This window comes from Gossypium hirsutum, chromosome A06 (assembly GCF_007990345.1).
Source record: "Gossypium hirsutum isolate 1008001.06 chromosome A06, Gossypium_hirsutum_v2.1, whole genome shotgun sequence".
In the NCBI taxonomy this organism is placed as follows: domain Eukaryota; kingdom Viridiplantae; phylum Streptophyta; class Magnoliopsida; order Malvales; family Malvaceae; genus Gossypium; species Gossypium hirsutum.
In genome coordinates, this window is record NC_053429.1 from 78,313,143 (window position 1) to 78,385,231 (window position 72,089).

A 72,089-nucleotide genomic window follows, 5' to 3' on the forward strand; every position below is an offset into this window, starting at 1 on the left:
GCATGATAGCTAATTTAGTGAAGTCTAATTATGATGAAAATAGTCCTTAATAGTCCTTAATTTTAAATATATATATACAGAAAGGAAATGAATAGAATCAATTCCTAAGGTTAGGATTCTCTATCATATTTATGACACTTAGATTGTATTCATTCAATCCTCAATGACCTTAAGAATTTTTGGATTAAAATTCACAGTTTCTTATCAAATTTATTGAGTCGAAGTGTACAAATATAGCAAATGAAAGGCTAACTTTAAACTCCCAAAAGCATAAATTGCTAAGTTTTGTAGTAAAGACTCTAATGTCTGTTTCATTGAGTAGCCTAATAGTTTGGTGTTTGCTCCATCTTTACTTTTGGGTTTCACATAAGAGTACCTTAAATATATTTTGGGACACTCCGCTATGGAAAACTACTAAGTAGCTTAGGAGTTTGGTGTTTGCTCCATCTTTACTTCCAAGTAGAAAGGTAGTTGGAAACATGAGTGCAGAAAATAACTTCAAATCATGATTGTGCTAAGTACTTGAGATTTTGGTGTTTGCTCCATCTTCATTTCCAAGTAGAAAGGCATGTGTGATGAGATGAACTCCAAAAAATAAAGAATGAAGCAATAAATGGGAGAAGTATCAACTAAAGTCAAATTAAAGCCGTAAAAAGTGAGTTAGACTAGGAATTCGTTAGTTCTTTAATAATTAACTAAATACAATCAAATTCACACAACTGCACTTAAGGAGATTTTGATTTTAGGGAAAGGTTCTTGCATTTTTTTGATTTGATGAGCTTTTATTAGACAACTTGCACATATTCTTGAGTGCAGGACATTCTAAAGACTAAAAATTGGCAATGCTTAATCAACTCGATAATGTAAGTACAGGAAATGAAGTGTATTAGAGCATGCATTAGTTTTTAGGTTGCATTGCAATTCTTGAGTATAACCAATAATTCAAGTTTGGGTGATACATGCACGGGAACGATTGAAGTGCACTTGAGTTCACTAAGTGGACCAAATTTCAAGTTGCTCATTTCAAGAGAGGATCCAATTGAAATTCTCATCGAGTTTATAACACGTGCTAGATCAAAGAAGTTTAAAGAGGTGATGATGGGCCTAGTTCAGCAAGCTTGGGCTAAACATGAGATGTCCAACCCTTATTGGACCCAAAATATCATTCTAAGTCCATGCAATGTTTTGCATGTGGTTGTTTGTTTAATTTAATTAATTCTACAGTTTTTAATTATGTCTTGATCATTAAGTGTTTGCATTTTTTAATTATGACATGCATTATGTGTTTTGCATTAAATAAAGTCATGCATTATATAACTCATGTTAGTTAAGTCTGCATCATAAATTATGACATGCTTTATGTAAAACTCAAGTTAGTTAAAGTTTTCATCATTAAATTAAGTCATGCATTAAGTAACTCATCTGTTCATTTAGTTTGCATCTTAAACCATGCATTTAATCATCTTAGTTGTTAAATATGTTTGATTTTGTTTATATAAGTATGTTATTTAATTTGGCTAATATTTTTTACTGCATAAATTAAAGTGTGTTTATTTTCATTTTAAATAAGGTGATTTGAGTTGCATGTTCATTAATAAATTTGTGTATGAGTATTTACAGTGTGCTGATTCTTATGAGTGTCTTTAATGCTTAATTATCTATCTTGTAAGTGACTATTCGTATGGCTAATTGACTATTCAAGTTTGGACGTTTTTCAAGCCTTAAAAGATCATCGTGGTGGCTGTTCAAATGGTCCAAGAGTGTCCCTTCAAATCTATGCAGTTTTAAAGCACTCAAAGCTAGTTAAGGAGCCGATTAAAGATAATGAATGTTGAATTTTAATTTTTCTGAATTTTTTGTGAGCATTCTATCTCTTTTTTCTTGGTTTAACTTACTTGGACTTATCAAGTTTCTCCTTGTTTCGTCAAACCCTTTCTTTTTTTGAGCTTATCACTTCCATCCTTTCTTTCTTTGTTCTGAAGTGTGGCGTTCTAACATACTTTTGGTTCCTATTTTGCTAAATAGCAGGTCACAGTTTGCTTCTTCTTTAAAGACTTGTTTTTTATGTCGCTATATAGTAATTGAGTCGCGATCATTTATATCATTGGTTCTTTTCTAAGTGTTTAATTCGTGCAAGTCATCCTTCTGAAACCTTTTTTGTTTTTTTCATTCAACCTATTTTCCATTACTCCCAATTTCATTTTGAATTTCAACTTGAAATGATACTAAAATTAGACGATCAGGAAATCCAGCGTCTTGTAATTGAATTCACAAATAAGAGCACGCATCATTGGGGGTCGGATAACTCTTGAAAAGAGTTATAATTCATACTATTAGACTTATTTAATTGCTTGTACTTAGGTAAAATTAGCTTTATTTTAGGTAATTGCACGATCAATTTTAGTCAATTGAATAGTACATCTAAGAACTTGAGACAGTGATTACTTTATTGTATCATTACTTTTTAATTACTTGCAGCTGAATTGCAGGTTTAAGGAAGAAGAATAGAAGAGGATGAAGGTTTGCCAAGGCATTATGAGAAGTTGTCATGGCAATGCTGGTGAAGAAAACAACAAACACCCAGTCAACAATGAGAGCATTCAGCACCTGGTCCCCTAAATGCATGTATAATAGAGAATATTCACCTCAAAATTAGGGAAAAAACAATCATTTCTTGGAGGCTTTTACCTTAGAGGAAAACCCTAGTATAAAAGGAAAAAGGGGAACAAAAAGGGAGGAGGCGAAGAAAAGGAGAGAAGTTGCACCAGGTTGTCGAGTTGGGGAATTCGTGTTTGAATCCCATATTTCTTTCTCCATAATTTGTTTCAAATTTTCTGTACTAAACTGATATTTTTGGTATATTTTGTGCAACCCAGCTATGAGCTAACTTAATACAGCTAGGATTACATCTTTGATTAATGTTCATGGATTAATATGGTTCATTCTACTACTTTACCCGATGGTTATTTTTGTTTAAATGCTTATTAGGATGTTGATGAATGCTTGATAAGCCTTAAGATAGCTTAATATCGATAGGGTTAGGTTTCCTAGACCGAAGTTGGGTAATATAAGTGAGTGTTAATTGATATACTTGTGTGAACTAGAAAAATTTATCTCTGCTCCTATAATTATTACTCCTAACTGGTCAGAACGTTTTATTATAATGTGCTATGCTAGTGACTATTCTATAGAGGCAGTGCTGGGACAAGAACAGAATAGCCTATTTGGAGCTATTCGTTATGCAAGTAAAACACTAAATTCAGAATTGTAACACCCCAACCCCAAATCCATCGTCGAAACAGGGTTACAGAGCGTTACCAGAATTTTCAGAACATTTACAGATAATCATGTCAATTATCATTCATTTTTTGAGATGATTCATAATGTCCCTTAAATGGACCCTCAAGGTCCTATATAAGCATTAAAATAGAATCGGGACTTAATCGGGAACTCTAAAAAATTTTCATGAAATTTTAAAAGTTTTCCAAGTTACAGGGTTCGCACGCCTATGTGGTCCAAGGGACAAGCCCGTGTGACCTTAGAACACGCCCGTGCTGCAGGCCGTGTTCAAACCTAGGTAGCTCCCTGGCTTGTGCCATACGACCAGCCACACGCCCATGTGCTAGGTCATGTGGTTAATTCAATTTCTCAAAATTAGGTGCAGGTTTCACACGACCAAGACACATGCCCGTGTTCTAGGCTGTATAGAACACACGGCTAAGACACACACCTGTATCTCTGTCCGTGTGCTCAATTCTGAGCATTCTGTTTCTCAAATTTAAGATGCAAGGAACACACGGCCTAACTACACGCCTATGTACTAAGTCGTGTGTGTAACGCCCCAAATTTGGGCCTTGAGTATGGGTCCGTAGGGAGGTTGTATATAAGTATTTAATTGTGCTAGGAAATGACACAACTGTGTATCTGCTTCAGTGGTTAAGTGCTTTGTGAAGTGTCTGAGAAATCTTGGGTTCAAACGTGGGCTTTAGCAAAAATTTTGGTTTTAAGTGAATAAAACCCTGGATTCTTGGATGATGGCCTTTTAAATTATTTTGTTAAGTAAATGACACAAGGAAGTATGTGGTCTAGTGGTTGTGGCGTCATTAAGGTTGCAAGGGAGCTTAGGTTCAAGTCTTGGCTCTTGTAATTTATTTTGGTTTTTCTTTTAAAGGAACCTGGACTTTGGCCTATAGACCTTATAATTAATTGAGGATATTTTGTGACACAGAAAGAGCTTGTGATGGAGTGGCAAGGTGGAATGTTGTGTAATTGTGAGGTTTGAGGTTCAAGTCCTGGGATGCAGAAAGAATAGAGTATTTATTTTGCTGTTTGAGCTGTGTAGGAGGTGGAGTTGGACTGGAACTCTGTGGTTGAAGAGGTCATAAAAAAAATAAGTAATTTTCCTAATGGTTGAAAGTAATCCCACATCAGGAAGGTAACATGAGCATTGGTGAGAAGCTGGCAGGATATGCCAAAGTTGGTGATCGTGGACTCCGGCGCGTTCTTATAAATAGGTGTGTATTCATGCCTTTCTTTGTTGGAAATTAGCAAAAGCTGAAAAGTCGAAACTTTGACATTTGAGGCCTCACGAGCGTGCGACTGCTCGTGAGGTAAACCGAGCCCACAAACCATGAGCGATAGACTGTAGAGGCCGCCACGAACGTTCTCGTGTACTAGGTCTCGATGGGCCCAATGGGCCCGCTTGTGTAAATCTAACTGATAGGTGGAAAGTAGTTGAGCTTGTCATGTCATGTGCATGGCATAGGCCGTTAAGGGCTTTATTGGGCCGAAACGGGTTGGGAGGGCCCAATGAGCTCATGGGCCCCATACAAATTAAATCCACGGTAAGTGATAAATTTTGGACTGGGCTATGTAGGTCACATAGCCTTAACTAAATTTGGGCTAAGTGGGCCACACTAGCGTGTAGGCCAACTTGGGCCGAATAATGGGTCTTATGCCCATTTACACCGTTAGGTGTGTTTAGGTTACTTAAGTCACTCAAGGAAATAGTGGGCCTTCCGAGAGGTCAATTATCTGTACCGAGACCCCAGAGGGTAAAATGACCAAAATACCCCTGAGGGGTAAAAATTACTATTCTACCCCTAATGGGTGGAAATGATTGTTATACCTTAGAGGTAGGTTAATTGATGAGTGTATGATATATGCATGACCGTATCTGAGTATGAAACCTTGCATACACGACATATTATGACATGACATACTGCTTGGGGTTGGGATTCTAATTTGGACGAAGTACTGTTCTGGTGGCTTTGTCGCGTGTTCTAATATTAGTGGCTACGCCACGTTTACTGCTATTAGCAGCTTTGCTGCGTTACTATTAGCAGCTTTGTTGCGTTACTATTAGCAGCTACGCTGCGATATTGGTGAGTTGGTTGGGTGGGTCGATTTAATCCCCACATGGTGAGTTGGTTGGTACGGGTGGTGAGCAGGATGGATTGGGTTGGGTTGCATACCTGTATTGTGATTATACTATTTTGGGCATAGGCCCACACTGTTACTGCATAGGGCTTAGGCCCAGATTGTACTGTTATTGAATAGGGCTCAGGCCTAGACCGTTACTATATGCACTGTTACTGTTGACTGATAGGGGATTACACGCTGAGTTTTCGTAAACTCACCCTTCTTTTAACTGTACAGGTAATCCCAGCCTTAGACGATTTGGAGCCGCGAGGGACTTAGTGGTGGCCACACGTCCGCAGATTGGTTGTTAATAACTCAATTTATTTAAGCTTTCATATTTGGGTTTTAATTATGTAATAAGGCCATTTGGGGGTTTTTAACTTTTAATGGGCTTTTGATTTCTTATATTAAACTGCTAGTCTAGGAAAACTCGAGTTTTCAAACTATTCACGATTTTCTAAAGAACACGAGCTTTAAACAACAAAGTTTTCAAAAGAGCTTTCGCGATTTAAGTTGAATTAATATCCCAAAGGCAAATATTTTGAGCAAACGTTTGTGACTAGATGATTTGCTAACCCCATACAAAAGGTTTTACTTTTAGAAATAAACTTACCGAAAACTCGATTTTTGAATGACGCTTTGACGCAACACACCAGATTTGGCCGTAGCATCTAGGCCGAGTTTGGGGTGTTACAGTGTGTCACACACGGTCTAGACACACGCCCGTGTGTCTACCTATGTGGACAAAATAAAGCCATTTCTAGCTTCATTTTTCACCCAAAATTTTAACATTATCCTGCACCAAAACTTACATCCAAATACCAACCAATCCAAGCATTGATTTTAAACAAATTTTAACATCTAATATGATATAACATAGCATCCATACATGTTTAAATTCGTACCTTTGTTTAACCTAAACATTGAACATTATTTGGTCATTTATACTTAACACATAAGTGTTTATCATGACATTATGCTTTATAAGTACCAAAATATACCATTACTAGCCATTCCAATGGCTAGATTAAAAATAACATATTTAAGCCATATATGGCCAAGTTAGCCTATTCATGCCATTATACCAAAATAAGATTGTGGATAGTGTGATGATGCTCCAACTGATCTCCAACCTTCGTGAGCTTCCGAGCACTATAAAACAGGGAAAATAAAACTAAATAAGCATTACATGCTTAGTAAGTTCATATAACAGGAATTAAAACTTACCAATTCACATTTAGTAACTTTAAGCATTCAATAACATGCTTTTTCATCAATTTGGAAAATTTACCTATACACATACACTCAATCAAACAAGTTAGTTACATAAATGTTCACATATGCATCAAGTAAGCATAAATGAGCTCATCATACTATATTTTTTCAAGACATCATTCACTTCGTCTCAAAATTCTCATATCATATCAAATATTTTATCCGTTGAATCATTAAAATTTTGATGGATATTCAAACAGTACACTTAAGGTGTACAATTTAATAAGCTGTCAATTCATATTCAGGAGTACCTATTAGGGCACTTAATCGGAAAGCATACTCTCGAGCCTCATAACATATAATAGGATTACCAGTCCAGGCTAAATCCTTTTGTAAAATATGCTCAGAAGAACTCAATTAAGATTACCAGTCCAGGCTAAATCCTAATTGTAACATATGCTCGAGAGGGATTATATCAGGATTGCCAGACTAGGCTAAATCCCGTCAACAACAATGTAAGACCTCATTTAGTAAGGAAATTTCGTTTGTCCATCAAAATCCAATATTCAAACGAAATTTAACCCTTTTTAAACAATCTCAAGCACGTAATCATTTCTTATGTTATAACATTCAAATTAACTCACATAAATATAAAACACATTCCATACAACACAACATTCAATTTATCATATTTACAAGCTCAATTAAGTTACACAAACTTACCTCGACACTTGTTCAAGTATATGAATTTACTAATCCTAAACTTTCTCTTTCCCTCAATTTAGCTTCAAATTTGTATTATTCGGATCTATATAAATGAATTTATCCATCAATTTATCACATTTCACATTCAAGTGGACTCAATTTACATCCTAGGCAAAATTACCATTTTGCCTCTAACTTTTCCATAAATTCCAATTTCGTCCCTAGGCTCGGAAAATGAAATTTATGCAATTTACTCCGTATTCCAAGTCTAACCAAAATTTCACTATAAACTTACAGCACATACATTCTATAAAATTCAAAATTTTTCTTCAATTTTCACAACTTTACATTTTAGCCCCTAAATAATGTTTTCATCAAAAATCACTTTATAAAAGTTGTTTATCTGTTAACAACCTTTCATTTTCTACCATAAATTTCAAATTTTCAGCATATTCATCCATGAAATAATTTCCATACTTTGATAACTTTTCTAATTGATCCCTTAAATAGATAGATTAAGTTATCCTGGTTTCAAAAATATCAACATTACTAAAAACGGGACAAGAAAACTTACCCAATTAAGCCAATAAAGTTTTTTCTCTCTCTCCTAAGGCTTCCATATATTTTGGGGATGAAGATGACATAAAATAAGATGATATTTCTTTGATCATCTTTTAATTAATTAAATTAATTCAATTTCCAATTTAGTCCTTGCCTTTTTTCCAAATTTTCATGGATGAGTCACCAAAAAATATCTACATACTTTTCTTTAATGGTTTAATTACCATATAAGGACCTCAAGTTTTGAATTCCATAGCTATTTAATCCTACTAGCTACTAGAATTTAAATTTTGCATTTTATGCGATTTGGTCCATGCCATAATTAAACACATAATCGGTAAAATTTTCTTATCAGAATTTTCACATGACATTTCTAACATAATACGAACCATGTAATAAAATTAAAATAATTTTTATTTTTGGCTCGGATTTGTGGTCCCGAAACCATTGTTCCGATTTCACTGAGATTGGGTTATTACAAGCATAGTGTAATTACACTACAACTAAAAAAGAAATGCTTGCAGTCGTGTTTGCTTGTGAAAATTTCCAACCGTATTTGATGGCAAATAGATTTTATGTGTACTGATCATTTAACATTGAAATATGTCATGAAGAAAAAGGAAACGAAAGCTAGGTTAATGAGGTGGGTGTTACTACTTCAAGAATTTGATTTATGGATAATGGATAGAAAAGGAACAAAAAATCAAATTGTAGACTATTTATCCAGAATAGAGAATGACACAGAATAATTGAAATTTAAAGAAATAAAAGAAACTTTTGTTGACGCACAGTTGTTCAAGGTGGATATCCACAAAGCAAGGTTCAAAAATAATGGTGCCCCATCGTATACTGATTATGTAAACTATATTTCTAAGGGCGTCTTTCCACTAAAATTGTCATGGCAACAAAAGAAAGGGATCATGCATGAAGTGAAAAATTATATATGGGAGGATCCGTATGTTTTCTAACAGCGTGCTGACCAATTTGTAAGAAGATGTATAGCCAAAGAAGAAGTAGTTGATATTGTAACAGCCCGTTTTTAGGGTTAATCAGAATAGTGGTTTTGGGGCCACCAAACCCGACGAGTAGGTTTGTAAATATTATATTTAATATTTATGAGTTAATTGTGATTTTAAAAATGTTTTTGATATTGTGATATTTGTTTTATAAGTGATTTATTAAGTTCAAGTGGTATGACCCTAAGGTCAAGTGGGTTTAGGAAATGAGGTATCGGGACCTCATTTCTATAAACCGAGTTGTAAATATTTTTATAAATATTTACGGAGTGGCAAAAAGATGGTATTAAAGTTTCGTTGAAAAATTTTATCGTTTCGATAGTTAATTAAGCAAAAAGGACTAAATCGCGTAAAATGCAAAAGTTGCATTCTAATTGTTTAAGTGTTTATTTTTCATGTTTTACTAAAGTATAAGTCCCTATTTATCAATTAAACCATTACTTTATGATAGAGGAGATTGGTGGTTTGGCATATATGAAATTATGTATTATTATAAAGGACAAAAAGGTAAATGGAATATTAAAATGTATTAAATAAAAATAAAACATAAAATGGCCATGCAAATTTTATCACTTGGCCGAATATGGAGGAGAAAAGAAAGCCATTGAAGCTTCCTTAGTTTCGGCATTTGCATGAAGTGATTTAGGTATGTTTTGTGTTCGGTTTTTGATAATTTTTATGTTTTTGAGATCATTGATTCATATTCTAGCTAGCCCGTATCTCTGATTTCAAAACTGTTAAAGTATTTGAATGTTGTCATTGTTGAGTGCATGAGTATTTTGATAGTTGATGATGGAAAATAAATTATTGTTGTTGGATATACATGTTTTGTAAAGTGAATTTTGGTAAAAATGTCAATTTTGGATTAAATTGTGAGTTATTGAAATTATGTGGTTGAAGGTGTGAATAAATGAAAATATGGGCTGTTATAAAGTAGTAGTAAATTCTTCTAGGCATGGGTTTGGCCAAAATTGAATGAATTTAATTTTTCGAGCTTAAGGACTAAATTGTAAAGAAGTTGAAATATCAGGGGCAAAAATGTAATTTTGCCATAAAATAATTTATGGGCTGTTTTAATACCATGAATATTCGGTTAAGCTTAATTATGGTTAAAAATAGTTAATTTGCATTTTTTTTAGCTTAGTGACTAAATTGAATAAAAGTAAAACTTTAGGGGTAAAATAGTAATTTTACCAAAATATGAAATTGAGTTAAATTGAATAGAATATGAATTGTAATAGTTGAATTAAAATGAATAGAATATGAATTGTAATAGTTGAATTTGATTGATTAGATCAAGTTAAGCCTCGTACGAGTCTATATCGAGGGAAAAACGAAGTATCAGATTCGTCGATCTAATTTATTGTTACCGCGAACGAGGTAAGTTCGTATTTAATAAGCATTGTTAAATTTATGTTTCTAATGCTTTAATATCGTATAAATTGTATATACGTGAATATTTTAATGTCTGACAACATATCGACAAAATGTGGCACTTAGTGTGCAGGGCAATCAAATATGGTACTCAGTGTACGAAATATTGAGAATGGAACTTAGTGTACGAAATATTGAGAATGGCACTTAGTGTGCGAGATATTGAGAATGACACTTCGTGTGCAAAATATCGAATGATTCAAAGGGCAATTATAAATTGTGATTGAATGATTAAATACAGTAAAGTGAATAGGTATACATGCTATATTATATTAATTGTTTATGAGACGACTTTATAATGGTGATATTCGGGCTTTGAGCCTAGCAAGCTTTAAGCTGGTGAATAATATTATCGCGCTTCGGGCCTAGTAGGCTATAATGCCCGTGAAATGTTATCGGGCTTCAAGCCTAGCAGGCGAAATGCCGGTGAATGAGTTCAGACTTAAAGTCTAGTAGGCTTCGTGCTGGTGATGAATTGGGTTTAAAACCTAGCAGGCTAAATGCCGGTGATTTGATAAAAGTCTAAGACTATGAGACCTTGTGTTAAATTGGCAATTGAATTCGTTCAATACATTAAGTTGGCCAGGTATGTGATATATACTTATGCATGTTAGATCGATTGGAATTGAATCATGAATGTGAAATGAGAAGCATAGGTGAAAATGCCTATGTCATATATGTGAGTAAGGGTAAAACATCGTAAATTATCGATAAGGATGGGCTATGTACGGAACCATCTTATAACTGCTAATTTGAACGGTTGTGTGCGAATCATTGAGCATGATGTATTGTATTGAGATTATGCTTAAGTGAAATTATAGATATGTGATGAAATTGATTGGTGATATACATGCTTAATTAATGTGAATGCAAAGAATATGTGAAAGAGTAAATTTGTAATAAATCTACTTGGGACAGCAGCAGTAATGTGATTTTGGAAAATCACCATAAATTTTGGGAGTTGATTTAGAAGCTGAATAAATTATGTAATTGAAGCTTAATGAGTCTAGTTTCTTATAAAAGAAACCGTGTAAGCAAAAGAATTGCTGATAATGAGATATTTGAAGTGGCGTGGGATAGAGTCAAATGACTTCGAGGTCCCCTGTTCTATTTTTAGAAAATCATTATAATTTGTAAAAAAATGGTTATAAGATAAAATTTATATGATTAGACTCCTTAATGAGTCTAGTTTCAAATGAACTCAACGAGAACATAATTTGAATTCTATACAATGAGAAATTTGATTTGTAGTATAGGGGAAATTTTAAGAAAAATCTGGTATTGATTGGTCAAACCAAAAAATTCTAAAAACTTTATGGATGGAAGATATATGTGTCTATTTTCATGGAAAATTAACAGCAATTGATTTGGAGTTTCGTAGCTCCAGTTATAAATAATTTAGTGACTGTTGCTCAGGAAGACAACTTGTAGTGAATTTGTGATTATGTTGTAAACATTGATAAAACTTGTTAATGAGTTGCTTATTATTTTCATATGAACTTACTAAGCGTAAAGCTTACTCTCCCTTCCTTTCCCATGTTCTTTAGGGTTGTCAGGTTTGCTCGGGTTGGCGTTCGTCGGAGATATTATCACACTGTCAAGCTAACGCTATTGGTGTAGTGATTTCAAGTACTTTGAGTCTATGGCATGTATAGGAGTTTAAATATTAGAGTATGTGATATGAATCTAACCATATGTGTTGGCCTATTTTGATTATGGGGCTGTAAATCCATTTTAATTATGCATGTATGTGCTATGGTATTACGTGATGAGTTTATAATGATTATAGCATGAATGTGGTAAAGATGTGAGTAAAATCTATGATATCTATTGCATGTGAAATTGCCATAATCATGATATGTTAGGAATGTTTAAGTACCTAATTTTGCCATGTTGTATGTTATTGTATAAGCATGCGTGCATGTGTTGTGAGTGTGACAAAATGGCTTGGAAAATAGACTTGTATTTGTCCACACGGGTAGGCACACGGGCGTATGTCATGGCCGTGTTTTAAAGTCAGTGTTGTACATGGGCTAAAGGCACTGGCGTGTCTCAAGCCACGCGAGCGTGTGTGACTATACGGTCTATATTCACACGGGCGTGTGGAGCCTTAAAGCATGAATTTTCCAAGTTTTTCTTAAGTTCTCAGTTTAGTCCCGAACCGTCTCTAATGTATGTTTTGGGTCTCGTGAGCCCGTTTAAGGGACAAATTTTTTTTGCAACGAAAAGTTTTAAATTGATCAAAATTTTATGGCTCGATTTTATATAGTTGATTGAGTTCAAGTCAGGTAACACCTCGAACCCTATCCCGGCGTCGGATACGGGCGAAGGGTGTTATAGATATTCTATTGGGATGTCACACATCCTCCTGTGGAGGACATTTTGGCAGAAAAAATAGCCTAAAAAGTACTTCAATCGGGATTCTACTAGCCAACCATGAACAAGGATGCATACGTGTGACAACCTGAATTAGGGCCTAATCGAAATAGTGGTTTCGTGACCACAAATCTGAGATAGAAATAATCGTTTTATAATTATTTTGGGGTTTATGATATGATTTCATGATTTCATGAAAATTTCATGATGAAATTCTGTGCATTTCGCGCTTAAGTTGAGAATAGGGACTAAATCGAATAAATTGTAAAACTCGTGTTTTAGAAGTTTTTAGTATGAAATTGCTTTGGGATATTAATTAGGAGGTCCTAAATAGCAATTTGACCCATTCTTCAGTTATGGACAAAAGTTGGACATGGAGGGAATTTTTTGAAAGTTTAGTAGTAAGGGCATTTTGGTCATTTGCATATTAAATGAAATAAAATGGGAAAAATAACACAATTGGTTATCATCTTCATTAGTTGCTGACGAAAATTTCTCTCCTCCATAGCTAGGGTTTCTTCAACTTTCAAGCTTCATAATAAGTGAATTCAAGCCCCATTTTTAATGTTCTTCACATTTTTGAAATCCTCGTAGCTCGGTTTACTTATTTCTACCTTTAGTTCGAATTAGGGTTTATGTTTAAAAATTTACCCATTAATGATAGGCATGTATTTTGTTGTTTGATGGTAGAATATGAATGTTTGAAGCTAGGGGAACGATCTTTTCTAAGCTATTTTTAACGAAAACGAGCAAAACGGCATAATCGATAAAAATACCTATTGTTCATAACTATGTGTTAGAGTGAGAATTTGATGTTGCCATAGAAGAGAAAAATGATCAGTAGGTCATTAAACATAAGAATAAGGGCTGAAATTAAATTTTCAAGCCTTGGGGAAAAATCGTAATTTTGTAAAAGTTAGGGGGCAAAAATGTAATTTTTGTATAATGTGATTTTTGGATTAAAATAAATAGTTTGAGTGTTAAATGAGCTAAATATGTTGTTATAGATCAAGAAAGGCGTGGAATCGACCTTGAACGGGGAAAGGAGAAAGTTTTGGACTAAATTGCAAAATTCCCATATTTTGCACTGAGGTAAGTTTGTATGTAAATAATACATTAATTTCATTTAAATTTTTATATTTCAGCCTATTATATATATATATATTAGCTGATGTTGAAGTATAAATCGACTATTAAAAGAATGGAAATAAATAATAGAGAGAGAGATCCCGGTTGAACATTCAGAAAAATCGAATAAAATAGAGGGAGCGTAGCTAGGTCACATGTATGGTGCCGAGTGCACATCATGTGTACAAGAAGGCTACGAGATACTATATAGTAGCTAGGTCACATGTGTGATACGGGATGTATCCTATGTAGACAAGAGAGCTACGTGAGAGATAAATGTAGCTAGGTCGCATGAGTGATTCCAAGTGAAGGACACCATGTAGACAAGAGAGCTACGAGATAAATCGGCTAGGTCGCATGAGTGGTACTAAGTGTTCACCATGTGTACAAGAGAGCCGAATTAAATGAGATATGATGGTGGGGCTGTGTGTTGAAACTATCAAGTATCGAGGATTATTCCGAATTGTTCAACGAGATGGTTTTGTGGTGACATTGTAGTCATAACCTACACTTGTAATGTATGAAATGTGATGAAAATGATTTTTAGTATATATATATATATGTAAGTTAAAATGAGGTTAGTATAAAGAATGTGTGAAAGAATGAAATTAGCATTAAAACTGTTTTGGACAGTAGCAGTGATGTGATTTTGAAAATTCACCAAAAATAGAAGGAATTTAATTAGAGGTTGAATGAGATGTGAAATTAAAATGAGTCTATTTTCATATAAAAGAAACAGAGCAAGCAAAGGAATTCTATATTTTGAGATATTTACAATTGTGTGAGACTTGTTCAGGATGACTATGTAATCCCCTGTTTCAACTTTGAAAAATCATTAAAAATTGTACAAAACAAATAAATAAATATAGTTTATATGCCTAAATTCCTTATTGAGTCTAGTTTTAAATGAAATAGGTTTCATGGTTATTTTAATTGTGTACTGAGAGAAATTCAATTCGTAATGAACAGAGGTCAGATCAGTTGAGTTGTGTAACAGGGGAAACTTTAACTAATAAACTGTACTAATTGGCTGAACCAAAAATTCTAGAAAAAAATTAGTAAGAATTTTTATGAGTCTAGATTCAGGGAAATTTTACGGATTTGAATTTCGAGTTTTGTAACTTAAGCTATGATTTATTTAGTGATCATGACGCAGGAGGGACAGCTTGATCAAATTGGAGTAAACAATAAAATTAAAAATATGATATAATTGAGTTATGTTGTAAACATATTAGATTTCTTATTTGTTATTTATATACTTACTTACTAAGCTATAAGCTTACTTTCTTTTCTCTCCTTTGTCTTATAGTGTCGTCCAGCTAGCACAAGAGTCAGAGATCGTAGAAGATCCGCCCGCACTATCAATACTCTTGGTATCTGAACTCAACATTTTGAAATATGGCATGTATAGCAGACTTAGTTATTTTGTTACGTGTCATAATTGTCTAGGTTCAAATTACTACTTATAGTATCAAACTAATCATTTTGTACGAAGCCTTTGAAATTGGTTTGTATTGTTAATGGCATATGTTATAATGATCAAATTGCACGCCATATTTTTGTTGGGTTTTGTTTAATAGTATATACTATAATTTGTTAATACCTCGTACCCTATTCCGGCGATGGATACGGGTAAGGGGTGTTACAATACGAGTTTTATGCAAAAGTGTGACAGATGTCAAAGAATTGGGAGGATATCAATAAGGAATGAAATGCCACAAATTGGGATACTGGAGGTAGAGGTATTCGATGTTTGGGGGATTGACTTCATAAGGCCATTCCCAAGTTCTTTTGGGAATCATTACATTCTATTAGTTGTTGACTATGTTTGAAAGTGCGTCGAGTTTGTGGCTCTAACCATTAACGACACGAAAGCAGTAGTTAAATTCTTACAAAAAAATATCTTTGTCTATTTTGGAACCCCACAAGCATTGGTAGGTGACAAATGATCTCATTTTTGCAATAAATAGTTCGAGGTTGCTTTGGCCAAGTACAGTGTACGACATTGAATGAGAACAGCATACCATCCCCAGGCTAATGGTCAAGCAGAGGTCTCTAACTGTAAGATCAAACAAATTTTAGAAAAAATGGTGAACTCAAATAGGAAAGATTGGGCGGCAAGATTGGATGATGCATTATGGGCTTATAGGACAACATATAAGAAACCATTATGTATGTCTACCTATAAGTTATTTATGGAAAAAAAAATTACATTTACTAATTGAACTAGAGAAAAAAGCATATTGGGAAACAAAAGAACTAAATTTATATCTAGAATTGGCCAAGAAAGAAAGATTATTCCAATTACAAGAGTTGTAAGAATTTTGTTTTATAGCTTATGAGAATGCCAAGATTTAGAAAGAAAGAAGCAAACTTCGACATGACGCAAGAATTCAGAGACGAGAATTCTTACTCGGGAAAAAAGTTCTATTGTTCAATTCAAGGTTGAAATTATTTCCTGGTAAACTTAAATCAAGATGGACAAACCCATACACCATAAACCAGGCAACGCCTCACAGAGCAATAGAACTCAATGGAAAAGAGGGGCAATATTTCCTCGTAAACGGGCAACGTCTAAAACATTGTTTTAGAGGAACGATGAATATAGTTGTCAACACACAGTTTCTACAATGCAAACCTATTGGATTTCAAGAGGAACTGAAGGGATAAATGAAGAGTACGACAATAAAGAAGGTGATGAAAGTATGGATTCCGAGACACAAAAGGGACACATTCAGGCATGGCTCATATGTTGCGACACCAGAACCTTATGCTGCGACATCAAACAATCTTCAAAATATGTAAACTGTCCTAGTTGTCCCGACACCGCTAAAGGATGTCGCGACACCATTGCATAAATTCTACTATCTAAGTTTAAACTAACCATTGATGTTTGTTTAGTTTAGTTTTATTAGGATTATAAGTTTTTAACCTTCTACTAAGTAGGATTGAATTATAACTCTTTGTTATGCTATTATTTTCTTTATAAAAAGAATACTCAGTATCTACAACCTATGAAAACCTCATTAGTTTTATTCTGAAAAGTTCATTAATTTTAAGAACAGAAGATTACAGTAGAAGAGTAGATATGAAGAATGACAAATTTTTGTGAAAGTGTTTCAAGCCCATCTATTAAATTCTAGGAATGCGACATAGATAAATACCTATAACAGTTACAGCCTTATACTTCTTATCCAAGAACAAGGTTTCAATCCTTTAATGAGGAAATGTAAAGGCATATGGGAAGTCGTAGCAGAAAAGGAGTGGACTAACTTTTGTTTGCTACCCGAAGAACCCATAATAATTTTTATAGTGCAAGAATTCTATCCAATACAAAAAGAGAGGGAAGAAAAAAGACCATTCTATAATATTCAATCTCCTGTCAAGGTTAGAAGGGTTAATGTCCTGGTAACTGAAAGAAGTATCTGTCAATTTTATGATGCACCATATTATTATCCCAATTACCAGTATAAAATAGATCTCAATGAGTTCAAAAATGTCGATATAAAGGATGTCTTGATTTTTTTATAGAATGAAAAGAGATATGGACATATCAAAAGGGCACAACAATACCAAAAACATTCAACCAAGTTTTAATGAAACCAAAAGCCAAAATTTGGACGAAGTTCACGTACTAAAAAATTTGGGTGATGACTGACATTTCCAACATCAATCCAATCCATGCTATTATAACATATGGAATATTGCAAAAGAAGCAAATATGTATTGGTACATGGATATATAGGAATATGGTTGAATGCGTAAGAAATCTAGAAAAAGGAATATTCTTTCCCCATCTGATAACAGAATTATGCAAGAAAGCAATAGTACCTATAGAGTGAATGGATAAAACAATGAATCCTCCCAAGAAATTGCTCAGAGATGATGTTTATAAACAATTTGTCATATTGTAGAAAAGAACAAAAGGAGGAAAGGAGGAGAAGAGGACTTCAAGAAGATGATGAATAGATCAAACTAATGTATTAGTTTTATTTCAGTAGATAGCATTAGGAAATTTAAATCATTTTTTTTAGTATTGTATTTGTTTTTATTAATTTAGGGAATTGTAATTCGTTATGATTAATGAACTTAAACTATTTATAAAATACTCCTCCAAAATAGATGCACAACAATTAAGGCTATCAACAAGCAATGGAGAAAGCACCCACCAATAGCCAATGGAACTATCACGATCAATCGGGTAAGTTCTTTCCTTATCTTTTTAAGGGCCACACATTGTGGACAATGTGTTATCTAAAGTGTGGGGGTGACATAGAAAATTTGTTTTCAATTTTTATGTGTTTTTTTGATTTTTCTTGTCATTTATTTGCTTGAGCTTGTAGAAATACAAGTGATTGGTTAAAACCATGTACATAGCTTGCTTGTATTTACAATAAATTTGGCATAAGGATAGGTGATTTTAAATGCTTGATTATTAGATTATTAAGTTCTATATGTTACACTGTATAGGCATTCAAGCAATTTAATGTACCAAATGATATAAAAAATACAAAGAAACAGGAATGCTAGTATGAATGTTAAATTGTTGAATTTGTTCTTGTTTGGTTGATTAGAGTTGTGAATATTGTGATAGCTAGGGATGACCTAAGGCATTTTTTGGACTACACCCAGAGCCAAAAAGCTAACCCTATTATTTATCTTTCGTACCTATTTTTGAGCCAAAAATCACTTCTTGATGAACCTTTATACGAAACCCGAGCCAAAATATAAATTTGTACTTATCCTTTATCATTGATCCTAAACTGCACAACTATAGACGTCTAACCATACGTATTGAGAAATAAGTAGATACATTATGGTGGATTTTGTTAAAATAGTGAAATAGGAGAGATCAATGTGATATAGTAATCATAGGTTAGCCAATATGTGCAAGAAAAGAAAAATTAAGTACGTTTAACAAATATATTTCACAAATATTTAACTCCACAATTCAATTAACCATTTGCAACTATAAAACCACAACCATATTCATACCAAACATGACAAAATAAGCCATCACTCATGGCTATATACACAACCAAAACATATACATTTACAAGCCATTTTTAATAGCTAAACACACCATATTATTAACATTATTTACAAGCCAACTCTCATGGCTATATTCACAACCAAAATATCACAAGTAGCCTATACATGCCATATACTATATATACACAACTCAAAAGTACCAACTTAGGTGTTTGATAGTGCAGTGATGTTCCCGACGACTCCCGGATTAGAGCTAGCTTTGATACACTATAAAACATAAACAAATAACACAAAGTGAGCTTCATAGCTTAGTAAGTTCGTAAGTGAATAATTAAGTTCATCAAATAAATGTAATTCAATCAATTACACACTACCAAATCATAACCACCTTAACTACAAACCTTTCTCATATCTCAAAACATGATTAAGTACCATCTCATTGAACTTTCTCTATTTAATACTCAAATAGGTTCCGTACGTACCTGTATCACCTCGTACAAACCTCTTTCTCAACCACATCATTCATTTACCCGTTGCACCATTTGGAATAGAAGTCAGATACTCAAGGATCACTATCAATAAGTACCTATACCATGGCCCGTAGCCAAATCTAGGTAACTTATCCCGGAGTACCTATACCATGGCCTGTAGCCAAATCAAGGTAACTCCTCTCTGAAATATCTATACCATGGCCTATAGAAAATCAAGGTATCATTCGCACCCAAAGTGTCGATATCATGGCCCGAAGCCAACACAATAACCTAATGACATGTCACTAGCATCCCAAACTATTCCTAAGGTTCAATTGGAAAGTTTCACTTGTCAATTTCATCATCGAACACATTCGTGGGGTCCTATTCACAATTCAATCATTATCTGTAATCTCATAATCACATTTAATGCAATATCAAAGCATATAGCATACATTTATAATGAAATTACCACAAACGAACTTACCTCGGGTATGAAAACTGTGGAACGAGTCAATTACTCGACAATCTTGCCTTTCCCCCGATCTAATTCTAGATTCCTCTTTTCTTAATCTAAATGTATTCAAAATTAATTCATTTAATCACCTACTCATTCAATTTAGTCAAAAAATACACATTTAGACATTTTTACACATTAGCCCCTAAACTTTCACATTTAATCAATTTAGTCCCTATTTCACAAATATAAAAAATTCACACAATTCAACTTAACCCATGCTTAGCCAATTTATACATGAGTTCCTATCAATCCAAAAATTCTATTTATTTTTCATTTCAACCGCTTAGTTTGCATATTTCACAATTTAATCCCTTTTTGACATTTTTGTCAAAAATTACTTTACAAAACTAGTTTAACTATCAACAAACTTTCATAATCTATCATCAATCATCAAAATACTCAAGTATTCAACACTATAAACATGAAAAGTCTTTAACAGTTTTGAAAATTAAGGTACGAGCTAGCTAGAATACAAAGTAACGATCTCAAAGATGTAAAAATCATCAAAAATCGAGCTCAAACCGTACCTTAATCAAGCTATGTGTGTGTTGAACCCTAAATGTTCATCAATGGCTTCTTTTCTTCTTCAATATTCGGCCAAGGGAGAAAATATGGACAAAAATTCATTTTGTTATGTTTTAATTAACCTTTATTAACAATTTACAAAATTAACCTTAATGACAATTATTCATTACACCAAATGCCATGCCATTATCATCCACTATCTTAATAATGGTCTAATTACCACATAAGAACCTTAAATTTAAAGTTCTATAGCTATTAGACACATTTAGCTAATAGAACAGCACTTTTGCATTTTACGCAATTTAGTCCTTTTTCTCAAATTGACTATTCAAACGATAAAATTAGCTTACGAAATTTTCACACACAACAAATAATATGATGTAAACACAAAAAATAATATTAAAATAATTTTTTTACATCATATTAGTGGTTCTGAAACTACTATTCCTATTTAGCTAAAACTGGGCTGTTACACTCAGCTAATGTAATAGCCCATTTTTAGTGAAATCAGAACAGTGGTTTCAGGACCACAAATACAAAGTAAAAAAATTTATTTTATTATTATTTTATTGTCTATAGCATGATAGTAGTACCATATAAAAATTTCGTTAAGAAATTTTACCGTTTACATGCTCAATTTGATAAAAAAGGACTAAATTGAGTAAAGTCCAAAAGTTGAGTTCTAGTAGCTAAAGGTATTAAATAGCTATAGAACCTTAAAGTATGAGCCCTTATATCGTAATTAGACCATTTATGTTGTTAGTGGAATGTGATGGCTTGGCATTCTTGAAATTAGTAATGTTTTTAAAGGTTAAATTGGTAAATAGGTAAATAAAGGTTAATAATTAAAGAAAATCAATTTCCTTCATGCATTCATCTTCTTCAACCGAATCTTAAGGAAAGAAAATACATTAGAGAGCTTTGAGCTTTTACTTTCAGCAAACATTTCCTAGCTTGTATGGTATGTACTTTTGACCCGTTTTTAATGATTTATACATTTTCAGGATCATTGTAGCTTAATCTAGCTAGCCTGGGGACTAATTTGTGAAAATTTTAAAATATTAGGGTTTTTCCATTGATGAACATACATTAGTTTTGATGTTTGATGATAGAAAATGGATGGTTGTTGTTAGATAAACAACTTTTGTTAAGAGATTTTTTTATGAAATTGTGAAATAGGGATTTAATTTAAAAAAGGAAATTTTACATGGTGAAATTGTGAAATAAATGAAATATAGGGCATGCTAGGGACCTAATTGATACTAGGCTGTAGTGGGTTGTGGTGGAATTTTATGAGTTTCCATTTTTATGAGATAGGGACTAAATTGCAAAGAAATTAAAAATATAAGGTCAAAATGGTAATTTTTCAAAATATGATTTTGGGTTAAATTGAATGAAATTAATTTTGAATTGAGTTAAATTTATCCGTATAGATTAAGACATACCACGTACAACTTTAGATCGGGGCAAAGAAAAAGTCTCGAATTAACCGCCTCCATATTTACGTAAACTCGTTATGGTAAGTTCGTGTGACTAAGTTGTGATTATATGTTTTATTTTGAAATATGCATGAATTGTAAATTTTCTATATGTATACACGGTTGCATATCCAACGACGTACATCAATTATTGAGTCTCCTTTGAACTTTAGGAATTCTTAGGATACAAATGACATGTCATTAGGGTTTACATGATTTAGGTACTAGTCTTGAACGTCCTATCGATGGATGAGATCCTGCATATGTTGCAGATACTCCACAGCTTGTGTGAGCAGCATCATGTAGCTACGTTTTATCCTACAGCTCATGTGAGCATACCGATTTACAGCTCATGAGCATACCAATCTACAGCTCGAGTGAGCATACCGATTCACAGCTCTTATGAGCATACATGTAGAGGACTTGACAGATTACAGTTATATGAGTTATCACACTATGTGTAAGCTATCCCAGGTATCCAACGGTATTCTAATGGTTCAATGGGCGCTATTCTAATACGAATTGGTAAGAGTTTGATACAAACTATTACAGGGACACATATGAATTACATGGAAATGTTGTTACATGGTATAAGGTTAATTGAATTGGATGATACATGTATATGAAACTTAATCAATTTTTGTGCTCATCCATGATTATTGGTTTATATATGTATTTACATGGCTAACATGGTTGATGTGTATGTGCTTAGGCATTTGGCCAAGTTATGTTGGGATATGCTATGTTTACTTACCTAATATGTGACTAAATGGTAAGTTTTATTCTATGATATACGAACTTACTAAGATTAAATGCTTACTCTATGTTATTTTACATGTTTTATAGTGAATCGAAAGCTCGTTCTGGTTGAAAGCTTGTTGGAGCTATATCATACTATCCATTGGCTCTTTTGGTACTTTCGATTGTTTTGATTTTGCTTATAATCGCATGTATAGGTATTTTTGGCTAATGTTTGCGTATATGTTTTGTTGTGAATACGGCCATTTGTTTTGGCTTGTGTTTTGGCATACTTTGGTATGTATATAAGTAGCCTTGACATAGTTGATATGTGGCTTGATTTGTGTTTGAATAGTGAAAGGTAAAATGGTAGTTAAATATGTTTTGTGATATGATGAAATTGTGGTCATATGGTACTTTAATATGTATGACTTATATGGTAATTTGGTGCTCGTTTAGAATGGCATATTTGGTACCAATTGAGAAGTTTTGGTTTGTTTTGGCAAGTAAAATAAATGGCATGAATTAATGCAAATATGCTTAGTAGTTAGTTGATTATTTTGTCAAATAGAGTACATTTTTATATATGCTTTAATGTTGTCATTTGAGGTGCTTAAGGGCATATTGGTTGTTTGTGATTATACCATATATATATAGCTAGAATATGCATGATTTTGGTGTCTTGTTATGGCTTGTATATATGTGCATTTTACGCCTAGTTGGGTAAGAAAAATGGCTTGTAAAATGGTCTATTTTCGTCCACACGGTAGAGACACGAGCGTATGTCTCAGCCATGTGACACGACCGTGTGTCCTCTGTAGCTTTCAAAGGGTTGTCAGTCAGGCTATTATACGACATAGCACACGACCTGTCACATGGGTGTGTGAGGTTATTTCGAAGGGTACATGGCCTGGCACACGAGCGTGTGGCTTGGCCATGTGACCCAAGTCAGTAAGTAACACGGGCACGAACATGGGCTGGGACACGGTTGTTTGTCCTTATTTCAAATACCCACATGGCCTAAGACATGGGCGTGTCTCATGGTCGTGTGAGTCACACGACCTGGCCACATAGTCGTGTGACCCCTACAGTGTTAAAAATTTTCCTTGTTTTCTGAAAAATTCTCTGAGTTTTCGATTCAGTCCCAACTTGTTTCTAACGCATATTTAGGGGCTCGAGGGCTTGTATAAGGGACAATATGTATGTTTTGAATTGATTTTAATATGTTTATTTCAATGATTTAAAAATTTTGAAATTTAAGTCTATTTGATTTGAAAACTCCGGTAATGCTCCGTAACCTTGTTCTAGCGACAAATACGGGTTAGGGGTGTTACAACTAACACATGTATGGACACCTTTTTTTTCACTTTGTATAATTTTCTCTTTAGATTTGTACTTTAGATTTTCTCTTTTCTTAGGGTTTAGATTTTTTTCTTGTTATTTTCCATTGGGAAGAAATCAGATTCTAAAACTATTCTCAAACTCTGTAAGGATTCTGTGCTTAAATGTAACAGCCCGATTTAGGGCCTAGTCAGAATAGTGGTCTCGGGACCATAAATTCAAAGTTTGAGAAATTATTTTATTATTATTTTAGAGTCATAGCATTTTTATATTAGTGTATGAAAATTTTGGTAAGTTAATTTTGACAATTGTGAGCCCAAAAAGGACTAGATCGCATAAAGTGTAAAAGTCCTAAATTGTTAGATAAAGGTGTGATTTTGTTAGAAAACCAAAATTAGGGGTCTTTAAAGGGTAATTAGACCCTATAAGAATAGCATAGCCGGCCATGAAACAAGGGGAAAACAATTAGTCAAAGTGTTAGGTTTTGATGACATGGGCAAATTGAATAAAATAAAGAAAAGTTGTCATCTTTCTTTTCTTCTCATTTTTACACCACCGAAAATATCAACCATTGTTGGGGTTTAAGAGCTTCAAAATTTTCAGCAACTTTGAGCCCTCTCAAGTAAGTGATTTTGATAGTTTCTCTTGATGATTTTTGTATTTTTGAAACCCTTGAAGCATGAGCTTTCAAATGAGGGGTATATCTTGCAAAATGGTTGAAGGTCTAGGGTTTTTCTATGAGAGCATTTAGGGTGTTTTCTGAAATTTTATGGAAGAATATGAGTCTTAGTTGTGTAATAGACAACTTTTGTGAAAGGTGTTAGCATGAAAACACCTAAAGGGATTATTTTGCATAAGTTGCAAAATAGGTGTTAAGTGTGTGAAATAGTGGAATTTTAGAGTTTCTATAAGAGTAAAAAGAGTTCGGATAGGCTTGAAATGCCAAGAAATTCGATGAAAATTGATTTTCGAATATAGGGGTAAAATGGTCATTTTGTCAAAATCTAGGGGTAAAATGGTTATTTTACCAAAGATGTGAATTTCTAATTGTTTAATTCTATTTAGTGATTAAATGAGTGTATTTTTCTATTATAGATCAAGAATTTCCAAATTCGACCCTAGATTGGGGAAAGACCAAGCAAGTAAATTAATTGACGAGTCGTCTACATTTTGTAATCTGAGGTAAGTTGTATATAAATAGTACAACGACATTGCTACTATATGTGTTTGAGTTGTCATTGAATTGATATATCATACACTAGTTGACTATGAATTGAGAATACATAAATAATAATTGTGATAGCGGAAATCCCGTCGAACCTTAGGAAATAACCGGATATTCATGCCGTGACATTTGGGTCATTTGGGTGAGCTAGTGTAAGACATGTCTGGGACATGCATCGACTATGAGATGTGTCAGTGTAAGACCATGTTTAGGACATGGCATCGTCACGGATATGTGAGAACTAGTGTAAGACCATGTCTAGGACATGGCGTCGGCCTCAAATTCGATAGTCAGTGTAAGACCATGTCTGGGACATGGCATCGACTTGATGGATGAGCCAGTGTAAGACCATGTTTAGGACATGGCATCAGCATTATACCCTATGTTTGAGGCTTAGAGAATATCCAATAGCTTTCCGAATGGTTCAACGGTGAGTGTTATGTCCTAGAGTTAATGAGAAAAGTATAGCCGTGTTGTGAATGATACAAGTATCTAATTGGTACGTATGAGATATGAGCTCCATATTTATAAAAATGTGATTTGTGTGGATGGTAGTGAGTAAGTTACACTTATACCTACTTTGGCGTTATGAGCATGTTGATTATGAATAGATGTTGTGGTATGCTTATTTATATGCGACTTACTAAGCTTTATGCTTACTACCTTTCCTTTCCCTTTTCTTTCAGTGTCGCTTAATTTATCTCAACGATCACTTGAAGTCAAAGATATCGATTACACTATCAGCCGAAACCTTCGATATAGTTGGATTTATATTTTTGTATATGGCATGTATAGGATTAGAACTTATTTTTTTGAGTTTTGAGAATTGGCCAAATGTGTTGGCTTGGGATAAATCCCACGCTTAGCATTGAGTCATGAATGATGGCTAATAATTATTTTAAGTTTATAAAAGGTGCATCTTCATAGTTGAATGAATGCCTATTGTGGCTAATTGATTTTGAAAATCATGGTTGATTTGGTATTGGTAGGCATTTGCATGAAAATAGGTATGCAAGGGTGGCAATGAGGCTTGGTAAATAGCCTTATATTATCCACACGGGTGGCACACGGGCATGTGTCTAGGCCGTGGGTGACACACAGCCATCCCCATGGGCTTGTAGTTCGGCCGTGTGTTCCCTGCACGTAAAATTTTCAAGTCAGTATGCACGGTATTAAACACACGGGCAGAGACACGACCGTGTGTCTCAGACGTGTAAAGGACACGGCCTAACACACGGGCATATGCCAAGGCCGTGTGAAGTATTGGGGTTACTGACGTCAGAAACAGAATGTCAAAGTTTTTAGACACGGGCTAGAACACGGGCGTGTCATGACCGTGTGAAGGACATGGGCCATCGACACTGACATGTGTTTGACCGTGTGAGAACACTTATAGGTGTGAATTAGAATTTAATTCCACATGGGTGTAGAACACAGGCGTGTTACCCTTCCACACGGGCATGTACCTTGTTTTAAAGGCAAATTTCTTAAGTTTGGTTTAATGACCAGGGATAGTTCCAAATAGTTTTCAACAGACGATTTGGGGTTCGTAGGCCCATGACAAGAAGTTTAAGGTAGAAATTAAAAAAGTTTTATCTTGAATCGAGTCTTGGTGACCTGAGGTTATTCGAATGTATAGAACAAGTTAGGTAATGCCTTGTACTCCACCCCGGCGTGGGTTATAGGTATAGGGTGTTACATTAAATTCAATACAATTAGGCTTCTTCTAAACTTTATTCTTGGAATTGTTCTTTATGTTCGTTCTTTCATTCAAGTTTATATTGTTTACTAGATCCATGAGGAACTAATCCTCCTCTGGGGGATTAGCGAGTGGAGGTATGAATAATTAACTATTTTGTAAGGATTTCTTAATGGTTAGTTGTTCAGGAGAGGAAGAACCTAAACCCTAGGCCTGACAACCCTAGGAAGTCATCAAGGTGGGAATTAACCAAAAATTGGTATGGCCTACCCATGAACACCTTAAACTTGAATTGGTTTGGACTATGAGGCCGGAATATAAGTAGCTCTTGCCGACTCAATATTTTAATGGATGTATCACAAGATCCTGCGAGGGTATTGGCTAGTTGGTTGAACAAGAAAACTCGAGATGAAAGTTGATTATAATTACCGAAGCAAGCTAATCACTCATACCCAGATTTGATACATATTTTCTTATTTGATTTCTTACTTTTCATTTATTTAATTTTCCTTATTTGATTTCTTACCTTTTGTTTGTTTAATTTCTTTTATGTTTTTAGCATAGTTTATTAAAACTCTTATTTTTATCTTTCATACTATAATTTGATTAAAGTATTAATTAGATATATTTATGTTTAAATTAGAATTAATGTAGTGCCCGCCTCCCTTAGGTATGATCCTCAGAGTACTTACCTACTCCATTGTAACTATATTACAACCTAACTCATATACTAGCGGATACTGTTTGTTCACATCTGTTGTGCAGGATTTCTATTCTAGATGTTAGTACGTTCGGAGGCAATCAATATCCTACAAACATGCACAATTCTGTCCGTGAGTCCAACTTCCTCGCATCTTTATCCAATATGTGAGTTAGGTATATCCCCAAATCCTAAAATGATTAAGCTTCGACTTCCTTCCATGCCACAATTCATATGGCGTTTTTTATGCTGCCTTAGTTGGCACATCATTTAGAATATAGCAAGTCATTTGTACAACGTATCTTAAAAAAGCGATTGGCAGCTTCGAATAACTTAACATCAAATGTACTATGTCTAACAACGTTCGATTTCTTCTCTCTGCCACGCTATTCTATTGTGGAGTATCTGATGTAGTTAACCGGGATAGAATATCATTCTCTATGAAGTACCCTAAGAACTCATTAAATAAATATTCCCCACATTGATCAGACCGAAGTGCCTTTATGAATAAACCTATTTGTTTCTCCACTTCTGCAAGAAATTTTTTGAATTTATCAAAGGTTTCATTCTTACGGTGCATCTGGTAAACATATATATATCTGGAATAGTCATCAATAAAGGTTACATAATACTCGTAATCACCTCTGGCACTAACGCTCATGGGACCACATATGTCAGTGTGCACAAGTTCTAGGGGTTTTTTGGCCCTCGTTCCTTTTGCATTAAAAGATCGCGTAGTCTTCTTACCTTCCAAGCAAGATTCATATTGTGGAAGATCAACTTCTTTAATCGGTTCTTTCTCGATTAATATAACCAAGTCTCAAATGCCAAAGGGACGCCTCATTAGATTAAGAAGTTCTAAATCTTTTATTCGATACTTTAGTCTCAAGCAATTTGTACATCTTTGATTTGATAAAATAGAGATTATTTGACATCTATCCATTACAGATAAGATTGCGATTTTTAAATATTACAACTCCATTATTAAAAGTCACGATCAAGCCGTCTTTATATAAACATGCAATGAAAATTAAGTTTCTTTGAAACTTGATAAATAAAAAAACGTATTTTAAAATAATCTTCCTAGAATTATCAACATAATGATGTACATCTCCCACTGCTTTAGCTGACACACTTGTCCCATTCCTAGTCCACAACGATAAGCTCTTATCTCTAAGATGTTTCGTCTCCTCGAACCCCTACAGAGAAACACAAACAAGATTAGTGGCTCCCAAATCAATGTCCCAGTGATCTATTGAGTCTTCCACTAAATAAGTTTTTATCATCAATAGTTTCATATCTTTGCCTTTTGTAGCTAGGTATTCTTTCCACTTTTTACAGTTTGCCTTGAAGTGCCCTTTCTTGTTGTGGAAGAAACATCTAAACTTAGATAAGTCTTTTGGCTTTTTGGTTCTCTTCCTTTCCATTTGTAGTGGCCCAATGACCTTAGCCTTGCCTTTTTTAGTGCGATTTCTCTTCCTTTTTGAGAAAGAAGCGATGACTATATTCACTTCTTCTCTTTGAACCGGCTAACTACCATTCAACACCAACTAATAGGATTGTAACTCCTTCATGAGTTGTGTAGATTTTAGGATTTTTTTGCCAAATTTATATGCAGGCCAAAAACTAGTAAATTCCTTGGACAAGTTTTTGAACACCATCTCTATTTGAATTTTTTGGTCCAAATCAGTCTCATTGTTCGTGGCCTCAACAAAGTAGCCTATAACACCGACTCACCCGTCACCATCACTAGATTAGGGTTATGGAATGCTACGACAATTAATGAGACAAGAATTTACAATTCCAAACAAATTTCCATTTAAGTAACAAGAATTTACAATTCCAAACAAATTTCCATTTAAGTAATCATTATTAGGCAATCAATTAATAAACATGCCACTCAATCAAAATTGGGGCTTAAAATCGAGCCTAGGAAACTTTGAAAGTAATTCAGAAACAATCAAGGACTAATTTGGGACAAATCATAAAATCAAGGCAAAATAAGAAACAGGGGTCACACGGATTAGACTATGTGACAAACTAAGATCGGTGAAGTTGAACAACACGGTTGTGCCATCGAACCGTGTGAAATAACTTAGACCGTGTAAGCTGCATCATACAACCGTGACGACAGGCCGTGTATGTAACACCCCTAACTCGTCTCCATTGCCGAATTAGGGTTACATAGCATTATCGTACAATCTGAAACATTAAACATCATATAATTCAAATAAGCTAAACATATCATAATTCATCCAATCACATGCACTTTGTTCCTAAATTGAGCCCTCGAGGCCCTAAAAATAGCTTAGAAGAAATTTAGGACTAATCTAAAACAAATTGAAAAATTTAAGAAAAAGTTTCAAAAATTGGAAACAAAGATCACATGCATGATCGATATGAATAAAATATAAAATACAATAGTTGAATCATTAAAATATTAATCATAAAAAGATATACAAAAGGGTGTAACTAGTTTTACAATGATGTAAATAAATCTTTCTCAAATAAATACGGTATAAAATTATTAAATATTACTAAAATAATATAAATGTATTTTTTAAAATTAAAAAAAATAATATAAGCAAGTCTAAAATTAATTCCCAATTACCATTTACAAATATAGACAACCTTAAACAAAATTTTAAACCCATATCTAAAACCATATTGAACTTGAAGTAGTATATAGAGTATACTTAAACCCGATCCGACTAGTTAACACCTTTAGACAAAATATGCCACTTAAACCATTAAAACCCTTTCTCTAAAGGATCTTAATAACATTGGTTCTTGAGGTGAAGAAGTTTATTTTTCTAGAACAATTTTTTGTACTTGATCAGGATGCTCAACTACAATTTCTTGATGCAGAAATGTTACTCAAACAATTTCAGGTTGTCAATAATAATTAAAGAAACGTATTGTAGAATATCTAAATATTCTTCAAAAACAATGCACTTACATTCCCTCACTGGAAACTCAACATTCTTAAAAGAACCCATCTCAAAAATAACTTTAGTAGTGGGAAACCCCAACAACTAAAGCTTTGTCGACAATTTTCCAGACCCCAACAATATTGAACAAACAATGGAGTACGTAGAAGGCAGCTATTGCCTGCCATTTGTGTAGCGAATACACATTGAACTCTTAACTTTGCTAAAAGAGAGTTTAGTTATGGTTGTAGTCGGCTGATAAAGGGCCTGCTAGCCAGGTGCGATACTTAAAACAAGACACGGATGTACAGCACAAGATTGATCATTCACCCTTCCATCTTTTACCAACCTAATTAGGCAAATTAAGGGAAAAAAATATTTTGAGTTTGAAGGAATGATCCAAGCTTATTTTTACAATGTCACAACCACAAACTTGCAAACAGCTTGAGTTATGTGCCAGGTTTCCCTTCTCTCTTCAGCAGTTCCTGGTTAAAGTAGATGTCAGAAATTAATATTTTTATTTCTAACAAAAGCAGTTGATATGCACTTTGCTATATACCTGTTTGGTAGCAGATATCGAGACACGCTGACGTTCTTTTTTCTCACGTTGGCACTCTCCACACCAGATTGAGAAATCTTTCTGATATTTCCTTAGCTCACGAAAGACCGAACTAGAAGAAAATTTGGCATGCAGCTTAAACAATTTGGAAACATAAAAAAGAACCAGTTCTAAAACTTACAATGCAAATTAAGGAAATGTGCGCCACCGTGATCTGAGTATCATGTTGCACCATTCTCCAAGGATGCAAATAACCGCTAGATTAAAATTTCAGTCATTCACCACAATTTTAATCGATTTCAACACCGAAAACAAGTCCAGGAAAATACACCCATGTCTAAATTCTTTGGTTTCCTCCATGATTTATTCAAAATTGTTCTTCACATTTCAATTCAAACGCAGATGAATAATTTATTCAAGTTGTAATCCCTTTCAACTTAGAGAAGTAACAAACTCATGGTTGCAATAATAAAAAGTGCATGAGAAAGATACCTTCTACACCACAAAAGTAAGTTGAATCGTTGACCAGATGTTGTGGCTCTTGCACCATGCCTATGGCGCCCACGATGAAGAACAGCACGTCCCGGAACATGTGAATAATCCAAAATTTCCTATAATGCACAAGATACATAGCACATTAAATTAGCATTCTGTCAATATAACTTGTTAAATTAGAAAAACTGCCAGAACGTATCTTTTCTTCAAGGAACCAATATCTAAAAAATAATTTAAATACTATGCCTACTCCCTCTAGTCTAAGTAAATTACAAAATGAAAGAGATATAATCAAATCATTTTGTTTAGTAATCTGTTAATTCATGCTCTCGTTCACAGTAGAAAGTAGCCAGAGACTAGACTGAAAGAAGCATAATAGGCTCTTTTGATATTCTCATGATATTTCACGTTAAAAGAAAAGGGGAGAGAGAGAGGGCCTTGACAGAGATGGGGTTGGTTCTCCTTGTTGGCTTGATACAATATGGAACTTTTTACTAAACTGACTATGCTTCATCCCAGTGCAATTATAGAACTAATGTAGCTATTATTGCCGAATGATTAAGCTATAGTGCCTTAGAATTAACAGTGTAAAGGAAGAATTGAATAGAAGGGTTAGCATACATCTGACTGGGTTTCTGTATTGACATGCTTATCACACCTAACACCTCGAAAAAACAAGTCCCCTCCAGAAAATTGTTTACCCAAGCAAACATTTAAGGTGACTTCTGAATCGTCCACGTGGAAACCTACAAACACAAAACTACAGAACTTCATGAAGCATCAAGTTTAACAAGAAGATTTGAAGCTATGAAGGATTAACTATATTCACTAAAAAGAGGTAGTATTATAAACAAGCACATTAACAGAACAAGCATCAACAAATGAAATTTTAATGTGCACAAAATTTTAAATATTAGGAAAGAGCATAGCCAGGTGAAACTACAGTCATAGAGGGAAAAAAAAAGATGACGAGCATGAAATGCAAAAGAAAATTGATGATGCTATCAATTAATAAGGAAAATAAGTAACAAGCAATCAACAAAGCAGAGTTAGAGGAATGTAAGAATTATTTTGTGCAATACCTTCTAAACACTTTAATGGTAGAACCCAAAGAATCATGTTTCCATCTACCAATAGCTAAAGATTTAATTTCTTAAGAATAATGCAAACCATTTCCGAGAACCAATGGAATGGTTTAATTAAAAAGAGAAAACAGAACTCAGAACGTACCAAGCTCAACGTCCCTGTCAATTCCATATTCAACAACAAAACCATGATGAGAATCCAATGTAGATCCACCCACATCAGAAAAGAAAACTGCAAACCATTTCCGATGATACATATAAAACAAATTATGGTCTAAGCTTTAAATCTAAATATATGTTAGCAAGCATTTACAGTCTCATCATGGAAGAAAAACTAAATACCTTTGGATATAGGCCGGATAAAGTCCTCCATCAACTTGCCAAGCATGGTCTCCAGGCCAAAGTCATCTAAAACAGCACCAAATTTGTTCATCGTGTTTGGTCGCATGATTCTGAATTTTGTCTCATGGACCCACTTTTCAAAGTTTTCTACCTAAGCAATCAGAACCTGATAAGAAAAATATAAAAACTAAAAAACAAGAAATAAATTAAAATAAAATAAAAACAGATAGAGAGAGAGAGAAAGCAATGACAATACCTCAGATAACAACAATTCACAGAAACGAGGCTGAAACATTTCAAAAGTAAAAACCCCTAGTGTAGGTTCAGCCATTATACTTCTAAAACCTTCCTCTTTATTCTCATTAATTGCTTTGAGAAATGAAGGGGCAAAGAAGTTTGAGGCATGCATGGTATACAATTCTCTATGCAGAGGCTGCAAAACAAAGAGATAACATAACCAGAAGAAAATATAAAACCTCACAAAGATTCACATTACAATGAAATTCTAAGTAGTTTAACCATGGTCAATCATCATATAACGCAAAAATCAGTGTAGTTTGGAGTTTTTGCAGGCAGAAATTAATCATTACAGACCACCTTGAGTATAAATAATCCTAGTCAAACAACAATTATACTATGCACCTGATAGTGCGATATAATCTTCTGCCTGTATTCTCGATGCCTTTGAACCTGTTCACAAAAAACTTTAAATAGTGAAAAAGAAGGTATGGATAAATGGAAAACGAAAATCAATAGAGATTGATTTCCGCACACCAGATAGCTAGCTTCAACTAAAGGCTAAACAAAAAGCGTGTAATGAGAAAATTTTGACCAACATAAAATGCACAACATTGCAGGAAATTACTGAGAAAGGATACAAGCATATAGATCAACGACAATAGGATAGATAAAATCGCTCTGCAGATCAATCAATATATCAATTTGTCCCGATCCAAACAATATTCGGCAGCTCAGAAATTCAAAACAAGAAATAAATAAATAAATAAATATCCCTTCTTATTTCTGCATTTTCCAGTATATGTCCATTTTTTCTCAATGAATCAAAAATGAATTGAAAAAGGCACCAATCATTCCCAGTTTCCAGCAAAAATAGCTTTTGAAAAGAATACATTTATATTACTGATTTTGCATTATGAAAAATTCAACTGATTTTCACCTTAATGAACATAACTTCAGAAGCTTAACTGGAATATTGGCATAACAATATTTTTGTAAAAGTTAACATTATCATTTCATCGGCAATCAATAGGTTACATTTTAAATGAAAGAAACTTTCTACCCTGATATCCAAACATACAATAAAAGCAAAAATAAAGGCGATAAACAAAGAAGCTTACGCGAATACGTTCGCCATCAGGAGAGTAACGAAGGATAATATCGCGCATGTAATGGAGCTTGGAATCGCGAGGGAGTGAGAGCATGGGAGGAGGCAAGTAACGTTCCAGGGAGCTGAACAGAAGCGGACTGAACTCCAACTGCAAACCCTCGTAGTTCTCCGGCTTGTGCTCCGTGTTAGGATTCAGCCGTAACCGGTTCGCCGTAACCGTCGACATGCTAGGCAATACCGCCACGGCGTTGCCATTGTGACCAGTGCTCGGTGGCGCAGGCTGCTGGGCCTCTTTTCTACTGACATCGAAAGACATGATTCCTTTTAACTGAACAAATCATACGCATTTGCATCAGCCTAACAGCAATTTCCAATCATTGCTGTCAAAGAAACGAAAGAAAAAACTAAAATTGACCAGAGAAAAAAAAAACAAAAGAAAGCCGGAATTTGTGTTTAGAAAGGAAACGGTCTTTTGTTTTCTTATTTTCATCAGTTAGGGTTTTAAGTTTGTCGATTGGATTGGTGATTTAAGATAGACGACGAGGGACCTCCCAGCCCGGAGTCTAAGGGTATTTCAGTAACTTTAATATGTCAACAGAAAAATTTTACTATAATTTTAAAATAATTTATATATTTTTTCATTATCTATTTAATTCCTATAATTTGTAAAAAATATTTTATATCTTTTTATTCTTTTCTTTTAAATTAAAATAATTTATTTTAAAAAAATTTAAACTATAAATTAATTAATAAGATTAATATTTTAATTTAAAAACTTATAAATTGGCATATTTTATTTCTTCTAAATTAAAATCTCTTTTGAAATTTTGTGTTTTTTTTCATTTGAAATTCCTTGTGATGATCAAATATTTTAAACAAAATAATTTTAATTTAAGTATAAAATTATACTTATTAATAGAGAAATTATTCCATGGACTATTCTCACCACCTCATATATGTTCCTATCCTATTATTTTACGCCACATTAACAACTTTTTCCAACTCAAATTTAAAAGTTTAAAAAATTTCCAAGATTCAATTTCTTCAAGGTTTTATTTTCATGTTAGTTTCAATTTCTCTTAGTATTTTTTTATCCCTTGAAGATTTTTTTTCTTGAATTTTTCTCTCTCATCATGTTTCAACTATTAGAAGAAAAAGATTTAAGGTTTTGGTGATTTTCCCAATTTTTTTTATCTTCATCGTCTCCTCATCGTTAGGAAAAAAAAGATTTAGGGCTTCATTCTTTTCCAACATCAGAAATGGAAGGATTACAAACTGAGCAAAAAAATAGAGGGATTATAGAATCTGGTTTGTTCCTATTTTCGTTCATAACAACTTTTATTTGTTTATTGGGAAAAAAAGCAAAATTGAAGTAAAATTGTGAAGAGTAACCCTTTTGAAATTTCTATCAATATATATGCAGGGGAAGTGACTAGCTTCTTGTATGTCAAATATTTTCTCTCTGTCAATGGGGGTTTTACATTTTATATAGCGAGTTGATTATCATTCTGGATTTTTTCCATTTGATAAAAGAGAGATTGAAAGATAAGTGAACAATAAGACTAGTGGCTGACAATGAACAGAGAAAGGGAGAATATTTTTCCCTTTGTTGTTGTTCTTGAGACCTTGGGGGTGAGTATTTTTTTTCTGGAAACATATGTTGGTATTGATTTATCTAAATTTTAGATTTTATGATTGTTGTTTTTGTTAATTATCACTAAAACTGTCATTTTACTTGAATTTGTTTTATTTAGGAATTGGGTGTTTGAATCATGTGATTGAAACTTTAGTTTCTATTTAGTTAATTGGAGAGTGAATGAACAGGAAGAAAATGTAAGGTCCTTTTCGAGTTTGAGGTGAACCAGAAATTTTTATAATTTTATCTCTTAACACCTCTTTGAATGCTATCCCTAAAATGCAATTGTATAGTCAAGGCGAAGCTTTTATTTAATGCTATCCCCAAAAGAGACTTAGTCTCATAGAATGTGATGATCTTTAGCTACAGCCGGAATGGGTATTCAAAAGAAGCTCAAAGTTTATTTAAGACATTGACCCATCAGTGTTTACAATTGAGTTTTTTAACTGCCCTGACTATTATTCCGTCTTGTATTTCCCCTGATTCCCGTCATTTTGGTAAATCAATTCACTGCCTGGAGATACTGTAACAGCCCGATTTAGACCCTAATCAGAACGGTGGTTTTGGGACCACGAATTCGAGTCAAAAAAATATTTTAAAATTATATTTTGTGTTTATTATGTGTGAATTTATATGTGTGAATTTTTCGTGATTTAATTTTGTCGTTTGAGTGTCAGATTAAATAAAAGGACTTAATCGCGTAAAATAAAAATTTGATGGTTAATTGTAAAATGGCCGAATTGTTGTTGTCTTTTTACATTGAGGTATTTATGTTGCAATATGACCATATGTATTAGTCATGGACGGTGATGGCCATGATTCATAATGATTGCATATTTTATAATAAGTTAAATATGTAAATTAAATAATATATTAATATATGTTATAATTGTAACACCCCTATCCCGTAACCGTTGCCGGAATAGGTAAGGGGCATTACCGGACTTGTAACTCATGTCAGAACAGTAAGATTTTGAACTTTTTCTTGAAATAAAGATCATTCATTTAAATAAGTACTAAGCACAGCCAGGGATAAAATTTAAACTTCTCTAAGTAAACATTCAAAAGATGCCATTTTCGCATGGCTTATATACATTAACCAAAATATCCTCTCACTACTAGTCTATTCTATACATGCCATAAGATAATCCAAAACGTAGCAGTACCAAACAATGGATAGTGATAGTGTGACTAGTTGCTGATGATCCCCGAGCCTGTAGCTTCGCAATGAGATCTATAAAACAGAGGAAACAGAGTAAACGGAGTAAGCATTACAATGCTTAGTAAGTTTTAAGCAGTGTCAACAGATAACAATCAAATTATAACATAGTTGTTCGTATTTTTATTTCACTCTTCCTTCGGGCATACCATCCCTTTACCGAATATGCACATCTCATCATATACAATAGGCAGATAAACTTTCACATAAAAGTGAGCTCATGTGACATAGATATATCGTATGATTTCACATAACCTCTCACACTGATCCGATGTCACATAACCATTGGAATAGTCTCATAGATTGCTCTCGTATGCATCACATAGCTACCTTATGATTTAGTGCAAATCAAGCTCACATATAAACTTGGAGTACATACCTGTTTAACCTTTCGCATTGAATATATTTATAAGCAATTCTTATTACGAAGTCTTACCTGGACATAATCTCCACACGAAGTTATCGGGTCTTACCCGGACAAAATCCCCACGCATAGTCATCGGGTCTTTAGAGCTCGGATATAGTACGAGCACGAAGCTTACGGACATTAATCAGTGATAATATTCTCGCATAAAGCCTGCGGGGTTTTAACCCAGATATAGTACTGACACAAATGCCCTTCGGGACTTATCACATTTATACACTTTCACATCCATCACGTTGGCCACTCGGCCCTGTCACATATATACACTTTCACATTCATCACATCGGCCATTAGGCCTTATCACATATATACACTTTCACATTCATCACATCGGCCATTAGGCCTTACCACATATATACACCTTCACATTCATCACATCGGCCATTAGGCCTTATCACATATATACACTTTCACATTCATCACATCGGCCATTAGGCCTTATCACATATATATACACTTTCACATTCATCACATCGGCCATTAGGCCTTATCACATATATATACACTTTCACATTCATCACATCGGCCGTTAGGCCTTATCACATATATATACACTTTCACATTCATCACATCGGCCATTAGGCCTTATCACATATATACACTTTCACATTCATCACATCGGCCATTAGGCCTTATCACATAAATATACACTTTCACGTATACACACTGTCTTGGCTGAATCTACATCTATCATTTTCCAATATCACAATTTAGAATTCACGTATGGGTTTAATCAATAGCTTATGAGCAACTAAAACAAGTTTATCAAGGTTTACAACACAATTTCAAATTCAGCACAAGCTGTTTTTCCTGAGCAATAGTCACTAAATTATTTATAACTGGAGCTACAAAACTCTAAATCACTTTCCGTTAATTTTTCCTGAATATAGACTCATATATCTTCCATCCATAAAATTTCCAGAATTTTAGGTTTGGCCAATCAATACCAGATTTTTCTTAAAGTTTCCCCTGTTTCACTATTTGACTAATCTGACCACTCTTCACTACGAATCAAATTTCTCATTTCACAGAATTCAAAATGTGTTGTGTTTGATTTCATTTGAAACTAGACTCATTAAGGAGTCTAAGCATATAAATTTTATCTTATAACCATTTTCGTACAATTTATAATGATTTTCTAAAAACAGAACAGAGGATTACAGTGTCATTCTGCGCTGTCTCACACAACTTTAAGTATCTTATTATCGGAAATTCCTTTGCTTACAAGGTTTCTTTTATAAGAAACTAGACTCATTAAGCTTTAATTTCATGTCTCATTCAGCCTCTAATTCAAATCCATAAATTTATGGTGATTTTCTAAAGTCACGTTACTGCTGCTGTCCTAAGCAGACTATTTCAAATTACCCTTAAATTCCCAAGCTCAAACACTTAAGAACTTACCATTTGAGCTTAGAACATATCATGGCCACATCATATATTATTAAATCAACTCATCATGTCCTATTATAATTGAATTTACTCAACGTTTAATCACTTAAAACTTACCTCGGATGTTGTTGAACGATTTCGGCAGCTATTCGATCACTTTTTCCTTTCCTTTATCCAACTTTGGTCCTCTAAGCTCTTGAGCTTAATTGAGTAAATTAAGTATATCAACTTCATATACTTCACTTAATCAAAGCAAGAAATACAATTATCCTCACTATCTCACACATATACGTTCAATCAATCATTACTATGTTACAAGTCAAGCCTAGCTTAGGCTAGATCGAACATATATAATCTTTTAACTCAATTTACGAATCAAGACATATTAGTTATCAAAGGTTGACCATGATACACATAGTGAGCTCCATTTTTTTAACTCACATTCGGCACATAAAAACATACACAAAATTTTCCACACAAGCTAGTATTTTAGCAATTAATATGACACAAGTTAAACCAAAAGTTTACAATAAAATTACAAGGTACATACATAGGGTCCATATACATGTTTATTTTAAAACACCACCCTTTAAACCCTCTAGCTCTACTTACAAAAGACTCTCATAACTAAAATCCATAAGTAAGTCATCCAATTCCACCATTTCAATAAGTATTTTATACCAAATCTAATAACTAAATGTTATTAATGAGATTCATACCAAGACCGAATATTCATTAACAACCAAAGCATATATTCAACAATTTAACAATGTGTTTAACCTCCATGGCCGAATAGATCCTTTCTATTCCATTTAACTACCATAAATTTAAAATATTTAAATCAAGTTCATGAGTTTCTAATTTCATTACTTCAACCATTCAAAGCCTATCTAATTTCTCAAATAGATTTCTAATACAAGAATTAAGCCAACCTACTAACCTTGACACCCACATTCGGCAAGTGACCACACACACACTCTCATAACCGAATTTCCATACTACTAAAACCTCTATACACATATTCCCCTTATTCATCTTCAATTTAAGCTCCCAACTCATAAAACATAAGGAATAGAAATCATCTTCTAAGTTTCCTACCTTAACCGCATGCCCAAATCACCACAAGGATCAAAATTCACACATGGGCTCAATCAAAGACCTATCCATCAACTAAAATTTCATAAAATCTCAAAGAATTTACCTAAAACTTACCTTAATTAAGCAAGTAGAAGACCGAATGCCTAGCTTCTTCCCTCCTCCTCTCAATCCGGCCAAGAAGAACCAAAGAACACAACTTGTTTCCTTTCCTCCTTAGAACATTCGGCCAAGAGAAATGAAAAAAGATGGACACTTTTTTTTTGTTTTCTTTCTTACATTCACGGCAATGGGGAGGGGGGAGAAACAATCACACACATTCTTTCTTTCTTTTTTTTTTCCATTTCTTTATTACCCATACTCCTTATTTTATTGTTCCTAACATACATCACTAACATAACATGTTTGTGACATGTTTCCACTCATAGCATGGCCGGCCACTATGCCTTAATTTGGGTAAATTGACATGCAAACCCATCATTTTCACAATATGCATTAATAGGCCACTTTGCATTTGCCTAGCACATTTCTAAATTTTCTCACATAAGTCCTATTTGATAAAAATTCACTTACAATTAACAAAATTCAAACATGAAATTTTCACACATGCACATGTACATATAATGAGCATCAATTATGACGGTTAATTATTTTTATGACTCGGTTTAGTGGTCCCGAAACCACTTCCCGAATAGGGTCAAATTAGGGGTGTCACAATAATATAACATAAAATAAAAGCCATAGTGGTTTATGTTCTTTTAGACCAAAACATAAAAAAAGAAGAAGAAAGAAACAAGTTTAGGGTTCAGCCATTACTAAAGCTCAATCAAGGTATGTAATTAGCTCAGTTTTTAATAATTTTTACGTTTTTGAGATCGTTGCTATGTTATCTACAAAGCCCATGCTTGAATTTTTTATTTTCATGAATATTTTGAGTTATGCCATTGATGAATATTTGAGCTTTATGATGATAGTTGATGAAATATGAAAGATATGTTTTAGATTAACATGTTTTGTATTGGAATTTTTGATGATTTTAAGTAATTAGGGCTAAATTGCAAAAATAATAAATTGAGGGACTAAAATATGAAATAAATGAAATGTGTGGACTTGTATGAACACTAGGACTATTCGGTCATAGCATGGTGTGTGGAAATTTTACATATTTTGTGTTTTGTGCAATTTAGACTAAATTGTAAAAAGTGTAAATATTAGGGGTAAAATGGTAAATTGCCCATTTATGTGTTTTTGGGTGAATTTGATTGAATATTTGATTAAATAATTTTAATTTATATTAATTTAGATCAAGAAAAGAGAAAATCAAATTTGGATCGGGAGAAAACTAAAGTTGTCGATTAGCTGTTCCGTTTCGATTTTTCATCGTCTGAGGTAAGTTTATAAGCAAATAGACGTACTTAGTTTTAATTAAATGCTAAATATATATGCTGAAATGAAACATGTAAATTTATATATACTATAGCCGAATGTGAATAAGCTTGGCTACTATATTTCTGAATTTGTTCCAACGGATTTACGACGTCCGAAAGCCCCGTATGAACCTTAGGAATAGTTAGGATACATATGTCATGACATAGGATTCCAATATATGTGTGCGAGTAAGACAATGGCATCGATATTGATTCCGATATGTGTTTACAAGTAAGACCCTGTCTGGGACAGTGGCATCGATATGTGACTACATGTAAAACCACGTCTGGGACGTTGGCATTGTACGATTTGTGTGATTATCCGAGTGTCCTATCCAATTCCGAATGGTTCATCGGGCAAAGGTAAATTGAGTTCGAATGTGTAAAATAAGCTATATGCCAGGTATGATTTAACTCGTTACCTATTTGAGGTAAAGTAAGTAAGTTCCTTGATTAATTGTTACAAAATTTGAAATGGTGCAAATGAAGACTATATGCGAATGTGATATGTGTATTTGACTTTGTGAGTTAGTAACTCGTTTATCTTGAATAATCTTTAAACATGTGCATATATGATTAGGTAATTCTGATTATATATTTAATATATGAATATGATGAATTATTTTAATACAGGGGCTTACGTAATCAAGTGTAATTGGCCTTGAAATTATTATTGAAATGAAACTTAGTATTAGGCATGCATGATTATATGTATTCGGCTTCATGGTTAATATATGCATATGAAACTATGCGATTACATATGAGTTTATATGTTAATGGATATGTGAAGTAAGTTACAGTGACTAGTTGGTTGTAGAGTATAAATGATAATAATGATAATTTGGCTTCATGAGTATTCTGCCAGGGTTATAATTGAGTATGAAAATATATATTTATAATGAATTTCATATATGTGAATATGATATATATTATGATACTACAATTTACTTTAGTTTAAATAAGTTGATAATAATTTTTGGATGTTTAATTGCTTATGACTTACTAAGCTTCAAAAGCTTACTCTGTGTTTTTATGTGTGTTTCTATTTTATAGATTTTGGATTCAAGTTACAAGCTCGGGGATCGTCAGCAAAGTCTATCACACTATCTACAGCTTTGGTATTTAAATAATCGAACTCAAATTATGGCATGTATATGCTGGATCATGTTTTGAAATGTTGGATTTTGGTTTTGTATAAATTAAGCCATGCGAAAATGGCTTAACTTTCATGCTTGAATTCGGTTATGTTTGATTATGGTTTAAGTTCATTTTGGTTATATTGCTATGTGTCATGGATGAAGGGTATTTGTGATATGTGTTTTATGCATTGAAGTTGTTTGATGATTTTGGATGTGGTAGAGTGAATCGACTATGATGTATATGTAATACTATGAATTATGTTTGTTATAAAATTCGATAAAGAAGTTATAATGGTTATAATGTATACTCGGTTATGTTATTAAATATTATGATATGTTTTTATGGCATATTTTATGAGATGAAATGGGTATGATTCTTGTGTATGATATTTTAGCATGGTGTATAACTTGTGAAGTTGGCATATTTTGATTTGGCCTTAATATTTATAAATTTGGTCTATTAATTTATATAGAAATGGTGTGAATTATTTGTATGTGTATTAATGACCGAATAAAAATTATGAAATGGAATAATTAGTCAAGGTATTATTACGTGTGGTATGATCTTATGTGATTAATTCAATAGTTGAATAGATGTGAAGTGAATTGGTTGTTTATTTGTAATCTAGAATAATGTTTAAATATAATTTTTAGCCTGTGAATTTGATACGAAATGAATTGTTATTTTTGTTCGAAAATGGTTAATAATGGTATGATGTAATGTGCTTGAACTTGGTAAAATTTGTTTGCTCCTTTTATATATATTTGGCTATATATTAAACTGTAAATGTGATTTGCCATAATGCTTAGTTAAATGTGCTTAAGTATATATATACATATATATCCGAATCGATGTTTTAATTTGCATTAATATGCATAACATGTAAATTTCATATTGACTATTATATCAATGCCGCATAAATGAATGAAAAATATAGTATTGAAATTTGTTTCGTTTGTTGTTTAATTTGTACATGTGCAAAAGCTATATAATAATAGGTTTGATATTCAATTAATGAAATAATTATTTCGTTATATGTTTTGTATATATATAATTTGTTTATATATATATATTGGATTATGTTTTAATTACACAATGTTACGAATGATATAGATTTTATATATAACCTTGATAATGTGGACTTTGTTTATGAATTTGGGTTATAAATTTGTACAGATCTGACATGAATTATTTAAGTATATAAAAAAAATCTGATCTGAATTGTGTTAGAATTAGTAATATCTCGTAACCCCATTCTGGCGATGGATACGGGTTAAGGGTGTTACAGATAAAGCCAGGGCTTTCAAGAATATTCTTACGGTTAATTCCCTCATGCACATGTACATTAATTTTGGGGACTTATCAGCTACTTTAATGTTGTATGACACAATTTCTGCTAAAGAGGATATTGCCTGTTGGAACACTATAATTATTGGTTGTACAAATAATGGTCATTTTCGAAAAGCTTTAGCAACATTTAATTGGATGATGCAAGTAATGGATGTTATGTGCGATTCTATCACCCTTGTGAATGTTATATCAGCTTTTAGAAATCTCTTATTGATTTAGGAAGGTAAATCTTTGCATGGCCTTGCCATTAAAACTTTTGTGGGATCAGAAACCGGTGTCTATAAGAATTTGTTTCAAGAGACTGCTCATAGAGTTAGGTTAAATCTTCCAATATACACAACTATACGATGTGGACCAGGTCATAATCGTACCTTTTCATGCATGGTTGAGCCTTGATTCTTCCATAAGACCGAACACTTAAAGGTTGACATAAACTAAAGTGCTTGCCCCGCCAAGAAGAATGAGAATAGGAGCTCTGTCATTTTCAACCAGACCCAGGTTCGAAAGAACGAACCTTGGTGATATGCATCTCACTTCCATGGCACCACCAGTTGGAATAAGATCAATTGTATCATTGGACTAGACATTGTTTAAAAGCAATGGCATTGTCCAACAATGTTTAACCATTCTGTTTTCAACTAGTCTGACTTTGATTAGCTAAAGAAAGTGTATGAATTTGACGAGTATATGAATTGAATATGTTCTATAATTATTTCTTTTAATTGTTGTTTTGTATGTTCTTGAGCTAATATTGTTCTAGAATTGTTACCTATTGATTTGATGGTAATGATTTCATTAATGAAATTATACGTTTTATCTTCCAAAACATGGAAAATAACTCATTGCAAAAAATCTTGATAAGATCCAAACATAGGACATAAGAAATTAACATTAGAGTATAAAACAAAAAAATATTTTAAATCTCATTACAGAACACCAAAAAAACATAGTTAAATAATTCAACATTTAATGAAAGAACCTCAAATAAGGAAGGGAAAAAAAACATTTAGTCTAATATCAAATGTCATTAAGCACCAAATCTAGACTTTAGTAATATAACTTCACCATGATGTATGTTTCTAACTTTCAAGAGAACAATCCAAGGCTTTACCCTACATCATTAGAACAAATACAAAAAAAAGTATAATATAATTCATTGATAAAAGAATAACCGATACTATGAAAATTATAAACAAATATAAGTTATTGATAAAAGAATAAGCGTTAATATGAAATAAACTTGTGATTAACAGTTAGGATCGGATATCCCTGATTACGTGTAAGTGATTCCTATAATTAATTTATTAAAATAATTAAATTCACGAAAGTAAATTTTAAAGGGGTTGTTTAAGGAAAAAAATCACTTTATTTGATGTAAAACCAAACATACTATATACCTACAAATAAAATAAAAAATGAATACCAGACACAAATTTGGAGCTATTACACCAGTGGCTTGTTGCATGCTATTATAAGGTAAATTTGAACCACTTAAACATCAACTGGTACTTGGGGTCTTAAAAGAAAAACAAATAATTTCATTTACATGGCATTCTAAGAAGATATAGATATAACATAACTATCGGTTGTGGTTACCATGTTAAAAAATTGCATTGGATTTTGACATGGATATGCATAGATATTGTTTAACGGCATCATCATTGAAGGAATGACCTATAATGCCGACCAAAAAAAAAAGGAGTTAATAATGTATAATAACAATAAAAATACTTTTATGTAATATGTGACTAATTAATTTTATACTTACAAAATTTTCATAACTTAGAGTAGAGCCAATGGGTAGATCTAAGGATTCTCTGATTATTTTCTTTTTCCTATATAAAATATAACATTTATGAAAATAAATATGATTAAAAAAAATTACCACAAAGTGTAACTTTGTAATCAAATTACTTACTAGGCTTATGCAATGGGATGCTTTTGATTTTCTTTTCTCAAGGTGACCTTTAAGTTTAGAATTAGAGACCCCTTTCGGCTGAACACATTGTAACCTCCCTAATTCGGCCTAGACATTATGGCTAGATTGAGAAGGCTACATTAGCCACAGAAATTGCTAAGCTAACTTACGTTACTTTTGAAAACTTTAAATAAACTCATTTTAGAGAAAAACCATATTTGCACTTTGAGTTAGTTTAAAAGAGTTCATTTATTAGATAATCTATACTTAAGACTCATTTTAATATTGATAATGTTGTTTAAGAAAAAAATCCTTTGCTTGTCACTCTTTTTTGTAAAAACTCGATGTTAAACTAATGCAGTGGAAAAACCATTTTTCAAGTCATTTTGGAAACTTAGTTGCCTTATCGATTTGTTTTTCAAAAATGGTTCATTTGCAATGCAGTGGAAATTAGGGAACAATGTCAAATTTTACTTAAGCCCGATATCATGCATTTTTCGGTTATTATGCTTGAATAATCCATGCATGCAAAAATTCCCAAAAGAAAAGTTATCAAGCCATAGACTAGAAATAATTAAAAATTACAAACAAAAACCAATAAAGACTTAATAATACTTATTAAGAATAGTTTGAGGTCCTAGGTGATTCTCTGAATGCCAAGTCTGGCCCTAATTTCGAAGTTTACTTGAAAAGATAAACACTATTGGGGGGTAAGCTTATGAAAGCTCAATGTATTTAAACAGACATAAATATTGAATATAGTGAAACATATTAGCTTTAACAGAAGAACACAAAACCATTATTGAAATTTCATATCATTATATAGTCATTTTCAAATTTATGTCAAATGGTGTATGAGTATGGGTCATCATTCATTCGAGTAACAATCATTAATTTTGATATCATTCAATAAAAAAATACAATACGTAGCATAAATAAATAACATTTGAATATGTTGTGCACATGATACAATACAAAAAGGTTCCTACCCATACCATTCGCTACACACCACAAGTTCTCCAGAACCTGTCTGCCAAACTCCAACGAATGCGAGCAAAGCTCAATGTGGTAAATAATGTAGTAAAACTGCTGAATAAAAAATAATGAGATATAATCGCCAATCCCTTCAATACTCCAAATGCAGTGCACTGACTATGAATAAATCTAAATTTAATATGATGTAGGTACTTTAGGAAACTCCTTCGTCAACCACAAAATATCTCATCCCAATACATATGCAATATGTCATGCAAACTCATATATAGCCATAATTCAATACTTTTCACTTTTAATTGACATGTTTAACACATCCTCAATAATTAAATACTTTCAACAAATAAAAATAGTGTTCTAACTTTCAAACTACCATTATAGTGGTGTCTATCAATATCATTCAATTTCACATACTTTACAAATTTCATTGTGCATGTATACCAACCTTTTCAATATACATCATAGAAAATTTCTCATGCAATTATATCATACATAAACTCAATATTTCAGAAAATCATGCTATTCAAACAACCTAATCTCATACCATATTACACAATCATGCATCATAATCCTAATCACATAGTCACACTATCAAACTAGTAACTTTGCTAACACATCAATCTTTTAAGGCTTGAAACATACCTGGTTCAACCACTTACAAAACTAATTATTTGGCTATTAAGTCAATCCATCCAACAAGCTAATTCATCAAATATAACATGATAATTATCAATTTTAAACAATCTTATGAGTTTAGGACCCACACCTTATCTTATACTTTTTCACAACACACTAGCAAATCTTTTGATTTCTTTAATAAGCTTTAAATTGAACCTAAATTAAAAAAAAATTATAAATTCAATTAATTCACCTCTTAAACAGCCCCCTAAACATCCACTTATAGCTTCAAACCAATAGTCAAAATTACAACTATTTTACGAATCCAAACTAGCTATATTTCTTACATTGCTTTGATGCGAATCGAACAAGCGAACATTTTTCAGCTTTATGGTTGATTTGAGGTATTTGGGTCAGCACCTAATACATTAACTTACTGGAAAACCAGGTACTATTGATCAAAATCTCACATTTAATCAATCCATAGCCTTTTTCCCAACAACTTTGTTGAAACAACAAACTAGTTTACAATTAATCGCACTTACACTTCTCGAATTATGAGATCCGAATGGCTAATTGATTAAGAACATCTTTCCCTAATTAACATGTGATTAAAGGCTGATCTGGAGGGTTTAAGAGCTCAAATTAATTCTGGGAAAATATGGTCAAGAACCAAGAAACAAAATAGCCCCCTTTCTTGCATATTAGTGCACACACCACCACTTGTGGTGGCCAAATTCGGAGTTAATTTAAAAACGATATAAAGATCCATTAAAAATCTAGAAAAATATATTTAAATATTTAAAATTCCCCTAAATTCTAGATCCAAAAATTTAGGTTTTTAATTGACAATATTAATCAACAAATTGAAGAAAGAATAGATCTTACACAAGCTAGTTGAGAGAAACAACAATGACACTTTCTTGGCAATGTTCGGGATCGATCTTGGAGTTCAAGATTTCAGATTTTGGGCTGATTTTAATGAGGAAAAATTCCAAAAATATGGTGAAGAAGATGTTAACAAATCTTAAGACAAAAAGAAAAAGAAAGAAATGACAAAACTAGGTGTAGACGATGACAACAATGGAGGAAGAAAGAAAGAAAATTAAAGATCAAGGAGGAGAGGAGAGGGACAACTAGAATGAGTAAAAATAGAATAAATGCTGATTATTTTGTGTAGAATGAACATTTACACCTAGGGTTACAAGGGTATGGATGGCACACACATTACAAACAATGAATTTTGTAAAAAAAAAAGTTATTTTGCATAGGAAAAGATTTGTACTTGGGACCTTAATTTAATTTTCATGCTTTTGCATTTGTCAATTAACCAATAGGCTATTTCCTTATTTGAAATAATTTTTCAATATTTATTTTAAAAACAAATTGTGTCACATACTAGGGTTTGAGGCAAAATTAGCAAAATAATAAAAAAATGATGCGATAGAAGGGATTTGAACTTAAGTTTCAAGGAACATTTCACTAATACTTAACTAACAAACCAATACCTCATTTATTTTTTAAAAATGCATAAATAATCTAAAAAATTAGGGTATGACCACTTTCTCTCGATTCCCAAACCCAATTCTACTAACCCTCAATTTTTCGGATTTACACACATGGTGGATCCAAGATTGGAGAAGTTTTACTTTCACCCTCTTTTATAACATGATCATTATTGCTCGATAATTCTTCAATTATTGACATTTTCCCTTTTTCTAAATTAAAAATAAAACAATTATCACTTAATGTAAGAAAAACATAAATCATTCAAAAATTCTTGATTATATAGATACTTACCAGATCGAATGACTTCTCTTGCATTTGTCTTATTCTCTTTGAGCTCATTATTCTTAGAGACACATAACTTCGTCAATTCTTTCTCAATTTCCATGCCGCATTCATATAAAATCTTCTGATAAAGTTGTCTTGTTTTTTTTTTCTTGACGTTTTATAATCAAATTATAAGCAAATCAAATCATATAATTACAAAATACAACTTCAACCTCCATATTATACTATTGTAAAAACTCATCAACATTACCATCATACATGTCTTTTTTAGCATCTTTAATCCATCTTCGAGAGATATATTGATCAGAAATTTTCTTAATATTTTTTACACTAAGAATCCATAAAGCATGAGAGTAAAGATAGCCACAAAAATCAAACTTTTTGCAAGTATAATGACTATCCATGGTGACTGTGTTAAAATGGACCATTCGAACTCTCAAACTTTTTTCATCCGTCATTGCTTCAAAAGTATAAGTTGTACCATTTTGATCAACTTCTCTCCATATCAATGGAACACATTCAAGAAATTCTTTCTCAGAGCACTTGTATATTTGATGAGTATAAAATTTCAATGCATGAAACAAAATACCACAATTTTTAATTGCACACGTGACTGAGCCATTTCTGCTGTAACGCCCCAAAAATTTAGGTATTTATTCTTTTTTATGTTGTGCTGCATAAATGTATTCTTGCTTCAGTGGTTGAGTGTCCTGAGGACTGTGGGAGAAGTCCTGAGTTCAAGCCTTGGCTTGTGCAACATTTTGATTTTGGCATAAATAAACCTGTCTCTTGTTGGTGAGCTTCTTAAATAAATGTGGGATGGATGTGTTATTATGGCTTGGATTCCGTAGCATTGGCCGAATGCCCTTTTCTCTGTTACTGGATTTGATTCACATGTATGGGTAAACTTGAGTAATAAAAATCGCTTATTATGCAGTGTTCAGCAAAGAGTTCAAAAAACCTTCGTCAAGGGTTCTAGAAAGGCTAATCACTCCTGGGATCAAGGCAAGCATCGAATGATAAATTAAGTTAGGAATAGGGAAGGGTAATTAACCTTAGTGTTAATCGACTAATGGATTATCGTGACTGAATGTAGGTTTGGGAAACTCTTGGGCTTGGCGCATGTTTTGCAACAGGTGTGTAATGACACTACTTCAATTGTGAAACGACAAAGGTCGAAAAACTGTACCATCGATGCCACACGGGCGTACGCTCACTCTTGTAGTCATCTAAATGCATAAGTGCGAGCATGTGATTGTAGAGACCACTATGAGCGATTTCGTGGGCTTAGGTCATTTTGGGTCACGTTAGGCCGAAATAGACCGTGTGGGCCCCACAGGCTCATAGGCCCCACATGGGTAAACCACACAGATGTGTGGAGTTTTATAGGCTAGGCTGTGTGGATCACAAGACCAAGGTCATTATCGGGCTTAATGGGCCACACAGGCATGAGGGCCCACATAAGCTATATTATGGGCTTGGGCCCATTTCCACTGTTTGACTTTTAAGGTCGCATGGGTCGCCTAAGATAGCTGGGGGCCTATTGATAGGTCGGTAAGTACACTTAGACCCCATACTGATGAAATGACTGATATATCCCTATGTTATATTTAACTGTATTCGAGCATGAAATTTTGCATACACGTATATATTATGACATGACATGTTGCATGGGGGTGGGTTTGATATGTTTGGAGGAAGTGTACTGTACTGGCAGCTCTACTGCATATACTGTTTAGTGCCGCAACTGGTGTTATATTCTGGAGTGTAGGGATGGGTGGGTCTGTTTTATCCCCACATAGAGTGTAGGGTTGGACAGAGTGGAGTGTAGAGGATGGATGGGTAGGATCTCTATTTGCATCTCTAATACTATATTGAATTGGGCTAAGGCTTACACTGATACTGTTACCTTAATAGGCTAAGGCCCATACTGATATTGCTACTGATAAGGGCTTAGGCCCAAACTGTTTACACTGCATGATTTACTGTTTGATAAATAGGAATTACACACTGAGTTTCCATAAACTCACTCTTCTACTTATCTACATAGGTAATCCTTAGGCGGGTTGGTGCTGCAAGGGATTCAGAGATGGCCACACCACTATTTATGTTTTTCGTTTTTGATATCTAGTAAGGGTAGTTATATTGGGTAAATTTTATGTAATAAGGCCGTTTTAAGTTTTTATTTTTATTTGGGGATTTATTTAAATTGACCTAAATCTGTTAGCAGTAGGACTCAGGTTTTCAAAAGGTAAATGATTTTCAACTACCATACCACCTAACTTGCTTTAAAAGCTTCCGTAGCGAACAAGGTTTTAAAGTGTAATAACGATTTAGTATGAAACATGTTTTGCTAGATAAACCTGTAATTTAACAAATGAATAAAATAAGTTTGCTTCTCATAAAGATCACAAACAAGGTTTTAAAACAAATGGACTTTTTTAATAGAACTACGCTTTTCAAAACACACTCCAATGTGACATCACAGTCTCGACCATAATGTTTAGGTCGGGTTTGAGGTGCTACATCTGCACTGAAAATCCTTCTCAACTTCAGAAGAATGCCATCTTGCCACTAAATTCTCGAATTAAAAAAAACATTCAGTAAGAGAAGTGGCTTTAAAAATACCATGCAAAACATTATTTGTAACCTCAACCCTTTGAGAAGATTTAATCTGAGAAGAAAATATATCGATGCTAAAAGCAGTACTCTATTTTTCACGACATTTGCATAAGCCTTTCAACCATGAATGATCTTGAAGATTATGATCATTTATCATTTTTTTCCCGAGTCTTCTCAAATTCTATTTTGGACTCACAACCTTGCATACACTTATAAAACAAAGCATGGAATTTAGCATTTCCATGAAGATTACCAAGATATGGAGGGGCATTCCTAGAAATGTGCCATAAACATAATATGTGACATGAATTAGGAAAATATTCTCCTATTGCTTTGCTAATTGTATGATCCTGATCAATCATTATAGTCTTTCGTGATTGAGTACCCATTGATTGCAAGAAAGACTTGAACAACCATGCAAAGGAAGTAGCAGTCTCATCTAGAAACCCAAGCGTTATTGTTTGTCGATAATGATTAATACCCACAAAGGGAGCACATATTAGGTTATATTTATTGGTACGATAAGTTGTATAAAAAACCATAACATCTCTGAAGCAATCATAATCAATTCTTGATCTAACATCTCTCCAAAAAAAGTTTGTCATTCAATTTTCTTGATCTACTTGAACTGTGAAAAAATATTGGATCTTTACTTACTTTAACCTTGAAATGGTTAAGTAAACTTTGACTATCTCCAACTTCAATCATCATCATCTTTTGTTTGTTAATGTAATTATAACAATCTCGTTTTGTAAACCCAACATTTTTATTTCCACCAACTTCATTTGACATGTAAGATTAAACATCTGTAGGACGTATACCAGCACTAACCATTAAATTAATGACATTAGCTTTAGTGACTGGAACAGATAGAGCTGACCTGAGTAGATGTCTTTTTGAAGGAGTTGCTAACTCATGATTATGCTCAGAAATAAAACGAGTGATTGTCCATTGGTCATCTTGTACTGTAAAGCGAATCATTGCCAGACATCTAGTTCCTGTTTCCAATTTTTTATGTTTTTTGTATCCGCAATATCTTCAAATTCTTTAAAACCTTACTTGGAACAATAGAAGTCTTTAGTTCGAATAATCTTTGTGCCAGAAAGATATCTGTTTTTTCCTTTTCGAACACTAAAACCAAAAGTTATAAGCTTCATGTTCACTATTCACCACAAGTCCCTTCAAACTAGCATTATCAATTTCTATCCTTTCTATATAAGTAAAACTTTGAAAAGTTACCTGCATCAAATTAATTATATAATTATATAGAAAATTTACTCAAATCAATAACGAGCATGGACGATGTGGTCAGTAGGATTCATAAAAAATTTTCTCGTTCACCTAGATATTGTGCAAAATTAAAGAAAAAAGTAGAAAAAGAGACGAAATTAGAAAAAAAATCTCGTTCACCTCAAACTCAAAAAAGACCTTACATTTTTTCCTTGTTCTTTCACTTTATAATCAACCAAACAAAAACTAAAATTTCAATCACATAATCCAAACACCCAATTCCTAAATAAAACAAATTGTAATTAAAAAGATAAAAGAAAATTTAAACCAATACTATATTTTTATTTTATAACAATATTTAAAATTCTCTCTTTTTTTTAAGTTGGTATTAGTGTTAGTCAAATTGTTAAGTTTATTTTAAAAATAAAAACTTAACTTACAAATTTGTACCTAAACCATACTCCATTTCTCATCTTCGTACCTAAATATTTTTTAGTCATAACTGATACCTAAACTACTTTTTTCCCCAAATTGATGTCTTGTTTAGTCAAACTGCTAAATCTAGTTTTGAAAAAAATGGCTTAACTCACAAATTAGTAATAAAGTTATACCCCTTTTTTCCCAAGTTGATACCTATGGTCATAAGTGGTCCCTAAACTATTCTTCTGTTACTCATTTTATACCCAAATGTTATATCCATTACAAAAAATTTCATCCAATATAGACTGCAACATCATATAAATTTTTAAAAAATATTTTTTTCTTTTACATTATTTCTCTCTCTCTTTCTAGTTTTTCTATTTTTTTTTCTTCTTTTATAATGTTTAATAATACTAGCAATACTTGGAATTCGTCCTCTTCATATTGAGGCACTAACTAATATTTTCCTGTCCAAATTTAAACATGTAACAACTCATAACATGAGTATTTATTTTATCGAGTCACAATAAAATAATAAGAAATATCTTTAAGTGATAGAAAAACAATTGCTTGAACATAAAACTAGGGACCAACTATTCTTCCAATTACAAATTATTTACAAACGCGTCATGATAACATCGAATTTCACAAATTATTTCTAATAAAAACCTTAAAAGAACACACAATAATTACATTCATGGACTTTCAACCCGTAACCAACAAAGTGATTGGTTTAATTCAGAAACTTGGGTGCATAAAGCAGCATTAGGTGATATCAATTATGAACCACTTCTTTTTCGCTTGACTCCTCCAACAACTTCATATCCTCTATATAAAGTTCTATAATTTCAAATTACTCAAATCAATAACGAGCATGAATGATGTAGTAAGAAGGATTCACAAAAAAATTTCTCGTTCATCTAAATATTGTGCAAAATTATAAAAAGTAAAAAAAGAGACAATTATAAATATTTCTCATTCACCTTAAACTTGAAAAAGACCTTACATTTTCTTCCTGTTCTTTCACTTTCTAATCAACCAAACAGAAAACTGAAGTTTCGATCACATGATCCAAACACCTAATTCCTAAATAAAACAAATTCCAAGTAAAAAGATAAAAGAAAATTTAAACATGTATCGATTTAGGCATAAATCAAAACTTAAAAAACAAAATAAACAAGATATTAACTAGCTTTGTAGGCTTGCTGGGTATTTTTTTGTTGTTGTTGAGTACTTAAAAAATTTAGGGAAAGTGATGGACAAAAAATTATTGATTTCAGTGAGAAAATGCCACTAGTAAAGTTAATAGTAGCATCTCCCCATTTTCTTTCAACAATTAATTTTGTTTTTTTCTTTTTCCGGTTGAAAACTTGAATGTTAGATTTCTCTCTGGCTTTAGTGATAATTAACAAAAAACAACAATTATAAAATCTAAAATTTAGACAAATCAATACCAACATATGTTTCTAGTAAAAAAAATGTTAAATATGACTCCTATTTTCAGTCAAATTTGAAAAATAATCTTTTAGTTAAGCTCTGTTTACTTGTTTTAATCAAACACTGATTAGTTTAGATTATTTTATTATTATTTGACCTATGAATTTAGCCTATAAATAGACTCTTTTACAACCTTAGAAAATATACCCATTAGAGATTAGAACTCATAACACATTTAGAGAATTTTGTGTTTACGTTTTGTGGGTTCTTTGTTTTCAAGTTTTCGAGGTTTAGTTTTTGTTTCCATCTTTTGTACTCTTCGTTCTTTTGCCATTATAGTAAAATTATCTTTGCCTGTGGTTTTTTATCCTCTTTGGAGGGGTTTTTCCACGTTAAATTTGTGTGTTCAATTTCTCAATTTATTCCGCTATTTTCTTATTTGTTGCTTAATTGGGTCGAAATCCTAAAAGTGGTATTAGAGCTAGTTCAATTTTCATAGATCAACCCGTTTAGATATGGTAGCAATAAGATTTGAAATTGAGAAGTTCAATGGTGAGACAAATTTCAATCTGTGGCAAGTTCGGATGATGGCAATTCTAGTTCAATCCAGTTTGAAAAAGGTTGTTACTGGGAAAAAGCTTGAGAATCTAAATAAAACAGAATGGGAAGAGCTTCATGAAAAGGCTTTGTCTGCAATCCAGTTGTGCCTCGCGAATACGGTATTGCAGGAGGTATTGATGGAGAAGACCTCATTCGCCTTGTGGAAAAGGTTAGAAACTCTTTATGCGACTAAGTCTCTAGCTAATCGTTTAGTGTTGAAACAACGTCTATTTACGTTTTGCATGAACGAAGGTGAGCTTCTTAGAGATCATATCAGTCAATTTATTACTCTTTTAGATGATTTAAAGAATGTTGAGGTTCATATTGACGATGAAGATCAGGCTATGCTATTATTGTGCTCTTTACCCCCTTCATACAAGTCTTTCAGGGAGACCCTAATTTATGGCAGAGATAAACTCTCGTTCGAAGATGTGAAGGGTCATTTGTTGAGTAGAGACAAACTCGACAATGAGCTTCATTTGGATAGCAAGACAGATAGGCAAGCTTCCGTTTTGGTAGCATCAAAGAAATGAGATAAAAGGTGTCGCTATTGTAAAAAGTTAGGTCACGTCAAATCAGATTGTTATAAATTACGAAATAAAAAAGCTGCTGAGAGTAACGAGGAAGATGTAGCTGGTGCTAATTTGGCCGATGAAAATGGTGATGATTTCTTGTTAGTGTCAACAAGTGATAACACCAAGCTCACGTCCGAGTGGATCCTAGATTTAGGACGTTCTTTCCGCATGTGTCCCAATAGAGAATGGTTCTCCACTTACAGTTCGATTGAAGGTGGAGTTGTGTGCATGGGAAACGATTCATCTAGTAAGGTAATTGGTATTGGTTCTGTTAAAATTAAGATGCACGATGGGACGATTAGGACACTCTCAGATGTCAGGTATGTACTTGATTTACGAAAGAATCTCATCTCCTTAAGTATTTTAGACTTGAAAGGATGCAAAATCAACATCGAGTCGAGCGGAATTAAAGTATCTCGTGGAGCTCTCATTTTGTTAAAAGGTAAAAGAACCGGCAGTCTTTATATTCTGGAAGGTTATACAGTGACCGGTGAAATCGGACATCCCTCGTCCGTTACAGAGTTGAAGTCAACTTGTTTGGAGCTGAGGCAACTTGGTCATAGGAGGGAAAAATGTATGACTGTTTCGTTGAAGAGAGGTTCTCTTTTGGATGCAGGTTTTGAAAAGTTAGGGCACTGTGTTCGTGAAAATCAGACCCGGGTTAGTTTTGATTTGACAGTGTACAAGTCGAAGGCTAGAAGTCTTCCAATTTCTAAGCACAAATTCGACTCAGTTAATTCCCTGCATAGTTCAAGATAGGCTCGTGGCTGGCTTTGGCAAAGATAGCGTTGTGGAAATATGAGTCAAGGTGGAGATTTGTTAAATATGACTCCTATTTTCAATCAAATTTGAAAAATAATCTTTTAGTTAAACTCTGTTTACTTGTTTTAATCAAACACTGATTAGTTTAGATTATTTTATTATTATTTGACCTATGAATTTAGCCTATAAATAGGCTCTTTTACAACCTTAGAAAATATACCCATTAGAGATTAGAACTCATAACACATTTAGAGAATTTTGTGTTTACGTTTTGTGGGTTCTTTGTTTTCGAGTTTTCAGGGTTTAGTTTTTATCTCCATCTTTTGTACTCTTCGTTCTTTTGCCATTATAGTAAAATTATCTTTGCCTGTGGTTTTTTATCCTCTTTGGAGGGGTTTTTCTACGTTAAATTTGAGTGTTCAATTTCTCAATTTATTCTGCTATTTTCTTTTTCTTGCTTAATCGGGTCGAAATCCTAACAAAAAAATACCCACCCCCAAGCTCTCAAGAACAACAACAAAGGGAAAGGAAAAAAAACCATTATTCTCCCTTTCTCTGTTCATTGTCTTCCACTAGTCTTATTGTTCACTTATCTTTTAATCTCTCTTTTATCAAATGGTAAAAATCTAGAAAGATAATCAACCCGCTATATAAAATGAAAAACCCCCATTGACATAGAGAAAATATTTGAGATACAAGAAGCTAGTCACTCCTCATTTAATATATATTGATAGAAATTTCTAAAGGGTTACTCTTCACAATTTTACTTCTTCTTTTTTTCCACTAAATAAATAAAAATTGTTATGAACGAAAATAGGAACAAACCAGATTCTATAATCCCTCTATTTTTTTGCTCAGCCTGTAATCATTCCATTGTTGATGTAGAGAAAAAATGAAGCCCTAAATCCTTTTTTTCCTAACAGTGAGGAAAAGATGAAGATAGAAAAAAATCGAGAAAATTACCAAAATCCTAAATCTTTTTTCTTCTAATAGTGAAGACACGGTGAGAGAAAAGCAAAAATCAGGAAAAAGAATCTTCAAGAAATTAAATCCGATGGAAAAAAAGAACTAGGAAAAATTGAAACAAATGTGACAAACAAACCTTGACTTGGAAATTTTTTAATCTTTTAAATTTGAGTTGGAAAAAGTTGTTGATGTGAAATAAAATAATTGTGTAAGACCGCATATAAGATAGTGAGAACGGTCCATGAAATAATTTATCCCTATTAATATATAAATATCTCAACAATTATCATATATAAAGTATATTTAAATCTTATTTACTTAGAAATTATCTCACCAAAAATAATTCATCAATATACTGTATTTTTTAAAATAAAATTATCCCAACAATTAATTTTTTAACTAGATAAAATAAATAAATTTGATAAGTTCATAAATTTAAAAAGATAAATATTGATTTAAATTTCGAGGCCGAAATTTCTTTAAGGGGGTAGAGTTGTAACACCCCAATTTTCGGGAATTCTGTGAATGTTGGCATAGGTTTAATTATGTTAGTGGGCCTCTAGAAGGCCCAAGCTTAAGATAAAACCCGGCAATTTTAGTTAATTTTTGTTCCATAAGAAAAAAAGGGGGTGAAATTATGAAATAGAACCTATATGAAAATGTTTGAAAATGCTATAGGCAAAATTGAAGTGGCCAAATAAATAGGAGTGCAAAATAGGAGGATTTGCATGACAAACCTCCCATTTTACATAAAGTGGCCAGCCATCATGTTGTTGTAGACAATATGAGCACTTGATATCCATAATTCATGGTACAAATTGATAATGGGTTAGGTAAATGTTCCATGATAATGGATTAGGTAAATATTCCATGATAATGGGTTAGGTAAATGTTCCATGATAATGGTTTCGGTAAATGTTCCATGATGGGCATTTCATGTCTTTTGTATTAAAGAATTAAATGGATGAAATCTGAAATTTTATTAAAAGAAAAAGGGGTGAAAAGAACAAGTTTTGTCCATCTTTGTTCATCATAGCCGAAAGTTAGAGAAGAGAAAGGAGAGGAGAAAGCTCTTGAATGTTTGGTCACTTGGGGAAGAAAATTGAAGGTAAGTTCATGGTAGTTTGCTTCTATCTTGATGTTCATGAGTTCTTCTTGATTCTACCTTAACTCTTGAAGCATATTTTGGTTTTTAGTTGTGTAGTGAGCATTTAGTCATGAATTAAAATGAAGGAAATGGTTGTTGTTTCATGTTCTTTTGATGAAAAATGGAAGATAGGTGAAGTTGAGCCAAACAAATAAGCATGCATGTGCCTTAGATGCTAAGGGGAAAAATCGGCTAACATGTTGTGCTTTAAAATGATGAAATGAAGATTATACTTCAGTAAAATCATAGATATGTGATGATTGATTGGTGATATACATGTTTAAATAACAAGCATGCAAGTTAGGTGTGAAAGAGTGATTTGGTAATAAATCTGCTTGGGACAGCAGCAGTAACGTGACTTTGGAAAATCACCATAAATTGTGGGAGATGAGTTAGAAGCTGCATAAATTATGTAATTAAAGCTTAATGAGCCTAGTTTCAAATGGAATAAACAAGAACATATTTTGAATTCTGTACAATGAGAAATTTGATTCGTAATGAAGAGTGATCAGATTAGTCAAACAGTGAAACATGGGAAACTTTAAGAAATATTTGGTATTGATTGGCCATACCAAAAATTCTGAAAATTTTATGGATAGAATATATATGAGTCTATTTTCAGGGAAAATTAATGGCATTTGATTTGGAGTTTTGTAGCTCCAGTTATAAATAATTTAGTGACTGTTGCTCAGGAAGATAGCTTGCAGTGAAATTATGATTATGTGGTAAACATTGACAAAAAATTGTTAATGAGTTGCTTATTGTTTTCTTATAAGCTTACTATGATCTGTAGGTGTGGTTGGCCGAATATTGTAAGGGGTTAATACGTAGTTTGTATTTGAATAGTTAGATTAACGTGTTAGTAATCCAATTGTAGGCGGTTCGTGTGTGGATCTCGTCAGCATATCATCGGAAACAGGTGTGTAACTAACACCCTCTTTCTTAGTCTGGATCAGCAAAAGTCGAAAAGCCGAAATGCCGAAAACCGGTATTTTGTAGATTTGCGAGTGTGCGAATGCTCGTAAGGTAAATCGATTAATGTTTTTGGTATGCTGCAAAATTTGGACTGTAAAGTGCATGATTTCTGTGCCCTCGATATTTTTGGGCTTAATGGGCCAAAATTGGAATGATGGGCCAACGGGCCCAATTCAGTAAGAACCCTCGGTACGTGATTCTGTTAGTACGTGAAAAGTAGGAATATGCATGAAAAACCCTAAAATAGATAAATTACTGAAATACCTTTAAAAGTGGAAATTTTACAGTTTTACCCATAGTAGATAAATTACCGAAATACCCCTAGGGTTAAATTGACCTAAATGCATGTTTGACTGTTGTTATTTACTGCATGCCATGTTGTTATTATCTGATGCATGGGATTGGGATATTGACGGAGGAAGTACTGAAAGTGGCTTGTCCACGTACTGGAGGCTTTGCCTCAATTTACTGTTAACTGAGCAGCAAGGCTGTAACTGTGGAGTGTTGGGCTGGATGGGTTGAGCTATTCCCCACATGGAGTGTAGGGCTGGTAAGGGTGGAGTGTAGTGGTTGGTGGGTTGAGTAGTCTCCCCAAATGGGCTTGCATATGTTATTGATGTTGCATGTATTTTGAAATGGGCCTATGGGCCATACTGTTATCTGAATAAGGGGCTAAGGCCCAGTTTATTGTAATCTGAAAAGGGCTCTGGTCCAGTACCACTATTACCTGAATGGGCTTAGGCCCAATAGGCTTGAGCTGACTTGGGCTTTGAATGAGTTTTCCTTACACACTGAGTTTCCCCAAACTCACCCCTTTTATTTTCATCCACGCAGGAAATCCCCAACCATAGTGGGCTTGGAGCTGTGAGGGAATTCGGAGTGGCCACCCATTCTAAAAGTTTGATTTTCTTCTGGTGAACTGGACATCCTTTTAATTACGTTTGAGGTTTTGGGCTTTTAAATGTAATAAGGCCGCTTATTTATTTTTGATGGTTTTTATATGTTTTATTAAGATAGGTAATATTTATATTTAACTGTTGAAATTGGATAGCTTTAGGGCGCGTTTTCAAAAACAGTAATTGATTTCAAAATAACACGAAAACAAGCAAAGCTTCCGCAATGAAGTTATTTTCCAAAATTAATCACTTTTCCTAAAAAGGACTTAATCAAATCGGTTTCCTAAAAATATACATGACGTTAAGGTATGGCAATGGCGGTTTGCATGTCTAGGATTGGATCCGAAGGGAGTTTGGTACTTAAGCAGTCCGATGGACTCACCTCCTCTTTTCCGGTTTCCTACCTGGTGCACAGCTTCCATTCACTTTAACCTATAATGAAATCATCTTTTAAAACACTCAGTAAGTTTTCTTTCTAGATCGGAAATGTTTTGAATGCTTCGATGTGGCATGTCAGATCCGGCCATAACGTCTGGGCCGGGTTTGGGGTGCTACATGTTTTATATTCCCAAAATAAATAAATAATAATTCATTAAAATAATTGTATTAACTAAATTAATTTCTCAATTAAATAATTTTCTTAGCCTATTTCTAATTTCGTTAAAGCCATTACAACTTTACCATAAAAGAATTTATAATGAAATATATTTAATTTCCTTATTCAATAGTTCATAAAAACTAATTAATTTCATTTCATTTTGAAATTTAGTTATTTAATTATAATTAATTAAATAATAATATGAAAACCTTAAATTAATTCTCAAGTAATTTTCATACTTAGTGAGAAAACATATTCATTGGTAAATATAGCTCATTTCTCTAACTTTATCATTTCTAAAACACATTCATTAGTAAATGTAGCTCATTTCTGTAACTTCATTATTTCTATTCATTTGGTTCTACATACAATTCATTTTTTATTTCAACGAGCTAGTATAGGGATTGGTTGGGCATATGAAATTATGACTCAATTAAGTTCCAGTTTTTCACCTATTAATTATAAACTTATTTAGTAAGTCATTCCATTATAATATCATGATTGACTTCCCCCTCATTATATAACATTACGAAAGATACTGAATAAGTGCTCGTCCAATGACCTTGTCATGAGTGTGTTACCCTCATAGGATATCCTTAATCTCTTTGGGATAAATACATTCTCCCAATAGGATCCTATTTTATCTCATGGTAACCATTACATTTTCCTTTATGAAAAGTCAATTACTATCAAATAGTAATAAAGTCATTTATTACAAAGGCAAACGATCTATGACCACGATTACTTTTTATCTATCATGTAATTCCAATGAGAGGATATCATTTACCTATTATTTGGGCTATGAATTCCACAATAGTAAATGATGTTACATACTACAGAAGTCGTATACCTAACACACCAACTTTTAGTTTCTTATTTATTTGAACTCAAGTTTTTACTTACATCAAAGTATATGAGTCACACATACATAGTCCATCATAAACAAATATAGGATCTATTCTTTTTGGGTATTGTCTGATATACTGTCAGTCTATTCACTCACATTTATGTCTTTATCTTTTGGGAGTCATATGCTCCGATGCTTAAGACAAAGCTTCTCCCCATTAGACTTGAGAAATGACATATTATTCTTTCAATCGGTTTACTAATTTCTTATTAGACTAAGGATATATTTTAGTTCATCTACTAATATAATTAGTCTTTCCATATTACAATCTGATCACGTAATACCACTTAGTATTAGCTAAACGTTAGATAACCAATAAGTTAATATGTGCTTCTATTTTTTTTTTGCATGCAAAAGCATTGAGAAAAATATACAAAGGATATTAATGAAATTAATGAAAATTTTATTAAACCAAAATTTGGTCAAAAAATACAAGTATACTTAGATGAAAATATTACACTAAGGGCACCAGAACCTAGCAAGACATTTGACCTGATGTTAAATGAAGTAGTAATTCTGGTCTATTTTCGCATTAAAAGAGCTTATTTTCTAACTATTATAGTATTTATTATTGCATTTTTTTGTTTTAGTAGTTTAGTAGTAAAATTTAATAAAATAAGTGTTTTTAAACAATTTTTTGAATGCTAGTACCTATTAGGCCGACACAGGCCTTAGGTAGTTCTAATGTGTTGATTTGAGTGTGAAGGATGATGAATTATAGGCCCAATGGACGAAGAACGTGGGACGAGTGATGTGCAAGCTTTCTGAGCCGCTAAAGCATAATAGGAACCCAAGATTGCATAATCGTGACATACACAAGCTATGGCGTGACATGGGGCCGACGTGAAGCCCAAGCATTCTGAGGTTATTTTCCTCCTCACAATTAACTTTATACGAAGACTTAGCACGTACCAATAACCTGATTTGGGCTGGAAACACTCCTAGAAATAAAACCTTAGGGGTTTGATGTAACTAATTCATCTTAGACGCATTCAAAAACCCTTGTAGTTTAAGAACAAAGTTTAGATTAAGTTTTCTTTTCTTTACTTAAAAATGCTTTGTTCATTCCTTTTGGAAAAAAATTAGATCCAAGAGTTCTTTTATTCAATTGAAGTGTTTCAATTTCTTTTCCTTTGCAAATGAAGATTTGTGTTATCCTAATCGAGAGATTTCCTACTCCGCGCTTCAACAGACACCGACAATATTATTTCTACATCACTTTTCTCTTTAGATTTAATCATGTTTATTTACATTTTTATTTCAACTAAGATTGAGATTATGAATATCATGAGTGACTAAATCCCTTAAGGGAGATTAACAAGTGGATAGGGGCATGATTAATAAAGGATTTAGGGTTTTTTGATAGGATTAATTGGTATAGATTTCGTGTTCTTAAACCCTAGGCTTGGCAACCATAGGAAGTAAATAAGGTTAAACAAGGTCAGGAGATAAGTTTGCCGAGTAAATCATAAATCGTAATCTTACGAAGGATTATGCCCATGCATGTGATGTTAAAGACAAATGAGGAACTATTACAATCCAAACAGAGTCTCATTGAAATGCTTGGTCAAGCATGGGACAGATTCAAGATAATTGTACGAAAGGCTCTAGGGGGTGAAATTAATACAATCATTCAATTACAAAACTTTTTTACAGGTTTAGATCAGGAGAGCAAAGACATAATGGTTGAAGGAAGTGTTTGGTAAAAAAATCACTTAGGAAATTGTTATGCTCATTGAAATAGTGAGCAGTAATGATTATACTTGGAGAAAAATAAGAGAAATAGAATTAATAGAAGCAGTAATGTGAATCAATGAGGCAAAAGAAGATAATGAGGAAGGCATGGAAGGGAAATTGAGTGCAGATGAAGATCACACTTCAGATGTTCTAGAAATTCTAGAAGATAAATTTTCTGTAAAACTATTCGAAAAGCAGTTGGAACACATTCATCAACTGGTGTAGAAAAGACAATATAAAAAACCTTTGCGTCAATCAGAGAACTTTCCAACAAAGATAACTCCGTCAATTGTCAAACAACCTATGTTGGAATTAAAACCCTTTCCTACACACTTGAAATATAAGTGTTTGGGTGTCAACAACACTTTACTAGAAGTCATTGCAACAGGTTTATCAGTGGAGTAAAGGAAAGCACTCTTGGATGTGCTAAAAGCTCATAAAAAAGCTATTGGGTGGACCATTGCTGATATTAAAGGAATCAATCTATTTTTATGTCAGCATAAAACAATATTGGATGATGGAAAGAAACCAGTAGTCGACACTCAACAACGTCTCAATCTAGCAATGAAGGAAGTGGTCAAGAAGGAGTAGATAAATTGGTTAGATGTAGGAATTTTCTACCCTATCTTTGATAGTGAATGGGTGAGCCCAACATAATTGATTTCAAAAAAAGGAGGAATGTCAGTGGTGACAAATGAGAAAAATGAGTTGATTCCCAGTTGGACAGTTGCAGGGAGAAATGTTTTGTATCTACTACGGGAACTGAACGACGCATTTAAAAATAATCACTTTTCGCTGCCATTTATAGACTAAATGCTTGACCGATTGGCAGGCAAGGAATATTATTGTTTCTTTGATGAATATTCAAGATGTCATCAAATCCTTATCCATCAGGATTATCAGGAATAGGCTATGTTCATATGTCCTTTTGGAATGTATACTTTTCGAATGATGTCGTTTGGACTATGCAACGCTCCAGCTACATTCATGTGATGTATGATTATGATCTTCACCGACATGTTAAAAGAAGGATTAGACATATTCATGAATTATTTTTCTCCTAATCTTTCCTATTTCACTCTATTTTTACAAAATTCCACTGTAATATATCTACTTATCCTTCAATACGTATGGTCAAACGTCTATAGTTATGTAGTTCAAGACCAAAGAAAAAGGGAAATACAAATTAACATGTTCAGCTTGGATTTTGCATGAAGATTCATCAAGAAGTATTTTCTGGCTCAAATATAGGTAATAAGGATGAATAAATGGGGTTAGCTTTTTGGCTCTGGGTATTTACCAAACAATGCCTTAGGTCATCCCTATGTATTTCAATATTCACAAATTTAATCAACCAAATAATCACAAATTCAACAATTTATCATACTAGCATGCTCGTTTCCCTATATTTCCTATATCATATGGTACATTTAATTGCTTAATACTTATTTACAGTGTAATATATAGAATTTAGTAGTCTAATAATAAAAATTTTAAAATTACCTATCATCATGCAAAATTTATAGTGAATACAATCAACCTATACACCTGCTTCTAACCAATCACTTGTATTTCTACAAGCTCAAGCACACAATTGACAATAAAAATAAAATAAAAATGTAAAATTTAAAACAAATCTCCTATGTTACGCCCTACACTTCAGAAAACACGTTGTCCTCAATGTGTAGCCTTGAAAAGATAAGGAACGAAGTTACCCAATTGGTCGTGGTAGCTCCGTAGGCTATTGGTGGGTGCTTCATCCTTTGATCATTGAAAGTTTGAAATTGTTGTGCTTCCTCCTCTGCCAATCATGTTCGTCCACCTTATCCTCATCCTCTGTGGCCGCTTCCTCATCTTGATAGGTTTGCATCGGGCTAAACATGTCCTGTGGATAATTTGGGGTTCTCAACCCCGTTTCACCGTGTGAATTTTTGGAGTACTGGGCCGCTCTCTTGCATCCATCTTATCATTCCATCAAGCTTCTCTTTGGTGCTCCCGCTTAGACCTTTTCGAACCTTTATTTGTTCATTCCTTTTGAGTGACATCGGAACATCCATTTTTTCTTTCCTTCTCTGGTTCCAATCGTTAATTTATTTCCTCTAACACTCAACTTCCTGAGTATATATCCAATCTCTAATCAAACTTCTTGTTAGCTTCATGAACTACTCGTTCTTTTCCAAAGGAACCTCTATGCTTTTGTAAAGTGCCATTATTAGATGGGGAAATAAAATTTCTACTTTCTGGTTATTCACACATCGCTTCCTATTTTTATAAATCTATTCTTTAATGCATATATGTTTTTTCTGTAAGATTTCATATAACAAAATAGCTCTAAAATTATTTATGTTAGAAACATCTAGTGCAAGTGTTATCCTAGTACAGATAAATTGCATCCACATATTAGCTATTGGAAATATGATTGCTCGATTGAAATTGGTCGGAATGCCTGTATTTGGTCGAGGGTTCCATTCACCATGATTCTCGGTTAAATATTTTACAATGCTTTCCACGTCTAAGTTCTCAAATTTATTGAAATCACTATTTTCTAAATAATCAGTTTCATAATAAGGAGCATCATAAAATTCACAAATAGTTTTTGGGTTGAATGGTATGTCCTTACCTTATACAGTTACTATTTTCCACTGGACACCGTATAGCCTCTGTGTCTCCTCGCCCCTAAGAGCAGCATAAAATTCTTGGATGAGAGGAATAACAACATTTTATTTTAGGGTTATTCAAAAATGCTCCCATCTATCATTTCAAACTAATGACCATATTTCATTACAAAGAACCATCGAGGGTTCGAATCCTCTTTCCTGAATAAATGTTTTTCCTTATAACTCAAAAAAAATATTTTTTAGCATTATGGTTTCGAAACTTCAAAGGATTCAAGATTGCTGGTGGTTCTTGTACATTCGTTTTTCTAGATTTCCTAGGTGACATGTTGAATGTAATCTTATGTTGACACTTAATCAACTATCAAGCAATGTTTCTAATAAGACAATAAAAAGAAATTTATAACCCTTAATCTCAAGTGGAGATGCGTTGGATTCTTCGTTAGCACTTAATTGTTTTCATTCCTTTGATTTTTTTTCGCTTGCTTTTGTACCAAATCAACTTCCAAAATAGAATGAATTTGCAGCATAACAATTAAGAAGGTGAAAAAGAGATTTTAGGGTTTAAAAGGATTTAAAGGATTTGAGAGAGTTTAATTGTTAATATATGTTTAGTTTTAGGTTAAAATAGTTTTTAGATTTTTAAAAGGGTGTTTTAAGGTTAAAAAATCAAGTTAACACATGGTTTATGTCACTAGGTTGCACAATCGGGTTGGGTTGACCTTACGAAAATTTGTAGTAATGTCGCAACATCGGGGTTCGATGTCGTGACATGCTCTAAAAATTTTGAAAGCCTGGGTGAACTACTCTTTCTGTCGTGACATAAGAGTTCTGTGTCACGACATCGAGATGATTTTCTTGATTCTACCAATTTTGGTCGAGGTGTCGCGACACGGGGTGTTGTGTTATGGCACAGACTCTACTTTCGTCCAAACTTCTATTTTCAGAGTGCCTCAATTTTATTAAAAGAGAATACAATAATATAGATAAAATTAAACTTAATAGAAAAAAATGTTAAGTTTTGCTATCGAATTCATCTGTTAGCTCTGTTAATGTACACATGGGTGCTTTTCTGGTTTCGTCTCTGTCGGTATTAGTCCAACATATGTCGTGGCACTCTACTTTTCCTCATTTATCCCACTCCTTGAATCTACTTTTTTGTCTTGCATTTATCACTGGAAATATTCTCCACAAATTAAAGTAATTATATACATTTGTAATTATTCTATAACCTACTGGTTCAAAATACCTCTTGTAGTCCTAATTCCATGGAGTATTCTTGTGATATGTTTAATTTGCACTTTAATTTTTCTCTTATTAATAATTCTTGTAGGGCCTAAAAAAAATCTTCCAACATCAACAATATTTCAATATTCACCTCGAAATCTAGAGTCATATATTCATCCCACACCTTATACCTATGTTGTTTGGTTGAGCCCTCTTTCAATAGTTTTATTGACTAAATGCTGATTTTATCATATGATTCTAATAGAAAGAAGGTGGTTTCTATTCTTTTAACTCTAGAGATGTGTTTCTTTATAGGGTCATTTGGTTAAGAGTAGTCTCTAAGTTACTCAAAATTTTGTCAATACGTATAGTCCCTAAATTGATTAACATATGTAAAATTCTTTTAGTTTTTGAATTTTTGAGGTGTCTGATTAAGGATTATTGTTTTTTCTAGTTTGTCCATATCGAATAGGTCTTCCTTCATGTAATTATCAATTTCCTCTACAAGATTTGAAAGCTTCAGTGATCCTTCTATCGGTTCCATAAAAGTTAACATCTCACAGACAGTTTGAAATATGGATGAAGCACTTACCTCGTTATTTAAAGCTGGACGTTGCTTGTCCTCTAATTTTGATAAGAAGAGCAAATCTAGTATTTGAATTAGTTGACAATGTCCCTGTTGATTTTGGTTTACGTTGGACACCCTTTTGTAGCGTTGTTTCTCCTTCGAACTCACTGGTTCCTTTAGATTATTCTTCTTCAACAAAAAAATTGTTTCTTCTATATATTCCAATAAATGCTTTTGTTGTTGAGTTTTCCTTTTCACTGGTTCTTTCCCTTTGATTTTGTTCTGGTTGGTGATAGATTATATTTGCGTTTGACTCCTATCACAATTTTGTAAATCTGTTGAAACTTTACCTTTAAGTTGGCTCAATTCTAGCATCAATAGTCTCTGATTCTCTGTAATTTCCCATTCCTCATAGGCTCCATAAATTTCATCATTGGACCACATATAATCAAATTTGTCCATGATTGGTTGTGGTAGCTACTTTTGCAAGAGTCTTTCCTTTTTTAAAATGTATATAAAGGGAATTCCTTAAAGAAAAGAAAAATGTCAGTACTGTAAAATGAATAAATAACTAAATACAAAGTATTGAAAATTTTATCTATAATTTATAAATTTCCTAATTATTCTATTAAATGCAAAGATAAAATTAATCTAGTGATGTTGCCTCCCCGACAATGGCGCCAACAACTTGACCGTCTTTGGATGTGCGAACATCCAGAGCGGAATTTTTGCACAAAATATGTTAACAATGCGGTATCTACAAGTGTACGAGTAAGGTTGTAATATAGTTACAATGAAATAGGTGAGTATTCCGAGAATCGTACCCAAGGGAGGCGAGCAATAGATTAATCCTAACCTAAGCACTAATAGAGGTAATTAATGCTTTAAATAAATTATATTATGACTAAAAATAAAGATAGAGTTTTTAATAACTAAAGAAATAAAATCATATAAATAGAAAAACTTGGAAGGTTTGTTATGGATACTTAATCAGATTTGAACATGGGTGCTTAGCATGCTTCAATAATCATAACTAACTGTAGCTTCGGGTTCCTTGTTCAATCAATTAGTTGCTACCCTAGAAGGATCTTTCGATCTTCCACCATAATAATGAGATGGCAAGAACTATTTATCTCTCGACCTCACAGTCCAGACTGATTTGAGGTTAAGGTGTTCATGGATAGGCCATACCAATTTTGGGTTAATTCCCACCTAAATGACTTCCTATGATCGTCAAGCCTAGGGTTTATGTTCTTCCTCTCCCAAAAAGTTGACCCGTTAAGAGAACATACAAAACAGTTAATTAATGATGCCTCCACTCGCTAATCCCCCATAAAAGGATTAGTTCCCTGTGGATCTCATAAACATGATAAACTTGATATAGAAAATAGATATGAATAATGAGTCAAGAGAAAAAGGTTTAGGAGAAGTCTAAATTGTAGTGAAGATAATGTTGAATCCACACAGATTTTGATTGAGTTCTATAGATCGAATCTCCCAACAAAAGCAAATAAAAAAACTAAAAATAGTTCTAAAGCTTAAGACAAGAGAAAACTAAAGACTAAAACTAAGAAGAAAATTATACAATATGAAAAGTTTCATATAACATGTGTCAAATGAGCCTATTTATAGAATTAAAGTGGTTGTCATTCTTAAGCCTAGGTAGCTATCGGTCTCGTGCTTAATGTTTGATTGTGTGGACCAAAACGCCGCTGGCGATATTTATTTCCTATATAGAGTAGGTGTCACGAAACACTTGGTCCTATATCGTGACATTGAAGGCGGTATGCTTATCTTTAGTGTATCATTAAGGTGTGTCGCGACATCTTCAGGCAATCTTGGAATTCTCTTGTACACTCACAAAACATATTAGCTCACCCTTAGCCCTCATTCGGCCCCTAAGGTCAATAAAAGTTCATGTTACACATTTTATTAAATTTAAACCAAATAATGAAAACTCAACTAAAATCTAACTAAAGTGCTTGTATTCAAGCTCCTTAAATGCGAAAAACTAGTTTAATCAGATACACCTGTATTTGAGCTAGAAAACCCTTCTTGATGAACCTCTGTACAAGATCCGAGGCAAAATTATTAATTTGTATTTACCCTTTTCCTTAGTCCTAAATTGTACGACTATAGACATCCAACCATACGTACGAGTAGAAAAATTCCTTGAAAAGTAAAAGCATTTGTGCGTGAGATGTATTGAAAAAGAAAAAAATGTGACAAAGTCACAAAAGTAGAAAAACTCATTCATTAGTACGCCAAAAACTAGTGAGCTAGCCATATTTTTTATATTATGTTGTGATTTCCTATATGGAGAAATAAGGAAGGTGAGAAAAGAAGAAATAAGGCGGTGAGCAAGTAAGGGTGATTAAGGGGGGAGAATAGGGAGCAATACAACATGCCAAACTATTTTCATGACATGAAACTATTTTGATGCTTACTATTCTTGAATTCCATACCTGTCTTAGGCCTCAGAACGTTACAAGCCGAAAAGTTCTATGTGATATTCATGAATTGACATCATATTAAACAATTTTATTTTCGCCTGTTTGTATTCTACTAGGATAATCATATTACCTATATGATTTATTGATGAACTCATATGTTTAAAAACTTTAATGTCTGTTTACTTGTAATATACTAAAATTAGGAGTTCGATATCAAAAGCGGTAAGTTAGTTATATATCATGCCAAGATTATGTGTAAACATGAAAATGCCTAGTTATGTACTTCATCACCAATCTTTGTATCATAGTTATGTACTTCATCACCAATCTTTGTATCATACTTGCTCAATGAATGTCTTTTATTTTTATTTTTTTTGCTTTTTTTAGGACAAGCAATGACTTAAGTGTGGGGGAGTTTGATCTACATAATTCGGTGTAGCTGATTAGACTAGTTTTCGTACTTGAGGAGATTGAATATGAGAAATTTTAATATGTTTTGTTAATGTAGTTTAATTTCAATAAAAAGTGCATTTTGAGTCTTTTATTGACCTTAGGGGCCGATGAGGCCTAAAGGTGAACTAACATATTTAGTGAGTCTGTAGAAGACCATTCAAAGTCATAATAACTCAAAGTTGATTGCTATGTTGCAACAAGAGGAGATTGAGGTCACAACATAGCGAGTAGACTGCCAGAACCACAATACTGCCTTGGGTGTCGCGACACACCCCTAAAGCTACCCCTGAACCATGCATAGTGCCTTTGATGTCACGACACAGGGAATAGGGTGTCACGACATCAGTCTTATACGAGAAGCACTTACAAGCTAGAGGAATTTTGGTCCACAAAATGAAAATTAAAACACAAGAACATCAGCTGACCTAGGGTTGAAGATGATGGCAACCCTAACTCTATAAGTAGGCTCTCAAAACACTTCTTTAAGGACAAATTTTTAAACTTTAAGTTTTTCTCTATAATTTCATTTTGTAGCTTTTTAGGCTTAGGGTTATTTTTGCTATTTTCTTTTTGTTCTTCGGCATAGTGGTTTGTA

At 33.1% G+C, this 72,089-nt stretch overlaps 1 protein-coding gene across 4 annotated transcripts; it reads right to left on the minus strand.

The window, feature by feature from the left end:
- Positions 1-30,449: 30,449 nt before the first annotated feature.
- On the minus strand, positions 30,450-34,839 carry LOC107962238 (2-oxoglutarate and iron-dependent oxygenase domain-containing protein CP2). Of its 4 annotated transcripts, none has more exons than XM_016898554.2 (9): positions 34,314-34,839; positions 33,598-33,645; positions 33,212-33,388; positions 32,956-33,106; positions 32,759-32,845; positions 32,150-32,274; positions 31,526-31,644; positions 31,034-31,145; positions 30,450-30,959 (listed from the first exon to the last, which is right to left on the minus strand). In XM_016898554.2, the coding sequence occupies exons 1-9, from the start codon at positions 34,617-34,619 to the stop codon at positions 30,924-30,926; spliced, it is 1,161 nt and encodes a 386-aa protein (XP_016754043.1). In that variant the 5' UTR covers positions 34,620-34,839; the 3' UTR covers positions 30,450-30,923. The 4 variants fall into 4 exon arrangements, with proteins under 4 accessions (XP_016754043.1, XP_040971105.1, XP_040971104.1 ...); XM_041115170.1 differs by lacking the exon at positions 30,450-30,959 and adding an exon at positions 31,215-31,290 and having other exon boundaries at positions 31,077-31,145; positions 34,314-34,832; XM_041115171.1 differs by lacking the exon at positions 32,759-32,845 and having other exon boundaries at positions 34,314-34,832.
- Between the last annotated feature and the right edge of the window lie 37,250 nt (positions 34,840-72,089).

What these genes read in the sequence shown, in the direction of transcription:
- LOC107962238 (XM_016898554.2), bottom strand. Translation starts at nt 34,619, where the DNA reads ATGTCTTTCGATGTCAGTAGAAAAGAGGCCCAGCAGCCTGCGCCACCG. An exon ending in TTACTTTTGTGGTGTAGAAG is followed by an intron (nt 31,146 to 31,525) that starts GTATCTTTCTCA and finishes ATTTTCTTCTAG; the next exon opens with TTCGGTCTTTCGTGAGCTAA. An exon ending in CGATATCTGCTACCAAACAG is followed by an intron (nt 30,960 to 31,033) that starts GTATATAGCAAA and finishes TACTTTAACCAG; the next exon opens with GAACTGCTGAAGAGAGAAGG.